The 72,089-nt window shown below is 37.8% G+C and overlaps 6 gene segments (V, D, J or C); all 6 read left to right on the top strand.

Annotated features, from left to right (window-relative positions):
• The first annotated feature begins 11,333 nt into the window (after window positions 1-11,333).
• LOC124235073 (T cell receptor alpha variable 9-2-like) lies at window positions 11,334-11,853 on the top strand. The segment is given in 2 exon segments: window positions 11,334-11,394; window positions 11,519-11,853. Coding segments are annotated over 2 exon segments (381 nt in total).
• Window positions 11,854-22,396: 10,543 nt separating this feature from the next.
• Window positions 22,397-28,147, top strand: LOC124235072 (T cell receptor alpha variable 22-like). The segment is given in 3 exon segments: window positions 22,397-22,448; window positions 22,652-22,944; window positions 27,989-28,147. Coding segments are annotated over 3 exon segments (504 nt in total).
• A 2,439-nt stretch (window positions 28,148-30,586) lies between these two features.
• On the top strand, window positions 30,587-31,173 carry LOC124235071 (T cell receptor alpha variable 13-1-like). The segment is given in 2 exon segments: window positions 30,587-30,638; window positions 30,815-31,173. Coding segments are annotated over 2 exon segments (411 nt in total).
• Window positions 31,174-37,581: 6,408 nt separating this feature from the next.
• LOC124235070 (T cell receptor alpha variable 14/delta variable 4-like) lies at window positions 37,582-38,153 on the top strand. The segment is given in 2 exon segments: window positions 37,582-37,630; window positions 37,801-38,153. Coding segments are annotated over 2 exon segments (402 nt in total).
• A 10,374-nt stretch (window positions 38,154-48,527) lies between these two features.
• LOC124235069 (T cell receptor alpha variable 9-2-like) lies at window positions 48,528-49,067 on the top strand. The segment is given in 2 exon segments: window positions 48,528-48,609; window positions 48,733-49,067. Coding segments are annotated over 2 exon segments (381 nt in total).
• Window positions 49,068-68,493: 19,426 nt separating this feature from the next.
• LOC124235068 (T cell receptor alpha variable 14/delta variable 4-like) lies at window positions 68,494-69,106 on the top strand. The segment is given in 2 exon segments: window positions 68,494-68,584; window positions 68,751-69,106. Coding segments are annotated over 2 exon segments (405 nt in total).
• The last annotated feature ends 2,983 nt before the right edge of the window (window positions 69,107-72,089 follow it).

Raw genomic sequence — 72,089 nt, 5'->3', positions numbered from 1 at the left:
AGCCATATTGGATTAAGACCTACCCATATTGCCTCATTTTAACTTAATACCTCCTTAAATGCCCTGTCTTGAAATATACTCACGTTCTGAGGTACTGGGGGTTAGGGCTTCGACATATGAATTTGGCAGGGGGGGACACAGTTCAACCAGTAACAACCCTATAAGTAAATGTGAAGTTCATAAACAAGACAGTTGAGGCCTCCCTTGATTATATTTTCCCTTACTTTCTGGTGCACGAAATGATTATGTACAATTTTGATGATGAGGCTTCCCACTTTCTCTTAATGAATTTTTGGAGGACCTTCAAATGTGCGTTTATGAGTCGTTTATAAAAGCTATTGTTCAAACTTGGCTTCTTTGTCCTCTACTCTATCAGATTATGAGATGTGTTCAATTTTAATTTTATCCTTTTCTGTACGTAACTTTTAGCTTCTTCTTGGCATGTACTCTTTCCCTTTTTCCCGTTCTCTTTTCTGTCTGAATATTACTTTTTAAAACTTTTCTGCCTTTTTCTTCTTTTTTTTTCTGAGATCTCACGTTTGCAGAAGTTAACCTAGTTCGCTAACTTGGTGTTGTCCGGGACTCCTCCTTTACTGTCCACTCAGCAGAACTGACCTTCCTTTGTGGTATCTGTTTGGTGGATGTGGTGAATTAGTGAGTAAGAGAGGGGACTTCAGCCTTTGTACGACAGGGCAGCAGAAATAATCCCATCCTGTGTGCTCAGCTTTTTGGTTGTTTTCTTTAGGTTAGAAGAAATCTAATCTTCAGATGTGTATACATACCTAAGCAGTATGTAGCAAGACTTTTTATTTTGATTAAATCAAATAATATCTCTTTATATATGTTTGATTACTAATATATTTGGACTTATCTATTTTTTCTATTATGTCTGATTTTATTTCAATCTTTTATTCTTATACAAGCACAAGTTAGCATACATTATATATATTTGTTTTTATTCTATATCAATTGTTTCTCTCTGACCATTTCTAGCTATTCTTTGTCATTATTTGGCCCCATTTCTAATATTTTGGTTTTGCTAGGGATATTCTTAGTTTTTTTTCTTTTCTTTTCTAGTCTGCCTTCTGTTGCATGATAAAGTTTTCTTTTTTCTCCCTCCTGATTTATAAAATGTAAAATGTATTTCTGTTCTTATGACAAATATCCTTAAATTTCATATATACCTAATCATATATTTTCCCATGCCCAATGTTATTCTCTAACATTTCCCTTTGTATATAGCACTCCTTCTCCTTGATGCGCTTTTTCTCTTGCTGATTTACTCTCTTTAGAAGTACCTCACTGGCTGGTTGGAGCAGACTACACACCAGCTATATGTCAGGACAGTAACTTCAGAGTTTATCCAATGAGCTGATAAACTACAGTTCCAATGCATGTCAAGAAAAATAATAAGAAAGAAAACAGTAATAAGAACTTGAATTCACTGCGTTCTTCTTCAGAGGCTTTGTCCCTGATTATCATCTGCCTGGAGTGGTTTTTATTTACCAGCCTCATGGCTCATCCCTTCATTTCTTCTCAGTCTTTGATCCTAGAAAATGTGCACGTGTGAATAAAGAGGAATGCTCACAAAGGTTTACTGCAGGGTTGTATTTCACAGAAAAAAATCAATATCTTAATTGTTCATCAATAGGGGATGGGCTATATCCATAATGTGGAATACAGTGCAACGCAGGGACCTCCGTGTGTTAATACAACAAGATCTACAAGATTGATTATCAAGTTTATAAAGCAAGTTACAGAAAGGTGTGCATAATATGTATCATTTTGTATTAAATGAAAACATAAATAAAATGCTATATATTTTCTGTCGATTCATGTATTTGGTATATGTAGGTAAATCTGTAGTAAAATACTTGGATGCATCAACTCCAAGTGGATGAATGATGAAAAGGTCAAAACTGGGAGTGGTAGTCAAAGGGGATTTTAGTCTATATGTAAAGTTTTGTTACTTTAGTAATTCACATATTCATGAATTCCTCCTAAAGTTAAAATTAATAAAAGATTATAAAAGCTATCATAAAGGTTTATCCATATTTTCCACTATTCTTTTCATCAAAAAGGGGAAGAGGAGAAAATGACCATCTTATTTATAAGATTTTGTCCAACCACCCCAAGTCTAAGCATTTCTCCCTCCTCTGGGATCACACAGCTCTTAGTTCTCACTCCTCTTAGGGACCTACTCTTTGCTCTATTACAGTTACGTATATTTTTGTCTTTCCCAGAATACTGTAAACTAGCGTGTTATTCTCTTTTATATGTTCTTAAGACCTAGTACATTACCCCATTTACACTAAAATGTCAATAAATGTTTATATATTTGTTTTGAACTAGGTAAAAGAAATCAAATGCTACAAGATGAGAATTGCCAAATTAAGAGATTAATTTCTGTGAAATGACATTTTTAAAATATAAATTCGTTCATATTTAATCTAAACAGATATTTTGTTTTCTGACCATCTGCATTTCCTTCACCAGGAAATGGTGATTGTTGCTGGGGCAGTGTGACTTCCGAGTTGGTTGGTCTGAAGTGGTCTTTGTTGATGGTTTCCGTCCACTAGGGGGCACTCTAGGATTTATAAGAAAAGAAGATTTTTTCTGATGGTCTCGGAGGGCTGAATAGCTGAGAAGAGAGGAAAGAGTGTGTGAGCCAGTCAAATTATAGCCAGCAAAGGAGGGGAGAAGGGGGAACAGTGTTTGTGGGAAGTTCATCTCAGGTTTTTAGTTCTGCCATTCTTTATAAACATCATAAAGCTGGAGCTCTTATCTCTATAAATTCATTGTGAAGATGCTTCTCTGAGCAGAGGTACAGGAATAGGAATATTAATGGGCACTGTGAGCATGGAAACTCGCTAGAAAGCATCAACATTACCTGTTTCCAATTTTTTTAAGTTTTGATGACCAGAGTTCCCAAAATCCATGGACCTAGAAATTATTCCAATACCCCAGATATCTTTACCTTTTCATCTATCTTCCGTCAGAGTAAAAGGAAGAAGAATAGAGAAGAAAAGAGGAAAAAAAAAAAAAAGAAACAAATAGAAGGAGGAAAGGAATGGGACAATATTTAGTTTAACCAACAATGCGTGGCCTGATCAGAATCAGCTGTGTGAGTCCGGACAGGAGAAGGGGAGAGGTGGAAACTAAGGCAGAGAGGACATTATGCACATATCTTATTTTTCACCAAATGAACTTTTTTTGGAATCATTTTCTCTGCAGATGATGACCATATGTCCTTGGTTTCTAGAAGACTGCTGATTTCAAGAAAATATATTGGCTTCTTTAGTATGCAATGCATGCTATCAGATCATTTTCCTTTATCAGATATTTCATATAACTGGATTCTTAATTGTATGTCAAACTATGCAGTTTGGGAAATGGAGTCACTCTTCCTAGGCTCTGCTTAAAGGTTTCATGATCCTTCAAGGCTCTACTTAACCCTGTTGAGACACTGATTCTTTTCAGAAGTATGATCCCCTCTTCCTTACACAGTAACCCACACACCTCTCTTACATAGAGTGTTTTAAGAAAAAAAGCACCCTATAACTTTATATGTTGGGAGAATTAACCCTTACTTCCCTGCACTGTTCAAATCACAATTTTGGAGACATCACTGTGCCGTCTCACTGGAACATTGTGGGTGGAGTTTCCTGTTATGGTGAATGACAGAGCTCCGATGTGATTGGTGCTCAGTGATTCTGGTGGAACACGCTGACTGCAAGAACCAAATTTGCCTGGACCCAAGACTTGACACCCTCCAGCATAGGGGCAAAGGCATCCAGCAACAGGGCAAGGGGTCATGAAGAGACACTGGGGAGCTCTGCTGGGGCTTCTGTGCACCCAGGTTTGCTGTGAGTTGGGGCCGTCTCACATGGGGGACTGGAGAGTGTTCCACAGCTGACAGTGGGAGGGAGGGTAGGAGAGCTGTCACAGAGCTCCTAGATGGTCCTACATCCTCATGGGCGTTTCTTGGGATACTTAACAGGTTTAGAAACTGCATCAGTCATTTCCAAGTAACATCATTTGTGTTTGTTTTTCTCTTTCCAAGAAGTAGTGCAAGGGGAGAAGGTGGATCAGAGTCCTCCAGCCCTGAGCCTCCAGGAGGGAACCAGCTCTACTCTGAGGTGCAATTTTTCCACCTTTGTGAGGAGCGTGCAGTGGTTCCAACAGAATCCTGGAGGTGGCCTCATCAGTCTGCTTTTCGCAACTTCAGGGGTGAAGCAGAAAGGAAGGTTCAACTTCACAATGAATTCTAAGGAACTGTATAGTGCCCTGTGCATCACGGCCTCCCAGCTGGAAGACTCAGCCACCTACCTCTGCAGTGGAGGCACAGTGCTCCCAGGTGATCTGCAGCCTGTACCCAAAATGCAGCTGGGCCTGCAGCCTCACCCCTTCCATGGGGTAGGCACATTGCTCCCATGGTAGCCTTTGCACAGCCAGCTGGAGCAATCTGGTGGTGACAGATAAGCTTATTGATAAAGTATTACAAAATAAAAGTGTGTACATGAATATTGTAATAAAGTGTATCAGAGAGATATTAGAATTCTCAAAAAGTTCAGAAACTCTTCTTTTAAAAATTGCTCAGACATTGGAAAGCAAATATCCACAGGCTTAAAAACAGAAGCTAAATGTAAAGATGATAGCTTCAGTGGAACGAAAACCATTTTCATGTCAGGTTTGAACAAATTCAATGAACCGATTATTCACAGAGAGGATAATTTAATATTAATTTTCTTTGTAATTAAAGACGCAACGATAGGATGTGTAAGCAAGCATTCTGAATTATAATAATTCATGAAGCCACTTTTACTTTCTTATACACCCTCCACAAGTTACAGAAAATGTCAGAGAAAACATTAAAATGCCATTGTATAAATTTATATTTATTCTCTCATCCATCTTCCATAGGACAGAATTCCCCAATCCTACATTGAGCAAATTTTCCTTTTCTTAGAGACAGATACTTTAGATCAATATTTGCCCTTTTGGTTTGTGCATCCAGGACAGAATGTTAGAGTGTGAATATGCTCTGTTCAGCACAGTGTTCCCTATGTTAACTGTTGGATGACTGCTGCTTAATGGATTCTTGAAAGGAGTTAGTGATGTTTTATTTTGAAATTTGGGCTTAAAGACAACTTTATACTTATTCTTCAGACTCTTTTCATACAAATTAATTCTTAGTAACATTATCACATTTCTAATATGGATGAAATTTAATTCATCTTCCAAAAGTTGCATATGTTATTTTTTCCTGATTATAAAACATTACATGCTAACTATATAAAATATATAAAATATAAAAATGGAAAATTGATAATCTGTACCCAGATAATTAATTGGTAATATTTGGTCTACTTTCTTCATAAATTCGAGTATAATTAAGATTCTGATTTTTTTTTTTCTGAGGAACATTAGCCCTGAGCTAACATCTACTGCCAATCCTCCTCTTTTTGCTGAGGAAGACTGGCCCTGAGCTAATCTCTATGCCCATCTTCCTCTACTTCATATGTGGCATGCCTGCCACAGCCTGGCTTGACAAGCAGTGCGTAGGTCCACATCCAGGATCCGAACAGGTGAACCCTGGGCTGCCGAAGCGGAACGTGTAAACTTAACCACTGTGCCACCTAGCCAGTCCCTGGGATTCTGATTTTTCCACTTAATATTGTATCTGGAATTGAGCGTTCCCAATTTCATTGCCTTCTCCTCTGATACCTGCTTCTCAATAGCTTTGTGAGAGATTTTCCTAAGTCAAAATTGTATTTTATTCTCTATGTATTTTTTAAAATTTTTACTGAGGAAGATTCATCCTGAGCTAACATCTGCTGCCAATATTCCCCTGTTTTAAGTGAGACACCACCACATCATGGCCACTAACAGACAAGTAGTTTAGGTCTGCACCCGGGAACCAAATCTGGGCTTCCGAAGTGGAGCGCGCTGAACCTAACCACTAGGCCACCGGGACTGGCTCCCTCTCTGTCTATTTTTGCTTAAATTTGACAGTCTGTTCTGTGTGCTTTGACCACTTTCTAGTTGAGCAAATGTGACTTGAGTTTTCCTTTAGAGCCCAGTTATGGCATATATCGTTTGTGTGTTTGAGGGAAATTAAAATAGGAAGTGATTTATTCAAGAATGTGAGCTTAGGATCAAACTCACAAAACTATTCTTCTTTTTCAAAATTTTGTGTACGTTCACATTTACTCTCCTAGAATTGAGATGATAGAGTTGTGTTTTTTAGTCATTGCTACATAGCACACCTTTTTAACACAGTTGATTATCAGTAGATGTTTGTTAAAGAAAGAAGGAAAAAGTGAATTCTGCTACACATTCAAAGTTTTAATTTAAGCTTTGTGATTCAATTAAGTTGGCTGGTGAAGAATAAACTCCTAAAAGTGTATATTTGATTATTGAAGAACATAATATTTCTTTCCATTTATCTGTCTTTCTCCATGTGTCTTGATTATTTTAAGATAATTAAACTTATTTCTAGATGTTTAATTTTTATTGTTACATTTATGATTGAAATCTTTATTTCTGGGGCATGTAGGAAAATTTCTTATATACGTTTATCATCCACCTTACTCAACTCTTATTAGTGGATTGCAGAAGGCATTTGACTTAATGTTTATTTTAGAGATAGCTTGTAAATTTCCCTACCTCATTTTCATGTTTTGACTGAATTAAACATGACTTTCACATATTTCTTAAAAAAAATTTAACACTTTTAGTGTTGTAGATAAATCAAGGGAAAGAAAAATTTGCATAAAAATAATTGCCTCATTGTTCCACTCCTGGTCAAGTGTAGACTATCTTCAAGATCCCTTGTACTTTTCCTAAGCATGGGTATAATTGGCAGTTGGTATGGTGAAATGAAACCTCTTGGCTGAGCCACAATTGTTAGTTGTTAGTTATCTGGTTTGTTCTTAGAGGGAAAGTCATCTTATCTCAGAGATGATAGAGTGAGAGGGAACCATGGCTTATATTTTTACTAGTTTTTTCTTCTTAAATCCAAGTTAGAAGAGAGAGAATGCAATTACTATTGGCTTACCTGCTTTATCAGACTTAGCCGAAAATTTATCCAATGGAGGGAAAAAATTCTCTAGCCAGACTGTGCAGAGTCAGTACATAGTTAGCTCAGATCCAGACACATTCAAGCTTTCAACCTTCACCACGGTTTGTGTGCTAGTTTCCTATGCCTCTGACAATTTACCATAAGCTTGGTGGCTTAAAACAACGGAATTTTTTTTCTGTTATGGTTCTGGAGGCCAGAAGTTGAAATCATTTTCAGTGGGCTGACATCAAGGTGTCGGCAGGGCTGCACCTGCTCCAGACGCTCTAGGGTAGAATCTGCTCTTTGCGTCTTCCAGCTCTGGTGGGTGCCGGCATTGTTTGGCTTGTGACATCATCACTCCAATCTCTGCCTCCACGGTTTTGTGGCTTCTCTTCTTTTGTCTTCAAATCTCCCTCTGAGTCTCTTAAAAGTATACATGTGATGCTTTTAGGTCCCTATAATCCAGAATTATCTTCCTATCTCAATATACTTAATTCAATCACATCTTCAAAGTTTTTTTTTTTTTTTTTTTTTTATAAAGTAACATTTACAGATTCCAAGTATTAGGACCTGATTTTTTTTTGCCTTTCACAGTTGGCATGCTGGTGCTTTTCTTTTCCAAGTTGAGAAAATAATGTCCATATCAGGCAGAATCCAGTCATGAAAATAGAAACCACATCAATTATTTTTATTTTCTCAGTGTTTAAAATTTTTATTTAAAAAAGCCATATAGGAAAATTGACTATATTTGTGTACAGTTATATCTGTGAATTTTGAATTTTAATATATAGTAGAGACTCATGTAGCCATCACAGAATCATGATACAAAAGAATTTCATTGCTCCCCAAAACTCACTTGTACTGTCATTTCTAATTATACCTACTCTAATCCCTAACTCCATGAAATCTTGAATTGTTCTTTTATCTTTTTAAGAATGGCATACAAATGGAACCACACAATAACGAAACCTTTTAAGAAGTCTGCATCTTGGTGAGATGCTACTGGGCATATGCATGATCTCCAATTCTGCCACAACTCTCAGTTTATTCTACACCTGATGTTTTGAACTTTTAAGTCATTGTACAGGAATAACTCATCATTTCAAGTGTTTGAATTCCTTTGGAGATTTGATTTACAGTTCTACACAAGAAACACTATAACAATCAATAATGGAGAGATTCAGGGGAGTGTTGGACAAACTCATATAATCAGGTCGAAACATATTCTTTATGTAAGTCTAGTCAGACCAACTCCATTCTAAATTTTTCTAACATTTGAAGAAAAATTTTCTTCATCAAAATTCACTTTAGTAGTACTAATTGGGATATGGTTATTATCTGGCTTTTCTAGCAATTGACTTTAATTAACATATCCAACAATTCTTTAACTTTGTTGCAGCAGCAATGGGTTTGTAGAGCTGAATTATAGCATTAGGGTGGTTATTGCTTTAGGTAAAGACAATACCTTAGCAAGTTATTTTATTAGTAAGACAACAAAATAGAGTACGTCAGAAATATATAACACTCTAGCATTAGGGGGAAAATACTACTGAAAGGGTGAAAAACAAAGAATGCAAAGGAGAGTATGACAATCAGTGGTTCCAAACATCTAGAAGAATTCTCTTCTAATGGTCTTGGATGGGGCTGTCTACTTTGTGCCATTATGTGTTTGTTTCAAGGCTACTGGGTCAGCACTCATCTTCTGTGAACTGTCTGCTTCTGACCATTTTCTGGAGAACCTCAGTTTAAGATCTCTAATGTAAGTAACTATTCAAATCTGTCACTTAAGGATGGGTGATGTACTTTATCTGCCGGGCTGGTAGTTAATAGTACCTAATAAGTTCATTTCCACAAGCTCAATGGCAGTCTTTCTCTGGAATTTTTTCAGAGCACCAAGTCACCCATGTTAACGTCAGGTAAAGGCTGATTAAACAAAAGGCTAGGAAATCAATCTGTGGCTGTTGATGAAAAGACTTAGTGTCACGGGTTTATTTATCTAGTTCAGTTTATGAAAGATTGGAACATGTATGGTTTGGGACATTCTGAGTTACATGGGCCTATCAGTGAGCAGTTCATAGTAAGACAACGTACGACTTTGTGAGGGGAAGAATGCAGGGCTATGAGAGCTAAGGCTAATAATGCATGAGGCCACTGGAGTTCAAGGCTGTCTGCTATTGTAACTAATTTCAGTTTTAATATTCCATTTGTTCTTTCCACTTTTTCACAGGATAGAGAGGTGATAAGAAAAGTAAAGTTTCTGAGGGAGAGCAAAACTTTATGTAGTTGTCCCAGAGAAATTTGCTTCCCTATATAGAGATAAATAGAAATAGCTCAGATGGTAAACACAAAATCAAGTTGATTTGAACTCTTATGAGTGCTGTGGTTTTCTGGCAGGAGAGTACTTAAACCCACGTAGAAAATAAAATACTATTGCCAGTACATACATGACCCATGGAGGGAATGCAATTGTGTAAGATCCTTTTGGAGATACTCAGATGTTTTCCTGGGATAGTGTTCTAGTTCATATCCCACCTTTACAGTTTTTATTGGATTTGGCTGGTCCCAAGAAAAGCATGAACTGGCCCCATTCTCTGCTATGCTATTTTCCCCACCAGTGTTTGTTTATATTGCAGCCAACATGTCCCTACTATGTTGCATTTTCTCTGGAGGATTTTAGTAAATATTCATAGGAGAACATTTGGCTCCACTAGACAGCTTTCCTGGCTTTGACGTATCTTGTCCTCATGAATCAAACAAATCAATCGTTTCTAGTGATTCTTTACAAAATTGGGGGCCAGAGTTTCTGCATCTAAGATGGAATTATTGAACTTTTCCATGGTTTTGTCTTTATGTTCTCAAAGAGGAGCCTGAATGAGGACTTCAGTCAGAGAGCCATGTTTAGCATGATGATCTGCTCAAGCAATTTTTTCCTAGCTCCTATACTGTCTTCCTGACTCCAGATTCAACAATTCCGCCTCCATCTCATTTACATGTCAAGATGCTGTTAATTTGGAGAATGTTGCAGGATTTACCTCTAAGCAAAGTCTTGTGTTGAAACTGCACCCAGAGACAGTGCTCCAGGGAGGAGTGCTGGGCTATGATGGGACTGAAGCCAAGTGCCCTGCAGAAGCCTGGGCTTCCAGTTAGTTAGGTCCTCAGTTCACCAGGAAAGGAGATGTGAGACAGGGAACCTGGAGCAGCAGAAGGCAGGTAGCATCCTAGCCTTGGATCTGGGTGGTGTTTCCAAAGAAGGGGCCTGACTATGGCAGGAAGGGGTAGAAAGAGTCCCCTCCAGTCTGGGACCAACTAACTTTGGACATGGGATCAGCTATCACCTCTCCCACCTCCCAACCCCACCTCAGATCCTTCTTTCCAACCTTTCCAGACCACACCCCTTTAATGCATGGGTTAAACCAAGGCTTCTAAGAGTCCACAGGGTAGAATTTGGTCTTTGGGCTCAAAGCTTTGATCTACTGCTTACTATTTCTTCCTATTTCCATTTGCCTGCCTAACTTTGACTCATCCTCAGGTTGCAGCTTAGACATTCCGTCCTCCAACAAGCCTTCCCCGATTCTTCATGTTGTAAAAGAAGGCCCCTATGTGCCCCTACCACCTTCCCTCTCCATGCTTCTTTTTATCACAGACTTGAGCACCCTAGAGGCTCGCTGTGTATTCATGTTTCTTGACTATGATTCTTTGAGGGAAAGGACTGTGTTTTATTCATCTCTACATCCATATAGGCGTTGTTCTACCTGTTGGTTTAAGGTGATGAGAAACACAGAATCATTCAATAAGGACTCTACGACTTAATCCTTCCTCTGATTTCAACCCAAAACTCTTTTCTGTCATTCTCGTGGATTAAAAGTTGGTTTATGATGGAATTATGAGAATATTTAGGACTATATTAAAATATTCAAGAAAATGGATATCTTCTCAGCTACAGAAATACCCTGGGATGCTCTGGTAAAAAAATTTCCATGTCAGCTGGTGTCCTAAAAAGAAAATAGACCACAAAGGTTATGACAGCTGTTGTTTAGGTTTACAAGAGCCACCTGAAAACTGACATGTGCCTTGTAAATGAGGTGTGGGATGAGAACATATTTCTGACTTTGGGAGGAGTCTAGGAAACATGCATCCCATGTCAGTCCCTGTCCACCAGGGGGTGCAGCTTCCTAACACAAACACATTTCCTGAGTGAAACGTAGGCTTTGGTTTACCATTTCACTGTGGCTTCAACGTTTCTTCATGCTAAGAATCAGGAACATATGTAGACAACACTCTAGAGATGAACTCTGCTCCAGGCTTGGTGACTGTGGTGCTCTTAATGCTTGGTAAGCAAAACGTCTCTTAAAATTTAGATTCTTTCTTCTGTTATGTCAGAAAAATCTTTAATCATAAATTTTGTCCCAAAACTTTATGCCAAAGGTGACACAAATCTCTTTTATTTTTCCCCAGGACAAATCTATGGAGACTCGGTGACTCAGATGGAAGGCCAAATGACTCTCTCAGAAGGGGCTTCTCTGAAAATGAACTGTACTTATTCAACCACAACCTATGTCGCTCTTTTCTGGTATGTGCAATATCCCAGAGAAGGTCCACAGCTCCTCCTCAGAGCCATGACAGCCAACGAGAAGGGAAGCAACAAAGGTTTTGAAGCCACATACAATACAGAAACAACCTCCTTCCACTTGGAGAAAGCCTCAGTCCTAGAGTCAGACTCAGCTATGTACTACTGTGCTATGAGTGACACAGTGACAGGAACTGCAGGGGGAGCTGAGCACAAACTCTGAGCAGTAATAAGGGGCATGTCTGCTGAGTATCTCTGGTTGCTGTTTAATGTCCTCTGGTTTCATCACTGTCTATAGTTGTTTGTCCCTCAGTCTCTGGTTGATACAAAAATCATTCCAATGGCTTGAGTATAAGACCAAAAAGTGAACATCCTCCACATTCAACTCTTCATTAGGGAAATTGAAAATAGAGTCTGATACCAATAGTTTGCATTCACGGCCAAAGTAATTTCAAGATGAAAACACACAAAGAGTGAAATGATCTCTGGGCTCATCCTTACAGAGTCCAGCCCCTATGAGTTTTTCCAGACCACCCTGATGAGTGTTGCTGTGTCTCATACTTTTAGAAAGCCAAAGTGTGCCAGAGAATGTGACATCTGCATAATGTCTTCCTGACAGAGTACGGCAGGAGAGATGATAGGAAAGATAGAGCTTTCAAAGTCAGGTTTTTAATTAAGAAAGAGAGAAGAAAAGAAAGGACAGGGAACAGAATTTCATATGAAACTGAATAATGGAAAGTGAGGAGAGGGACATTTATTCCAGTTTCTGTCTTTGGTCAACCAGATGGTAGAAATAGACTCTTATTCAAAATGAGGGAGAGACCAAGAACATAATTGATCAAATGACTTATGTCTAACTCCTGAACAGTGCCCCTTATCTTATTCTCGGCTCGTTACCTAGATCTGTTGGCTTTCTAATGGTAATAACTCGTGAGGTAGTTTTCAGCGCCAATGAATATGGTGAGAGAAAATGCCCTTGAACAGAAATTCTTCATAACAATATAGATAGTGACACTGGCTGAGGGAAATCCTATAGCTTTCTCTAACTCCTGTTTTGCAACTTCTCACAGAGGAGGGAAAATCATGGGTTTGGGAGAAGGTATGGCAGCAAGAGAAGAGGGTGCAGTGAAAAGAATAATAAAATATTCAATCTCTGTATTGCCCTACAAATATACTGCCAGTCTTTGCAAATATTGGTGCAATCTTATTTAATTAATATCTGTTTATTGACACACTGAGAGTACTTTTGCTGCTTGGGAGAAAGGTTTTGAGCACAGGAGCGAAGGACATGACGTATGTTCTCTGATTCTGCAGTGGCTGTCATGGTGAGTGTGACTACAAATGTTCTTGGCTTTGAAATATCTGTTTCTTCTAAAATATTTTTCTTTTCCACTTTTTCCAGGTCCATGAAAGTTTTCTCTTTTATTTTTTCTTGGGGGCCATATTTGTAGATTTTATGAATGAACAATAATCATACTACTAATATATTTTCTTACATATTAGTTATGTATTCTTGATTTGTTTAATTGTTTCTAATTAAATTTGGCTTAAAATGCAAATTTTATTTTTAAAGCTCTATAAATATAAATACATGTCAAAATACACTTTAGATAATACAAAAGGGTATATAATAATTTGCTCAGGTATTTGGATAAAAATGGTAGATTAATAATACACCTTTATTGGGGCCGGCCCAGTGGTGCAGTGGTTAAGTGTGCACGTTCTGCTTCAGTGGCAAGGGGTTTGCCAGTTTGAATCCCGGGTGCGGACATGGCACCGCTTGTCAAGCCACGCTGTGGTAGGCGTCCCACTTATAAAGTAGAGGAAGATGGGCACAATGTTAGCTCCAGGCCAGTCTTCCTCAGCAAAAAGAAGAGGATTGGTGGCAGATGTTACCTCAGGGCTAATCTTCCTCAAAAAAATAATAATAATACACATTTATCTTTGCATCCCTCTGAAACTCTTTTAAAAATATAGTAAATTAATTAAAAAAGGGCATAAACCTGCAAACCTAAAGAGAACAGACAAGGAGATGACATCAGACAGTGATGTCAACAAAATTTTAGAGGGTGAGAAGTATAGGGAGACAGGAAAACTTGAATAACAGACTAGATACAGAATAAAACTAGACCTGGTGACAGAAGTCAGCAGGAAGCATCACAATGTGTGCTGTGGCCTCGTGGGAAGTTTAGGAAAAAGAAGCACCGGTTATCTTTCAGTAACTGAGGCAGATGCTGCTGTGCATGTGTGTGTGTGTGTCTGTGTGTTGAGGGTATTGGTGGGGAGGAATGGATTAAAATAGGAGGACCAAGTGAGAAAATGTGTAAGTAACAGAAGACCCGTGCTCTTCACAACCCAAGCCATAGTATAACAAACTATGATCACTTTCTTTTTTTTTTTTTAAGATTGGCACTTGGGCTAACATCTGTTGCCTATCTTTTTTTTTCCTTCTTCCCAAATTCCCCTAATATGTAGTTGTATATTCTAGTTGTAGGTTCTTCTGACTGTGCTATGTGGGATGCTGCCTCAGCATGGCCTGATGAGTGGTGCCATGTCCACGCCCAGGATCTGAACTGGTGAAACCCTGGGCCGCGGAAGCAGAGTGTACAAACTTAGCCATTTGGCCACAGGGCCAGCCCTTTTTTGTTGTGCATGAGGCCGCCCTTTTTTTTTTATGATCACTTTCTAAACCCAGCAGATAATTGGAAGTTAGTCTTTTATGAATTGGGAACGTAATTCCACATAAAAAACTTTCCCACAAACCTTATGCATTAATAAGCTTTTTGATTCTTATTTACCAGTTAGGCTTTCTTTCACTTAAAACTTTTTTGCCGGGGCTGACCCCGTGGCCGAGTGGTTAAGTTCGCACACTCCGCTGCAGCGGCCCAGGGTTCGGATCCTGGGCGCGGCCATGGCACTGCTCGTCAGGCCACGTTGAGGCAGCGTCCTATATGCCACAACTAGAAGGACCTGCAACCCTGCAACTAAGATATACAACTATGTACCAGGGGGGATTTGGGGAGATAAAGCAGAAAAAAAAAAAAGAAAAGATTGGCCACAGTTCTTAGCTCAGGTGCCAATCTTTAAAAAAAAAAGAAAAAACTTTTTTCCCTCCTTCATCTAACCCCTTGCAACCACTGATCTTTTCACTGTCTTCATAGTTTTTCCTTTTCCAGAGTAGTATATAGTTGTAATCATAGAATGTGTAGACTTTTCAGATTGGCTTCTTTCACTCAGAAATATGCATTTAAAATTCCTCCATGTCTTTTTATGGCTTGCTAGGTCATTTCTTTGTAGCACTGATGCTGTTCCATTGTCTGAATGTGCCGCCATTTATCCTTTCACGTACTGAGGAGCATCTTGGCTGCTCCAAGTTTTAGCAGTTATGAGTAACACTGCTGTAAACAGCTGTGTGCAAGTTTTTGTGTGGTTTTAAGTATTCAACTCATTTGGGTAAACACAAGGGATTGTAACTGCTGGACTGTATGGTAAAGAGTATGTTTGGTTGGTGAGAAACTGCTGCACTTGTGTTGCATAGGGACTGTGCCATCTTACATTCCCATCCGCCACGAATGAGATTTCCTATTGCTTCACACCATTGCCAGCATTTGGTGTTGTTAGTGTTTTGGATTTTGGCCGTTCTAATATTTGTACAGTGTTACCTTATTTTTTAAAAATTTAATTTTATTGTATTGTATAACGAACACTAAACGTGAGATATATCTTCTTAACAAAATTTTAAGTTTACTATGCATTATTGTTGGCTATAGGTACAATGTTGTACAGCAAATCTCTAGAGCTTTCATCTCGCTTGAATGAGACTTAATGCCCACTGATTAGTAATTCCCCATGACCCTGTGTCCACACTACAAGGTAACCTCCATTCCGCTCTTTGAGTCTCCGAGTTTGACTATTTTAGATACCTCATTTAAGTGGAATCATGCAGTATTTGTCTTTCTGTGAGCGGCTTATTTCAGTTAACATAACATCCTCAAGGTTCATCCATGTTGTTGCATATTGAGGAATTTCCTTTTTTTAATTAAGGCTGAATATTACTCAGTTGCATGTATATACCACATTTTCTTTATCCATTCATCTGTCATTGGACATTTAAGTTATTTCCACATCTTGGCTATTGTGAACAGTGCTACAGTAAACATAGGAGTGCTAATATCTCTTGAAGATCCTGATTTCAATTTTGGATAAATACCCAGAAGTCAGATTACTGGATCACATGGTAATTATGTTTCTAAATTTTTGAAGAACCTCCATACTGTTTTCCATAACGGCCACACCATTTTACATTACCACAAACAGCGTGCAAGGGTTTCAATTTCTCCACATCCTCGACAACACTTGTTGTCTTTTGTGTTTTTGATAATAGCCAATCTGATAGGTGTGAGGTGATATGTCATTGTGCCTTTAATTTACATTTCCCTGATCATTAGTCACCTTGAGCATTTTTTCACATACTTCACGGCCATTTGTGTATCGTCTTTGGAGAAATGTCTATTTTACCCTTAGTCCATGTATTATCGGTTTATTCATTTTTTTTCCTTTTTTTTTTTTTTACTGTTGTAAGAGTTCCTTAAATATTTTGGATTTTTCCCCTTACCATGTATGTGGTTTGCATATATTCTCTTCAATTCTCTAGGTTGACTTTTCACTCTGTTGATTGTTTCCTTTGCTGTGCAGAAGCTGTTTAGTTTGATGTAGTCCCACTGGTTAATTTTTGTTTTTGTTTCCTGTGTTTTTGGTGTCATAGCCATGACCATTGCCAAAATCACTGTCACAAAACTTTTCTTCTGTGTTTTCTTTTCAAAAGAACAACTCTTAGTTTTATTGATTTTTTCCTATTATTTTACTAGTTTCTTCTCTGGTCTTTGTTTATCCTTCCTTCTGTAGACTTTAGGCTTAATTTGTTCTTTTTCTAGATCCTTGAAGTATAAATTAGTGTGTTTATTGGAGATCTTTCTTTTTTTCAATATGGGTGGTCATCATTATGAACTTCCCTCTTAGTAATGCTTTTGCTACGTCCCATAAATGTGGTATGATGTGTTTTCATTTTTGTTTGTCTCAAAATATTTTTTATTTCCTTCTTGATTTCTTCTGTGACCCACTGGCTGTTCAAGAGCATGTTGTTTAATTTCCACATATTTGTGAATTTCCCAGATTGCCTTTTGCTGTTGATGTCTGCTTTCATTACATTGTGGGCAGAAAAGATACTTGGTGTAATATCAATTTTCATGAATTAGTTAAGGCTTGTTTTATGACCTAACATGTGATCTATCCTGGAGAAAGATCTGTGTGCCTTGAGAAGAATGCAGCTGTTATTGGGGGCAATGTTCTTTTTATCTGTTAAGTCCATGTTGTCTACAGTGTTATACAAGTCATATGTTTCCTTATTGATTGTCTGTCTGGGTATTCTGTCTATTAAGGAGAGTAGGGCATTGAAGTCTCTTTCTATTATTGGGTTGCTATTTCTGTCTTCACTTCCATTAATGTTTGCTTTATGCATTTAGGTGATCTGATATTGGATGCACATATACTCACAATTGTTATATTTTCCTGGACTCAGACTGATTACACTAACAGCTTTACCAGTTCTCCCACTTGTAGGTGGAAGTCGTGGGACTTCTTGGCCTCCGTTACCACCTAAGTCGATTCCGATACTAAATCTCACTTTATATCTATGTATATATGTATGTATGTATGTACTTTTCTAGATAGATGGATAGCTATAGAGACAGGTGGTGGTGTAATTCAGTCTGAGTCAAAAAGCTGGAGAATTGGGATGCTGATGGTGCAAGACTCAGTCTGAGCCCAACGGCCCGAGAACAACGACTGTCAATATTTGAAGGCAGGATAAGATGGATATCCCAGCTCAAGCAGAGAGATAATTCACCCTTTCTCTGTCTTTTTGTTCTGTTCAGGCCCTTATTGGATTGGATGATGCCCACTCACATTGGTGATGGTGATCTTCTTTACTCAGTCTGTTGATTCAAATACTAATCTATTCCAGAGACATCCTCACCGACACACCTAGAAATAATGTTTTATCAGCTCTCTGAGCACCTCTTAGCACAGTCAAGTTGATGCAGAAAGTTAGCAATCACAGTCTCTTAAATATTTTAACCAAAAACAGACATCTTTAATACCTTTATTAAAAAATGAATTTCTAACATTCATTATGCTATTTAACATTCCACTAATTTTGCCAATAGAAACCCAACATCTGATACTCCTTATTCTCTTAAACAAAGTTTCAGGTATTGATCAGATTGTGGATAGTTGAATTGAAGTATCCTCTGTCATGTCCTTCTGTTCCAGCGCTCGCTGATCACCCCTGAATTTGCTTTCTTGACTCAGATTATTGGCTCTCCTTAGAAATGAAGCTGAATTTAACTGTCACACATATACAACAGCTGATGGTCTGTGTTATCAATGTTTTAACATAAATTCCACATTCTAACACTTTGATACATTCATTCTTACTTGGTAAGTGATGTACGGTTACTATGAAAAATTTGTAGAAAATTGTTGCTGAAAATTCTAAAGATCTATAAGCCATGTAACTGTAATCTTCTCTAATTATTTCAGAGATTTTTGAGTTTAAGATTTAGGGGCACTTTGCTGTCAAGAAACATTAAAATATTGAAAAGCTAGTTTGATAACTTATGAAGAAAATTCCACTATTTTTAAATTTAATATCAAATACATAATATATTCAATACAAATTTCTAATATTTTTAGCACATTAACAAAGTTGTTAAGATAATTAGAACTTTGTACACAATACCTATGGGGTTTCTAAGACAAAGGAGCATTCTATTTAGGAAACAATGTTTTAAAACATAAATATAAAAGAAGATAGATTGTTAAAGTGTTTAAGATATTTTATATGTGTAGTTATGACTCCAAATTGCTTTTTGTGATATATTTCATGTAAGAGCATATTAAAATGGACCCTCCTAGTAAGTCAATATGAAGTTTATAAACAAGACAGTTGAAGGTTTCCATGATTCAACTTTCCACTAATTTCTTATGCACACAGTAGTTATATGCAATTTTGATGATGAAGGTTTTCCACCTTCTCTTAATGTGTTTTTAGAGGAATTAGAAATGTGCTTTTTCTTTTTGTGTGTATGAGAAGGATTGGCCCTGAATTTACAACTGCGATCAATCTTCCTCTTTTTACTTGAGGAAGATTGTTGCTGTGCCAACATCTGTGCCAATCTTCCTCTACTTTATGTGGGATGCTTCCACAGTGTGGCTTGATGAACAGTGCTAGGTCCACGCCCGGGATCCGAACCTGCGAACCACGGGCTTCCAGAGCGGAGTGTGGAACCCAACCACTACGAGACTGGATTGGCTTCAGAAATATGCTTTTACAAATAGTCTATAGGAGATTTCAGATTGTAAAAGAGTGGGGGTTGAGGAACCACTGATAAAATTATAAAAGCTATTATTTTTACCTAGCTTCTTTATCTTCTGCTATATCAAGGTATGAAATTCCCTTAATTTTAGTTTCCTTCTTTCTGTAAATCTTAATTTCTTCTTTGTGTTTCATCTCTGCCATTTTTCTTTTTTTCACTTTCTCTTTTTTATCTAAATATTATTTTTTAAACTCTTTTTTCTTAGAGCTCACCTTTGCTGGAGTTAATTTAGTTCATTAACTTGGTGTTTCTTGGACTTATTTACAGTCCTTTTAGCAGAACTGGCCTTCCTTTGGGGTATCTTTTTGGTGGGTGTGGTGGGGCTAGTGGGTGAAGGAGGGGCTTCAGTCTTTGCACAAAGGGGCAGCAGGAAGACTTCTATGCTGTATGTTCAACTTTCTTGGTTGTTTTCTTTTAGGTTTGTCTCTTAAGTGATATGTAGCAAAACATTTTATTTTATTTGACTCAAACAATCTCTTTTTATATATGTTTTGATTACTAATATATTTGGACTTATTTCTAATATTTTGGGGGTTTTCCCCATATATTCTTGTTTTCTTTCTTTTCTTTTCTAGTGTATCTTCTGTTACATTGCTAAAGTTTTCTTTTTTCTCCCTGCGGATTCATAAAATGTAAAATGTATTTCCATTCTTATGACAAATATCCTTAAATTTCATATATACCTAACCATATATTTTTCTATGCCCAATGTTATTCGCTAACATTTCCCTTTGTGTATAGCACTCTTTCTTCTTCTTGTGCTCTTTCTCTTGCTGATTCACTATCTTTAGAATCACCTCAGTGGCTGGTTGGAGCCGACTACACACCACTTACATATCAGGACAATAATTTCAGAGACAGTTTATCCAATGAGCTGAGAAATTACAGTTCCAATGCACATCAAGAAAAATAATGAAAAAGAAAACCATCCAGTGTAATAATCAGAACATGAATTCACTGTGTTCTTCCTCAGAGCCTTTGTCCCTGATCTTCCTCTGCCTGGAGTGACTTTCTCCTACTAGCCTCATGGCTTGTCCCCTTACTTCTTTCTAGTCTCTGCTCTTAGAGAAATATGCGCATGTGAATAAAGAAGAATGCTCAAAATGTTTATCGTAGTACTGTATTTTGTAGATAAAAAAATCAACATCTTAACTGTTCATCAATAGGGGAAGGGCTGTGTAAACAGTAGTATATCCATAATATGCAATATAGTGGAGCAGAGGGGTGTCCGTGTGTTAATATAATAGGACCTACTAAGTTTATTATCAAGTGTATAAAGCGAGTTACAGAAAAGTAGGCACAGATACTCGTGTATGCACCATATATAGAAAGGTATATGCATCATTTTGCATTAAATAGAAACTATAAATAAAATGCTGTACATTTTCTGTTGATTCAAACCTATAGTAAAATTCCTGGAAGCATAAATCCAAATTGATTAGATGAATAAAGAATTAGGTCGATAGTGATGAAAGGGTCAAAATTGGGAATGGTAACCAAAGGAGGTCTTAGTTTATATGTAATGTTTTATTGTGTTTAATAATTCATATATTGCTCCTTTTGTTAAAATTAATAAATAGTCATAAACCATCAGAAAAGTTTATTCATATTTTCCTCTATTCTTCTCACCAAAAAAGAAGGAAAGGAGAAAATGACACCTTCTTCATAAGATTTTGTCCGAACACCCCAAGTGTAAGTGTTTCTCCCTCCTTTGGGATCACACAGCTTTTAGTTTTCATGCCTCTTAGGGTCCTACTCTTTGACTCTATTATAGTTATGTTTATTTTTGTCTTCCCCATACTGTAAACTAGTATGTTATCCTCTTTTATATATTCTTAAGACATAGTAAATTTTCCCATTTACCCTAAAAGTTCAAAAATGTTTGTGGATTTATTTCAAACCAAGGTAAAGAAATCAAACTAATAGCACAAGGTGAGATTTATCAAATTATTTTGAGATATTAATTTCCATCAAATAACATTTTAAAAGTAGGGATTGGTTCATTTTTAATTCTCTGTTCAATCTAGGCAATTACTTTGTTTTCTGACCATCTGCCTTTCCTTTTTCAGGAAATGTGGAGTGAATGGGGCTGGGCTTGAGTGACTGCTGAGTTAGTTGATCTGAAGTGGTCTTTGTTGGTGGTTTCTGCCCACTAGGGGGCACTCTAGGATTTATAAGAAACAAAGACTTTTCTGATGGTCCCAGAAAGTTGAATAGTTGAGAGGAAACCAGAGATCACGTGAGCCAGTCAAATTACAGGTCGCAAAGGTGAGGAGAGAAGGAGCAGTATTTGTGTAAAGTTCATTTCAGGTTTTCAGTTCTGCCATTCTATCCAAAACTCAGAAACCTATAGCCCATACCTTGTGAGGATGATTCTCTGAGCAGGGGTACAGGGATAGGAATATAACTGGGCATTGAGAGAATGAAAGCTCAACAGAAAACATCTTCATTACCTGTTTTCCTTTTTTTTCTTTTATAACTAAAATTCCCAAAAATCCATGGACCCAGAAATGATTCCAGTACCACTGATATCCTCCCTTTTCATATATTCTCCTGAGAGTAGAAGGAATATGGAAAACAAGGAGAGAAGAAGAGAAGATGAAAAAGTAAGAAACATAAAGAGAAGGAGGAAAGAGAAAGGACAATATTTGATTTGACCAGCAATGTGTGGGCTTATCAGAATCAGCTGTGTAGTTCTGGACAGGAGAAGAGGAGAGGTGGATATTAAGTCAGAATGGATATTATACACATACGTTTATTTTTTTAACCCACTGGACTCTTACTGAGCTAATTTTCTATGCAGATGGTGATCATATGTCTTGGCTTTCCAGAACTCTCCTCATTTTGAGAAAATGTATTTACTTCTTCAGTATACCATGTGTGCTACCAGAGAGTTTTCCTTTATTAGAATTTTCATATAACTGAATTCTTAAATTCTCTGTCATTTGGGAAATATGGTCACTCTTCCTATGATTCTTCAAGGCTCTACTTAACCCAGTTGAGGCACTGATTCTTTTCGGAAGTATGATCCCCTCTTTCACACACAGACTTCTCTTACATGAAGTATTTTAAGAAAAAAGCACTTTATAACTTCATCTACTGGAAATATTCTCCCTGCCTCCCTGGACTGCTCATGCAGAAGGAGAGATCACTGTGCAGTCTCACCAGGATACTGTGGATGGAGTTCTCTAAGTGAATGACAGAGCTCAGATGCGATTGGTACTCAGTGATTCTGGTGGAATATATTGACTGTAAGAATAAAATTTACCTGGACCCAAGACTACAGTCTCCAGAGTAAGGCGAAGGCATCCAGCAACGGGGTAAGGGGTCATGAAGAAACAACGAGGAGCTTTGCTGGGGCTTCTGTGGGTCCAGGTTTGCTGTGAGTTGACGGCAGCCCAGAGAGGGGTCTGGGGAGTGTTCCACAGTGGACAGTGGGAGGGACAGGGGAGAGAGCTGACACAAAGCTCCTAGATGTTCCTACATACTCATGAATGTTTCTTGGGATATTTTAAACTTTCATAAACTGTATCAATGATTCCCCAGTGACATCATTTGGGTTTATTTTTTTCTCTTTCCAAGCAGGGGTGCAAGGCATGAAAGTGGAGCAGAATCCTTCGGCCCTGAGCCTCCAGGAGGGAACCAGCTCTACTCTGAGGTGCAGCTTTTCTGCTTCCATGAAGAATGTGCAGTGGTTTAGACGAAATCCTGTGGGCAGACTCATCAATCTATTTTTCATAGCTTTAGGGACAAAGCAGAATGGAAGGTTAAACTCCACACTGAATTCTAAGGACCTTTATAGTACCCTGCACATCACAGCCTCCCGACTGGAAGACTCGGCCACCTACCTCTGTGCAGTGGAGGCACAGTGCTCCCAGGTGATCTGTAGCCTGTACCCAAACCACAGCTGGGCCTGCAACCTCACCCCTTCCATGGGGCAGCCATGTTGCCCCCACAGTAGCCATTGTACAACTGTTTTCAGATTCATGTTCTAGCACTTTTTTTCCTTCCTAAATTTATATCCTTCAAGACACTGTCATTTCACTTGGTTTTTGTACCGCTTTTTTCCACAGAAATCTCTTTCAGGAAAAAAAGCTGTAATACGGAACCATTGGAGCAACTGATGAAAATGCCAATATCCAATGCTCTGTTAAAACAGATCTCCTGGCAGTTAGCATATAAATTGCATGTAAATTACTCTGATGGAAAAGGCTGAAAAAATATACAGTGGTCAACAAACAGAAAAGAGATGACTCAGTTTTTCAGTTTACTGCCAATGGTTCTACTTTCAAGGAACAGGGAAGAGTGCATGTGAAGTTTTTTTTTTTAAAGATTTTATTTTTCCTTTTTCTCCCCAAAGCCCCCCGGTACATAGTTGTATATTCTTCGTTGTGGGTCCTTCTAGTTGTGGCATGTGGGACGCTGCCTCAGCGTGGTTTGATGAGCAGTGCCATGTCCGCGCCCAGGATTCGAACCAAGGAAACACTGGGCCGCCTGCAGCGGAGCGCGCGAACTTAACCACTCGGCCACGGGGCCAGCCCCTGTATAATTTTTTTTTAAAGATCATTTTTATAATGTTTTTTTTTTGTGTGTGTAAGATTAGCCCTGAGCTAACATCCACTACCAATTCTCCTGTTTTTGCTGAGGAAGACTGGCCCTGAGCTAACACTGGTGCCCATCTTCCTCTGCTTTATATGTGGGATGCCTACCACAGCGTGGCTTGCCAAGCAGTGCCATGTCCGTACCTGGGATCAGAACCAGTGAACCCAGGGCTGCTGAAGTGGAACGTGCATGCTTAACTGCTGCGCCACCGGGCTGGCCCCTGCATGTGAAGTGTTTTTAATGTTTATTTGTTGTTGGTAGTGCCATGGAGTCGATTCTGACTCCTAGCAACCCTGTGTCCAGCAGAGTGGAGCCCTGCTGGGTCTTTTTGCACAATCCTCTCACCTTCTGGCTCTGGATCAGACAATGCTCTGCTGCTATTCACAGGGCTTTCATGGCCAATTTTTTCACAAGTGGGTGGCCAGATCCTTCTTCCTAGTTTGTCTTAGTCTGGAAGTTCTGCTGAAACCTGTCCAGCATGGGTGATCCTGCTGGTATTTGAAATAGCAGTGGCATAGCTTTCTGCACCACAGCAACATGGAGTTACAACGGTATAACAACTGACAGATGGGTGGTATTGTTCCCTGACCAAAAACGGACTTGGACCATGGTGATGAGAGTGCCAAATCCTAACCTCTAGACCACCATGGCTGGCCTTCCTGTTTGTAATCAGCTTTTATTCCACTCCTGGAAATAATAAATATAATGAAAGTAATTGTAGGAGTGTCAGTCACTTTATATAGCTTATTACATATGCTATCTATTTGAATAGTGACTATACCCTGTAAACAAGTACTTTTCCCCCGTTTTATGAATCACTTAAAGCAAGGATTGTTGAGCATAAGTGACTGGCTTGAGCTCACATTATCATTAAATTAGTGAAGCTGGAGTGACATGAGAGCTTATACTCTAAGCTACCGATCTAGAAAACTCTTCAGAATCACAGAATCCAAATGATTTCTATTGCTCTGTTTGTACAATGTGTTTAAATACATCACTGACAAAAATATCCATTTAGATCATTTCTCAATAGCAATTTAAATAAGGAAGAGCTAATAGAAATTTCCATTCTGTTTCATTAAAATGCATTGCTCTTCTTTGCATTTTGAATGAATCTATTACCCATGATTTTCATATATTATTGATGGTCTGGGAAAGGGAGTAGAAAGCTTTCAGGACTATCTCAAAAGGTACCCTTGTATGTTGTAGCCACAGACTAAGACTTCTGACAATCAAGACCAAAATTTAAACCTGCATGTGGAACAATTATAACACAGATTGAATTCCAACCTGCACTGTCTTTTATGTTAATGAAAGGGCATTGATAGGAAGGAGTGGGACAGTGAAAATTAAGATAAAGACAAATGAGCAGAGTCCTATGAAGCTGGGAGCAGAGCCAGCTTCCTGGGAAAGTGATGTGTACAGTTGGAGAAGGAACCCTGACCTTAGTTTAATGCTCTGCTGTTGTTGCCTTGAAATTCTTAATAATTTTATCTTTGTACTTGTCTTTTGTAAGTAAAGTCCTGTAAGAGGACAGAATATGTGCTTGAGCAGAGGAGACACATGGGGCAGCAGGGCACAGGACAGGAGCACATGCAATCTCAGGTTCATGGTCACAGCAGGCAGTGTGTGAGCTGAACAGTGGCAAGACCACTTGTTGCATCTGTGCGTGCTTGGGGTTACCTGGGTCTCTGATATGCAGCAAAAGGGTGCAGTAAACTTTGTCAGTAAATATTACACAATGAAAGTGCATACATGGGCACATGGACATTGCAATCAAACATACTGGGGAGTTATTAGAATTCTTCAAAGAGTTTAGAAACTCTGGTTTTAAAAATTGCTGCAAGATTGCAAAGCAAATATCTGCTGGCTTAGAAATAGAAATTAAATGTAAAGTTGGTAGCTTCTATGGAAAGAACTAATTATTAACATGTAATATCATTGAAAAATAATTTTCCTTATAATTGAATATGCAGTGATAGATTGCATAGACAAGTATTTTGAATTATATACGAATCATGAAGCTATTTTCAGTTTCTTATACGACCTCCACAAGTTACAGAGTGTCAGAGGAAACATTAAAATGTTGTTGTATAAATACACATTTAAAATTAAATTTACCAACTATGAGTTACTACTACAAACCTGTTAGGGTGGCCAAAATCTGGAACAAAGATAACACCAAATGCCGCTGAGCATGTGGAACAACAGGAAGTCTCATTCTTTACTCGTGGGAACACAAAATGGTACTGTCACTTTGGAAGTCAGTCTGACAGATTCCTACATGTAAACATACTCTTACTGTATGATCCAGCAATCGTGCTCTTGGTATTTACCTACAGGAGTTGCAAACTTATGTCCACACAAAACCCTGTATGTGGATGTTTATAGCAGTTTTATTCAGAATTGCCAAAATTTGGAAGCAACCAACATGTCCTTCAATAGGTGAATGGATAAGTAAAGGGTGGTAGAGCCAAACAATGAGATATTATTCAGCACTAAATAGACATGAGCTATCAAGCCGTGAAAAGACATGGAGGAAACTTAAGTGCATCGTATTAAGTGAAAGAAGCCAACCTGAAAAGACTACACAGTGTATGATTTCAATTATATGACTTTCTGGGAAGGGCAAACCTATGGAGAAAGTAAAAAGACCAGGGGTTGAGGGGAGTGGGAAGGATGGATAGACTGAACACAGAGGATTTGGGGGGCAGGATTTTGAGGACAGTGAAACTACTCTGTATGATACCATGATGATGAGTACGTGTCATTATATATTGTGTAAACCCATAGGATGTAGAACACCAAGAGTGAATCATAACGTAAACTATGGACTTTGGGTGATTATGATGTGTCAATGTAGGTTCATTCATTGTCGGAAATGTACCACTTTTATGCGGAAGTGATAATGAGAGAGGTTATGCATGTTTAGGGACAGGAGGTATATTGGAAATCTCTGTACCTTCTTAATTTTGCTGTGAACCTAAAACGGGTGAAAAAAAAGTCTCTAAAAAATTAAATTCAGACTTACATGAAACTAATTTGTTTGAAGAGTTAAAGTATCTTAGAAAAATGGTTCCACTAGAAATGTTACCTTGGGGCCAGCCCCGTGGCTGAGTGGTTAATTTCGTGTGCTACATTTTGGTGGCCCACTGTTCACCGGTTGGGATCCTGGGTACGGACCTACACATCACTCATCAGGCCATGCTGTGGCAGCATCTCACACAGAAGAACTAGAATGACTTACAGCTAGGATATAAAAACTATGTACTGGGACTTCGGGGAGAAAAAAGAAAGGAGGAAGATTGGCAACAGATGTTAGCTCAGGGCCAATCTTAGAAAACAAACAAACTACCTAATGGCACCTTTTCCTTGCTTTTTGAATATGGGATCCCAAATTTTCATTTTGCACTGGATCTCACAAATTGTGTAGCCAGCCCTGGATGAGAATCTTGAACCCAAAGCTAACTTGCAAGGAGGAAACCAGGAGCCAGAAAGCAATCAGACTGTTTGACAAAATACTTCTTGTTTTACACATTAGGAAGCTCATTCACCTCCCTCGGGTTCTACAAGTTGCTGAGTTTTTTGTCTTACAGGAAAGATATGATATATTAAAGATATAAATAGAAAAAATAAGTCTCCAGAAAAGAGTATCCTGTTTACCAGTGACTCAGCTACAGAGTCCACTCCCATTGCACTGCCTGTGGTATTTTCACACTCAGTGAGTAAAATCCCATTTTATTCCATTTTACTGTGGATTTAAGCTCTCCTTAACCCATCATTGATCTTATAGGATAAATGAAAACCTGATAAGAAATCGTGCTGAGAACTCCGTCTCTGCTTCTGAAGAAGCCCCAGGGTTGGTTAGGGGCAACCTCAGACCCTTAGATTGCACGTGTATGTGAAAATTGTCCTGGACTTCTATAGTACAGGAATTTCTCCCTACTCTTACACCACTCCACATTGCACACAACCAGTCCTCAATAAATATTTGCTTTTTTAGAAGTATAAAAGAATTTTAGAGCTAGAAGTGCCCTTAGAAATCCTTTAGTCCAACTTCATTTTACAAAGACAGAAACTATATACAAGACAACAGTCTGAAACAAATAGGTAGAAAGTGAGCTGGATTTCGTGACTTCCTCTTTAGCATTTTTTCCTCTGCTTCCTTCCTGCAGGACCATATTGTTGAGTTAAGGGAAACTGTCTAAAGCAAGCCTAGCCGTTTGATCTCTGCAATTTTAGGTCTGGGAAAGCCATTGTCCGTTTAGTTTGAGCACAGAAATGCAGAATTTGAGTTTGTGTAAACTTTTGGCACTTCAGGCAGGAAAGGAGGCTCAGGCAGAGCCGGCTATTCTACCAACAAGTCAGGCCATTGCTCACTGGCTTCTGCAGGAGTACGCCAAAGCTGATGGTGCCATCTCAACACCCAGAACAATTTCTAAGCACTGTCCTAAAAATTCATCATCCCAGGTAGGATGATGTCCCTTGGAGGCAGGATACGAGCACAATGAGCATAAGTCACACATTGTCAGCAAAAAGGATAACTGGAATCAAAAGGCTCATGCATCTGGAAGTCCACGAAGATACTAGATAAAGGTTTCTAGGTCATCCCTCTGACAATAAGTCAAGCAATATCCCATGAAATAATCCCAGAGTTGGGAATTTTGTCCAGATGATGTCTATACCTGGGCTATAGTTAATATACGGAACACTGCTCTTCATATGAATTGTCACATTCAGACCTTTACATTCAGTTCTGGATGCCATACCTCAAAAGGGCAAATATTGATGTAAAATATGTCTCCAAAAAGAGGGAAATTTGCACACAAAGAAGAGTTTGCGAATTCTTAGCCTATGAGGAATAACTGAGAGAATGGAAAATCCTCAGAATTGAGGTTTCGCATATGCAAAAACACACATTTTATATATGCATATGTATTTATATATTGAGTTGATATCCTTCACCACAGCTGTCACTACATCTTTAAGGTTTGAGATGTGGAAGAGAGATTAAATTTATTCTCTGTAATTTCAGAGGACCAGTGAGTACAAAGCACCAGAAAGGGGCTTTCAATTCTGGAAATGAAGTAGTCTTAGTTTGTCAGGGACCATCTCTCACGATCAGTTCTTTAGAGTCACTCACTATTTGTACTATCTGCCTAGTAGACACAGGAAATATTTAGGCTTCCCTAGATTTATTCTCACAGAGGTAATCAGAAGATTCCAAGAAATTAAAATGAATGAGAAAGGGTTTTTGACAGAGAGAGATAATTCTGGAAATTTACAGGACTGGAGGACATTATCATAGTCTTGGGGAAAGAACGTTGTAGCAGACTTTGGGAGAAAAATGGTACAGTATGGAATCTGAGCCGGCAATGGCCAAAGTGGCAGGAATTCATGCCAGGAGAGTTGGCTTATATGTTAGAGAAAATTCCACATAAGGATATGAGTTGGTCATTGCATCTAGGATAGGCCATCTATTTTTTAAAAACTGCTATCCTTTTCTTTATTTTCCCCAGCTTTTTTGAGATATAATTGACATATAACATTGTGTAAGTTTAAGGTGTATGATATAATAATCTGATACATGTATATATTACAAAATGATTACAATGAATGGTTAATTAACATATCCTTCACCTCACATTATTACCATTTGTTGTTGTTGTTGTGGTGAGAACATTTAAGATTTACTCTCTTGGCAACTTTCAAATATAAAATACTGTATTGTCAGTTATAGTCACTATGATAGAGTATGGAATCTGAGCCAGCAGTGGCCAGGGAAGCAGGAATGCATGACAGGAGAGTTGGCTGATACTTTAGAAGGAATTCCACTAAGAATATGAGTCAGTAACTGCATTTTAGGGTATACCATCCATCCTGGTGTGAGAAAATGAAATCACCTCAGAATGAACTTACATGTGGTTACATTTTCTGAATCTGAGGGCTGATGTTTACTCAGAGTTTCAACTCTTACGTTGAATACTTTGCAGAATGTAAGACATATAGCGTTGGAATAGATTTCTTAAAGTGTGTGAGATTTCTCATTGCAAATAAACCCAGTCTATGGGTCAAAATGTTTCCTATAGTTGAAATATTAATAATTCGTGGAAGTTATCCCCCTGCTCCCATATACTTGAGATTTGATCCTTTATCTCTTATCATAATTGTCTTTACTGAAGGAAGTACACACGTTTTGACTGTTTGTGCGCCAATTCTCTGAGAATAGCAAAGTCATGGGCAAGATCAGCTTAGAGGAGCAGAGTCTGAGGTAGTAGGCATTTGAAATATCAAATGATATTCTCTCCCTTATTCTGAACTTTGACTTACATATTCCTTTTGGAAAGAGTTTTTCTCCATAACAGATAAATGAGGATGGTAGATTTGGCTGAAAAGGAACATTTAATATTTTCTTTGTTTAAGAGAGTAAATCATGGCACTTTCCTGATTTCAAACATGTAATCCCAGTCCATTGTTAAATAAACACCAGGAATATCTACCTCTTTCCGAGTTATTACAATTACTCAGTAATGTGCAGAGATATAAATCTTGATCTCTACGTTCTTACTGTGCATTCAGTCTCTGGTCTAAGACCTAATTTTTTGGCTTGTTGCTGCCCTTATGCATCTGAGTCATTCACAGACACAGTAAACAATGAACATTTAACCAGCGAGTTCAGTAGTTAGAGCTGTGACCACAAGATGGTAGTGCACCTCTGCTGATGCAGAATATGTGGAGAGTTCATTTTCATGGATTCTGAATGAATAGGCTTATGGAAGAAGCTGAGTCTTTTTCTTATTGGTTGGGAGACAATGTGTGGTCTATGACGTTAGAGAAAAGAAGGGACAATCTGATAAAAGAAGTGGCTCTGCTGGCTAGAGATTTCAAGTGTATAATTGATCCTAATTGGGAGGGAAAATGAAGACGCCCATTCAAGCTTTATTTACGTTCTTGTGGCTGCAGCTGGAAAGTGAGTTGAGGGATTTGGGGAAACAGAGTATATTAGAGGATATTCTTTAGAAGTCCAGGAAGGAGACTGACTTTATTCAGGCTTCCTCTAGTTAGCATAGAAAAGGAAAAAAAAAGTTCTGGAGTGTAATGACTTGGCAACTTTTCTGCTTTCTCTGACTTTTTCTCTCTGTATAGGGGTCAGCCAAGGAGAGAATGTGGACCAGCATCCTCCTTCCTTGAGCGTCCAGGAGGAAAAGAGTTGTGTTATCAACTGTACTTATTCAGACAGTTACTCAACCTACTTCTCTTGGTATAAGCAAGAACCTGGAAAAGGTCCCCAGCTCATTATAGACATTCTTTCAAATGTGGACAAAAAAGAAAACCCAAGACTCACTGTTTTATTGAATGAGAAGGCCAAATATCTTTCCCTGCACATCGCGGCCACCCAACCTGGAGACTCAGCTGTCTACTTCTGTGCAGTGGGCACACATTGCTTCCCAGGCACCTGCAGTCTGTACTCAAACCTGCGACCGGGGCAGCCCCCTTTTTGTTGACATAGACCTTCAGTTAGAGCATTTGTCATTTCATTTGTGTGCAAGTGGAAACTAATGTATTAGACATTAGTAGCATATAATATGAAGGTTGGGTTCAAGATGACCCAGGAAGGGTTAGAACATTTTGTTGGATGACTGTTGCTTAATGGATTCTTGAAGGGAGTTAGTGATGTTTTATTTTGAAATTCAGACCTTGAAGATGACTTTTTATTTGCTTCAGACTCTTCTCATATAAATAAATCCTTAGTAGCAATATCACATTCCTATTATGGATGAACTTTTAACTCTTTCTTTTGAAATTTGCATGTATTATTTTTTGCTGATTGTAAAACATTACATGCGAGATATATAAAATATATAAAATGTAAGAGTGTGAAATTGAAGATTTGCACCCAGGTAATTAATTGGTAATATTTGCTGTATTCTCTTCATAAATTCTAGTGTAATTAGGATTCTGATTTTAACCACTTAGTATCATATCTCGATTGAGCAGTCCCAATTTTATTGCCTTCTCCTGTAATGCCTGCTTTTTAATAGCTTTGTGAAAGATTTTCACAAGTCACAATTATATTTTTATTTTCTTCCTCTCTATATTTTTGTGGCAAAATTTGTGCTTTGACCATTTGCTAGTTGAGCAAATGTGATATGGGTTTTGTTTTAGAGCCCAGTGGTATACATGTTATTTGTGTGATTGAGGGAAATTAAAATAAGAAATAATTTATTCAAGAATGTGAGTTTAGGATTAGACTCACAAACCTATTCTTCTTTCCCAAAATTTTGTTAACATATGTCCACATTAACTCTCACACAGTTGAGAAGGGAGAGTTGTGTCTTTTAGTCATTGTTACATAGCACACACTTGCTAATAGGTTCTATACTCAAAATTTCAATTTAAATTTTAATTTAAGCTTTGTGATTCAATTAAATTTGTAAGTTGGCTTGTGAAGAACAGACTCCTGAAAGTGTATATTTGGTTACTGAAGAACATACTATTTCTTTCCAATTATCTATGTCTTTCTCCATAAATCTCCATTGATTTATGATAATTAAATTTATTGCTTAATGTTTAATTTTTATTGTTACCTTTATGATTGAAGTCTTGACCTCTGAGATACAGGGGAAAATTTTTAATATACATTTGTCATTCACCTTACTCAACTCTTAACTGCAGAAGTCATTTGAATTAATGTTTATTTTAGAGACAATTTTTCACAAATTTCTCTGCCTCATTTTCATGTTTTCACTGATTTAAACATTACTTTCACAAGTTTATTTAAAAAATTAATTCTTTCAGTGTTGTAGATAAATCAAGGGAAGGAAAAAATTTGCATAAAAATTAATTCCCTCATTGTCCCACTCGTGGTCAAGGGTAGGCTATTTTCAAGATCCCTCATAGTTTTCCTCAGGATGGATACAATTGGCAATTGGTATAGTGAAATGATACCTCTTGGCTCAGTTATGATAGTTATTTACCTGGTTTGTTCTTATAGGGAAAGTCATTAGGTTAAATTAGATTTTAAACATCTGAAGAAGAAAGGTCAGTATTGTAGCTCAACCCCTCCACCGGCTTTAGTTATTTTCTTCACTAAAACCAGTAGCTCCTGTCCAGTAGAAGCAAGCTGAGTCTTGATTGGTCCATTTCCTCAGAGATGATAATGGAGTGAGAGGGAAGCATGGCTTATATTTTTATCGGTTTATTCTTCTTACATCCAAGTTAGAAGAGAGAGGGTGCAATTACTGTTGGCTTAACTGTTTTATCAGACTTAGATGGAAGAAAAAAAATTCTCTAGCCAGAGTGTGCAGAGTCTGTTCATAGTTATCTCAACCTAGACACATTCAAGCTTTCAACCTTCACTGCAGTTTGTGTATTAGTTTCCTATGCCTCTGACAGTTTACCATGAGCTTGGTGGCTTAAAACAGCAGAAGTTTTTTCTCTCCTGGTTCTGGAGGCCGGAAGTTGAAATCATTTTCACTGGGCTGACATCGGGGTGTCAGCAGGGCCGCAGCTGCTCCAGAGGCTCTAGGGGAGAATCTCTTCCTTGCCTCTTCCAGCTCTGGTGGGTGCCGGCCTTGCTTGGCTTGTGGCTGCATCATTCCAATCTTCATCTTCATGGTCTCATTGGCTTCTCTTCTACTAACAAATCTCTCTCTGCTTCCCTCTTAAAAGAACTCATGTGATTGCATTTAGGTCCATATAATCCTGGATTATCTCCCCATCTCAAGATCTTAATCACATCTTCAAAGTTTTTTTCCATGTAACATTCACAGATTCTAGGGATTAGCACCTCATTTTTTTTAGGCATTATTTTACCTTTCACAGTTTGTATGGCTGGTGCTTTTCTTTTCCACATTGAGAAAATATGTGTATTAGGAAGAATCTAGTCATGAAAACAGAAACTACATCAATTACTTTGTTTTATTTTCCTACTGTTCAAAATTTCTATTTAAAAAAAGTTATACAGGAAAATAGACTAAATTTGTGTACACTTATATCTGTGAATTTTGAATTTTAATATATAGTATATATTCATGTAACCATCATAGAATCATGATGGAAAAGAGTTTCATTGCTCCCCAAAACTCGCTTGTGTTATCATTTTGTAATTATACCCACTCTCATCCCTAACTCCATGAATCCTGGATTTGTTCTATTTTTATCTTTTTAAGGATGTCACATGAATGGAACCACACAATAAAAGAACCTTTTGAGAAGGCTGCGTCTTTCTGAGTAGAAGCACATGCCGCTGAGCGCATGCATGGTCTCCATCTCTGCCACCACTCTTAGTTTTATCAATGCCTGATGTTTCGAACCTTTAAGTCATTTCATAAGAATAATTCATCACTTGAAGTGTTTGAATTCTTTTGGAGATTTGATTTACAGTTCTTCAAAGAAACACTACGGCAATCGAGAATGGAGAGGTTCAGGGGAGTGTTGGACCAACTCATACAATCAGGTTGAGACATGTTCTTTACAAAGTCTAGATACACCGAATCTATTCTAAATTTTTCTAACATTTTGAGACAAATTTTACTGATCAAAATTCACACTAGCTGTACTAACTGGGGTATGGATATTATTTGGCTTTTCTAGGAGTTATCGTTAAATAACATATCCAAAAAATCTTTAACTTGGTTGCACAAACGATGGGTTTGCTGAGCTGAATTATAGCATTATGGTGGTTATTACTTCAGGTAAAGCCAATACCTTGCCAGCTTATTTTATTAGTAAGAGAACAAAGTAGGGTAAATCAGAAATATATAACATTCTAGCATTAGTTGGAAAATACCACAGAAAGGATGAAAAACAAGAATGCAAAGGAGAGTGAACAATCAGTGGTTCCAAACATCTAGGAGAAGTCTCTTTTAACAGTATTGGATGGGGCTGTCTACTTATGCCATTATATGCTTGGTTCAAGGCTGTTGGGTCAGCACTCATCTTCTGTGGACTGTCTACTTTTGACCATTCTCTGGAGAACCAACTTCAGTTTACGATCTCTAATGTAAGTAACTATTCAAATCTTGTCACTTAAGGACGTGTGATGTACTTTATCTGCTGAATTGGTAATAAATACCACCTAATAAGTTCATTTCCACAAGCTCATTGGCAGTCTTTCTCTGGGATTTTTTCAGAGCACTGAGTCACCCAAGTTAAGGTCATACATAAAGCCTGATTAAACGAGAGGCTAGAAAATCAACCTGTGGCTGTTGATGAAAAGATAGAGTACCATGGGTTTATTTATCTAGTTCAGTTAATGAAAGATTGGAATATGTATGATTTGGAACATTCTGCATTACATGGGCCTATCAGTGACCAGTTCATACTGAGAAAACACATGACTTTGTAAGGGGAAGAATGCAGGGCTGTGAGAGCTAAGGCTAACAGTGCATTAGGCCAAAGGAGTTCAAGGGTGTCTTGTACAGTAACTAATTTCAGCTTCAATATTCCATTTGTTCTTTCTACTTTTTCAGAAGATAGAGGAGTGATAAGAAAAATAAAGTTTCTGAGTGAGAGCAAAACTTTACATAACTTTCCCAGAGAAATTAACTCCGCTAAATAGCGATAAATAGAAATGGAACAGGTAATAAACACAACATCTAGTTGATTTTGAGCTCTTGTGAGTGCTGTTATTTTCTCACAGGAGAGTGCTTCAACTCGTGTAGAAAATAAAATTCTATTACCAGTACATACATGAGGGAATGCAATTATGTAAGATCCTTTTGGAGATACTCAAATGTTTTCTTAGGACAATATTTCATTTCATAGCCCACCTTTATAGTTTTATGGAATTTTTGTTGATTCCAAGAAAGGCATGAACTGGCCCCATTCTCTGCTATACTAGGAAAGTTTCCCCACCAGCGTTCGTTTATACTGCAGCCAACATACGCCTGCCATGATGCATCATCTCTGAGGATTTTAGCAAATGTTCATAGGAGACCATTTGGCTCCACTAGACAACTTTCCTGGCTTTGACATATCATGTCCTCATGAATGAAACAAATCAATCATTTCTAGTGACTCTTTACAAAATTGAGGGCTAAATTTTTGCTGTATCTAAGATGGAATGATTGAACTTTTCCATTGATTTGTCTTCATGTTCTCAAAGAGGTGCTTGCATTAGGACTTTATTCAGAAAGTCATGCTTAGCATGATGATCTGCTCAAGCATTTTTCCCATTTCTAAAGTGTCTTTTATACTGTTAGACTTTGTTTTTATGACAAAAATTTCTTCGCATACCATGAAGACATCAAATAATTCATGTATTTTGTGTACATTTTTAATAGGAATAGATGAGATACCTGAGAGGGTTAAGAAAAGGTTAGATGGTTAAGAATCCTCGGTGTCTCCACAGTATTTGGAAACTGTGAACTACGTTAAAAACATATTGATTGACACTGAATATAATATTTTGTAAATGGATGCGCCCAAGAGCAATCCACAGGTTCAGTCACTTGAAGTAATTTTACTTCTGCTAAGGGATAGGCTTTTATAAAGGAGTCTGGAGTAGTTATTCTATAGCCAGTCTGGTATCGAGTCTTTCAATTTTTGATATAAGATTATTAAAAAGCTTATTAATGCAGAAATTGGTATGAGAGTGTCCAAAAATCTGTTCTAGACATGGACACTTCTTGAAAGACAGAAGTATAATCAGGAGAGTCCTTTGATTGTGAAATGTATTGGATTGAATAATATGAGAAGAAATGAATAATCTTTCGTGTTTACTCAGCCAACTGGTAGAAAAATGTTATGTTTTGAGAGTTATAGTCTATAACTTAGAGAGCAGAACAGTTTGTACAGGATTTAGTACCATCAGATTTAATGGAAATTCCACCGTAATATGTGAAGATACTTCAACCAGTTTAGCTGAGGCTGCCATTCCTTTGAAAAGGATGATAAGCTTTGGCTACTGTATTAATAAACAGGCAGTGATAGGCAATGGATCTTTGTTGTTCGCCATGTCATTGAGTACTATCAGTAGGCAAGGCCTTAGTTTTAATATATATACAAAGAGAAAGTTTTATTACAATCAATGATCCTATGATCAGCTGTCCTATGGAGGTGCATGGTATCACCTAGGGTATATTCACTTCAGAGCTGGGCATCCAAAATATAGACACTTACTGTGGTTTATTTAGGGTCTCAAGTGAGGTAATGGGAAAAATATAAATTAGGTTGGATAACCTAATGGCCAGACTCATGTGTCTGTCCTGGCCTTTAGGAATAGTGCTGGGCTGTCAAAATTAAATAGAAAAGAAAAGGGGACCTTTTGCGACAGGACTCAGTGCCTGAGGGACTTCAGTCTAAACTCTTCAGCACAGAGTGACTAGAATTTCTGCTTTTGGCCCAAGACAGGCAACTGAACAGACATTGACAGTGAGCAGAAATATTGCTATAACAATAAGTAGATTGAAAGAGCTACAGTGATTAGTCCAAACAGTTTTGTGTTCTTATCATAAAGTGACTCATTTCTACGTTAGGTGAAACAACAGCATACATAGGTGTGAGCATATATGATTTTTACATCTAATGTTTCCATAATCCATTATACATAATATTTTAAAATAAATACCACTGACCCAGTTCCATCACTGTTACAATGACTGAACGTCACAGTTGATTGAATCTTCAAGATAAAATTTTACACGTTTATTTTCATACATAATTGTTTTCTAAATAAGAGTTATTACTTCGAATGGAAGTTTGGGTTGAGGAAGACTCCCAGCCAGTGCATAGAGAAGTTTGCTGTGATCCACACCAACTGGTTACACCAGGAAACCCCTGTTTCCTGTTCTGAGGCAGCAGCAGCACAAACCCAGTAATTCTTCCCTAGCCCTGGCAGGCTCACCTCACAGAGCAGGACTCTGAAGTTGAAGAACAAGATATTTTCCTTCTAGTGAAAGACCTCAAACATGTTGCTCTCCAGCCTTCTGAAGATGGTCGTGGCTTCAATGTGGCTAGGTAAGGATGGCCAGAGCGGGAATGTGCATACTCTATGTCCTAAGGACCGAGGGTACAGGCAATGTTCTTGTGGGTACCCTGGAAAGGAGGGGTAGCAGGGTATAAAATAGAATTTCTTTGTCCCACATCATTTGTTTCCAAAACTTCTGATTCTGTCATTTTTCCTTCAGGATCCAGCATTTGCCAGAAGGTAACTCAATCCCAACCAGCAATGTCAGTGCAGGAGATGGAGGCTGTGACCCTGAACTGCACCTATGACACCAGTTCTGGCACTTACAGTCTATTCTGGTACAAGCAGCCCAGCAGTGGAGCAATGATTTTCCTTATTCGTCAGGACTCTTACCAGCAAAATGCCACAGAAGGTCGCTATTCATTGAATTTCCAGAAGGCAAAAAAATCCATCAACCTTGTCATCTCAGCTCCACAGCTGGAGGACTCTGCAGTGTATTTCTGTGCACTGAGTGAGCCCACAGTGAGAGATGTGTTAGAGGGAGGTGTGCAGAAACCCCAGGGCTCTGCTTGATGCATGCACTTGCTGTAGGGACCAAGGTGAGAAATTGTCATCACAGACAGGAAGCGGCTAGGGCTGTGCCAGCACAGGCGTAGGGTTAGAGAGAAAACACTCGCTCTAAGAAAATACTTTTCTAGGTTCGTAGATTCTGTCCAGAGTTATCATTCATCAAAAATGTAGGTATCCCTGAATTGAAAGTAGACAAAGAGAATTTGACCAAGGGTTGAAAAAAAGGAACCACCACACAGAATCTTTGACATTTGGTGATTAGATTGAGCTAGAAGAATTGGCTAAGGAAGTTCGGAATCATATGACAGAAAAACCAGGAAAAATACCAGTGAATGTTGGCCTTTCAGATAAATCTGCTCAATAAATATTTATTGAGTGTGTATTAGGTAGGGGAGGAAAAATTCTCCTTTACCCTCTTTGGGTCCAGGGCTGGGCCTAAGAATTAAATTGACAAAGAAACAATAATTCTGCGAAGAACTGACAAGACAAGGCCAATGGTCATCCCAAGAGGGCCGGCAGTCCTCAGCTTCCATAAGAACTAGTTTAACAAGGTTTGTTTGCAGATTCTCTGGGGCCATCTCTGGGCTGATAGGAGTCTCTCTCTAACAAAAGGAGAATTTATTTCCTGCTGTTAGGCAGAAAAGAGGGAGCCTTTTCTGTGTTTACTGCTTCTTATTTGCCCTCATCTCAAAATAATTCTTATGTCTGAGAGGTATATTTTGGGGTGACGTATTCTGGTTTCCTTCAATTATGTTACAACCATTGTTTTCAATAAGGAAAACCAAGAAATCTCTCCGTATGTTTCCTCTTTTTGTATATCAAGCTGTTTTATACTGTTTAATGATTTAATTTAATTTAGATTTGTTTGCTGTGAGTCAATGGTACTCATATTTACTTTCTAAGGTGCCTAATATGTGACAAACTTTGTGCTAAGAGCTAAGTCCACCTTATTAACACCTCTAGCATGAAAGAGCTCGATTTCTATACTGGAAGTTTACCTTCCTCCCACTAGTCTTATCCATAAAATGATCAATAACTAGTGGGTCTTAGAGGGACAAGAGGGGAATCTCCCTGACAGAGACACAAACCTCTTTATTTGTACATGAATAAGGCATCCTTTTCTCCTAAAGTGAATAACCATTATTGTACTATATTAAATTCCTCTTTTCATTATAATATATTTCCACATGCTTTATTTTGTTCCATTGATTTATTTGGCTCATTCTATACCAACCTGAGACAGTCATTTAAAATCTTGTTACCTATGAGACTAAATCACTGATCACTATTACTGTTTCAGGGGTAATTTCAGGGGTAATTTTTACACATTTACTTTTCCTTATAAATGTTAAAAATTCTGTCTCCTTTTACTTATATTCAATATCCCTCCATTAAAAGAAACAGAGAAACAAAACAAAAACTATTTGAAAAGTTGGCATTGCATTTAATGACTGTATTAAGATTTGAAATATCCGTTCTATGTTTTTAATTCAGGAAAATACGTGTTTCTCTATTTGTACAGGACTTTTAATTTTTTCATTGTATTTTGAAATTTCTTACCTTTTCTTCAAATGAATTTCTCTCTCTCTATATTTCTACATATTCATCTCTATATACACTTTTTTTTTGAGGAAGATTAGCTTGAGCTAACATCTGCTGCCAGTCCTCCTCTTTTTGCAGAGGAAGGCTGGCCCTTAGCTCACATCCATGTCCATCTTCCTCTGCTTGCTATGTGGGATGCCTGCCACAGCATGGCTTGCCAAGTGGTGCCCTGTCTGCACCCGGGAACAGAACGGGCGAACCCCAGGCCTCCGAAGTGGAACTTGAGAACTTAACTGCTGTGCCACCAGGCCCGCCCTGTGTATACATTTTTAATTAAACTTTCTATTTATAGTATTCATTTTTGCTAGTGTTCCAAGTGCAAAGGAAGGATATTTAAAAAATCACCAAGGGGCCAGCGGTGGTGTAGTGGTTAAGTTTGTGTGCTCTGCTTCGGTGGCCTGGGGTTCAAAGGTTCCGATCCCAGGAGTGGACCTTGCAGCGCTCATCAAGACATGCTGTGACAGCACCCCACATATAATAGAGGAAGATTGGCACAGATGTTAGCTCAGCAACAACCTTCCTTAAGCAAAAAGAGGAAGATTGGGAACAGATGTTATCTCAGAGATGATCTTCCTCACCAAAATATCCCCCCAAAACAAAAAATCACCTTGATGATATAGCTAAGAGTTTCTAATTTTCAAAGTACAGACACTTGCAATGTATTCTTACCATAGAGACTATAGATTTTATTTTACAGAGCTAGCCTAACCTTGATCCAACACCTACAAAAGATGGCCCAATAAATGCAAATATTTAAATTAAGAAGTTAAAAAATAGAAAGCAGTGTATTAACAGAGTAAGGCAGCTTTATTTTTTAATAAAAGTTATTTATTCATTTATATATATCCATTTATTCAGAAAAAGTCTGTGAATGTGCACTGTGTGACAAACTTTCTGCCAAAAGCTCATTCTATTTATGGCCTTATTAACACCTTTAGCATGGAAGAACTCAATTTTTTTTATTGCAGTAACATTTGATTATAACATTATATAACTTTCAGATGTACATCACAATATATTTCGAATTCTGTGTAGATTACATCATTTTCACCACCCAAAAACTAATTATAGTCCATCACCACACATGTGAGCCTAATCACCCCTTTTGCCCTCCCCCTTTCCCCCTTCCCCTATGGTAACTACCAATCCAATCTCTGTTGCTATGTATTTATTTGTTGTTTTTCTCTTCTACTTATGAGTGAGAACATATGGTGTTTGACTTTCTCCCTCTGACTTATTTCACTTAGCACAATACCCTCAAGGTCCATCCATGTGGTCACAAATGGCCAGATTTCATCATTTTTTATGGCTGAGTAGTATTCCATTATGTATATATACCATATCTTCTTTAGCCATTTGTCCCTTGATGGGCACCTAGGTTGCTTTCAAGTCTTGGCTATTGTGAATAATGATGCAATGAACATAAGAATGCATGTACCTTTATGCATTTGTGTTTTCAAGTTGGAAGAACTTAATTTTTATAATATAGGTTTATCTGCCTCCTACCAGTCCTATCCATAAGATGATCAACAATTAGTGACTATAAGAGGAATACTGTGAAGGGGAGAAGTGTGGATTCTTTCTTTTCTCTGCTCTGATTTTTCACTTCACTCCTCCAAAAGCGTTTAATACCATCTTGTGACTATTTTGTACATCCCAGGCCCGCTACGTCAAATCAACGTTCCACAATCCAAAACCCTCATTCTCTCCTATTTCCTCCTTCCACCTCTAACCCCGTGTTCTCAGTGTCCTAAAGTCTGAATGGTAATGGCTGGTTTATAAGTTATCTTCTATAATCTCCTCTTATGTTTTCAATTGGAAAGCAGATGTGTACAGTAGAAATCATAAAGAGAAGTATCTTTTTAAAAACCTTTAAAATTATTTTTAATTTTGGTACACATAACATCAAATTTACCATTTTAACCATTTTTAAGGTGAAAGTTCAGTGGTATGAAGTACATTCACATTATTGTAAAATCATTACCACCGTCCATCTCCAGAACTCTTTAAATCTTGCAAAACTGAAACGCTGCACCCATTGAATAATAAGTCCCCATGACTCCTTTCCCCTGAGCCCCTGGCAACCACCATTCTCCTTTCTGTTTCTAGGATTTGACTGCTCCAGGTGTCTCGTATAAGTGGAATCGTACAGCATTTGTCTTTTTGTGACTGACATTTCATTTAGCATAATGTTTTCAAGGTTCATCCATGGTGTAACAAGTTGTCACAATACCTTTCCTTTTTAAAGTCGAATAATATTCCATTGTATATAATACCATATTTTGTTTATCCATTCATCTACTGATGGATACTTGAGTTGCTTTCACCTTTTGGCTATTGTGAATAATGCTTCTATGAACATGGGTGTACAAATATCTCAATATTTCAAGAATATATGCAAATTCCTTCAGTTTTGGGGGGGTCTATACACAGAAATGGAATTGCTGGATTACATGGCAATTCTATCTTTAATTTTTTGAGGAGTCTCCAAACTGTTTTCCAGAGTGTCTTCCATTTAACTTCTCACCAACAGTGCAAAAAGGTTTCAATTTCTCCACATCTTTGTCATCACTTGTTATTTTCCGTTATTTTGATAGTAGCCATCTTAATGGTTTGAAGTGGTACCACCTTTTGGTTTTTATTTGCATTTCCCTAATTATTAGTGAGGTTTAGCAACTTTCCATGTGCTTATTGGCCATTTGTGTGTCCTAGGAAGAATGGTTATTCAGGTCCTTTATCCATTTTCAAATTGAGTTGTTTGGTTTTCTGTTGTTGAGTTGTGAGAGTTCTTTCTATATTCTGGACATTAATCTCTTATCAGATATAAGATTTGCAAATATTTTCTCCCATTCTGTAGGTGGTCTTTTCATTCTTTTGATTGTATCCTTTGATGCACAGAAGTTTTAAATTTTGATATAGCCTAATTTATCTATTTTTTTTCTTTTGTAACCTCTGCTTTTGGAGTCATATCCACAAAAGTATTGTAAAGTATTGTGAAATACAATATCATGAAGATTTTCCTCCATGTTATCTTCTAAGAGTTTTTTGGTCTTGGCTTTATGTTTAGGTCTTTTATCTATTTTGAGTTGACTTTTGTATATAGTATGAAATAAGAGTCCAACTTCATTCTTTCGATGTAAATTTTGTTTTCCTGACACTATTTGATGAAAAGACTTTCCTTTCACCATTCAATGGGCTTGGAACACTGTTAAAATTAATCTGATCATTTATTTCTCAGCTCTCTATTCTATTCTATTGGTCTAGATATTTGTCTTCATGCCAACACCATGGTGTTTTGATTACTGTAGGTCTGTGAAAAGTTTTGAAAAGTTGTGAAATCAAAAAGTGTAAGACTCCAACTTTATTCTTCTTTTTCAAAATTTTTTTGGTGATTTGTGCTTCCTGGAGATGCCACAGGAATTTTTGGATGGATTTTTCTATTTCCGCAAAGAATACCTTTGGGATTTTGATAAGGATTGCATTGAATGTGCAGATCAATTTCGACAGTACTGACAATATTAAGTGTTCCAATCTATGAACACAGGATGTCTTTCCATTTCTTTGTGTTTCCTTTAATTACTTTCAGCAATGTTTTGTAGTTTTAGTGTTCAAGTCTTTAGCCCTGTTGGTTGAGTTTATTCCTAAATTTTATATTATTTTTGATATTACTGTAAATGGAATTGTTACTTCTTTTTTGGATTGTTTATTGTTAGTGTTTAGAAATGCAATTGAGTTTTGCATGTTGTTTTTGTATCCTGCAATTTTGCTGAATTCGTTTATCAGTACTAAGGAGAAGTATTTTTAAGGGTGGAATTTCAAGTGCTGTGACAGTTGAGTGTGGAACAGAATATTTGTCCCATGTACTCCAAGTACTCATATAGGCCCCCACTTCAAGCATACTTATGAGTATGAACTCCATAGTGCAATCATTTTATATCTTCAATACATCAGCTCTCTTCAAATTTAATTTAAAAGTGAGATGTGAAAATATTATGCCCTTCTAAAAATAAATATTCTAATATATGATGATGTGTTGAATAGGATGCAGAATTTGTAATTGAATACTAATTTTTAAGCAATGTTTAGCTATTAATTGAGAATATACTCTGGAAGGAAACCAGGTTCATTCTATTTTTCATATTATAGAGACACAGCAGCATTAAGTTTTACCTCAGTGCACAAATCTAGTAAATGAAAGATCCAACACTGAAACTCAGGTCATTTGGTTCCAGTTGATAGATTTTCACTAAAGGATGAAAACTAAAACTAAATAAATTCAGCTCATAACTCAAGAAGTTAGAAAATGAACAATAAATCAAGATGAAAGAAACCAGACTGAGGGGATTAAAGATAGAAGCAGGAGTTGATTGGTCAAAGGAAAACAATAAAATCAATGATGAAACCACAATCTGACATTTTGAAAAAAACTTTAACACTATCATAATCTAGAAAAAAAATGAGGAGGGACAATTGCATACATTCACAAAATTAACTACAACATAATTAATTTGAGTTTATTCCAGGAATGTAAAAATAATTTTAATGTTTAAAAGTCTATTAATGTAACTCTTCTTATTAACAAATCTTAAAAGACTTGAATATGTACCCAAGATTGGCTTGATGGATTTGACACGGCATGGTTGTCTAGATGTGAGATGACTCATTTTACCTGTTCAGTACCTGTGTATTTGTGTAAGCTTATCTGATTTTGGCAGCTTTTACAAATATTCAGGCTCTGTCTCCTAATTTGTTTGAAATTACAGATATAGTGTGTATTCATTTTCTTTTATTTCATTGTTGCATTTAGATTATTTCCATGAGGATAAGGGGAAAATGATGAGTTTATTCAACCATATTTATTTATTTATTTATTTATTTTAAGATTTTTATTTTTTAATTTTTTTCCTTTTTCTCCCCAAAGCCCCCCAGTACATAGTTGTATATTCTTCGTTGTGGGTCCTTCTAGTTGTGGCATGTGGGACGCTGCCTCAGTGTGGTTTGATGAGCAGTGCCATGTCTGCGCCCAGGATTTGAACCAACGAAACACTGGACTGCCTGCAACGGAGCGCACGAACTTAGCCACTCGGCCACAGGGCCAGCCCCTATTCAACCATATTTAGATGGAAGTCTTGGCTTCCATGTCACTGCTAATTATGTATTTGTCTTTCATTGTGGGATGCTCCAAGCTTTATTCTAGAAACTGTTGGGCCAGTAACTATGGTTCAAATTTATGTGATGAATAGACTTCTCAGATTCTTGGAATGCATCTGAAAATTATTCTCATTTCTGTCTTTAACATTCTATATCCCTGTGAAATAAAGCTTCATAACTGTGACTGGTTATGAGGGTCAAACCATGGTTTAAACAATGTAGTCATGTAGGAAGGATGAAGCTAAAAATTTAAACATATGAACCATTTATACCAGTTAATTTGAACAACTATGCTCTCAACTCCTTTATCACAAGCAAGTTGCAAGGAACAGAGAGAGAGAGTGATCACTGGCCATGAATGAAGTTCCAATACCCTGGTGGTTCACGAAAGCCAACAAGAGTTTGTCACTCTTGCTACAGTGCATTGCTCAAGTCAGGTGCCTAATAATTGGGTTGAAAGGAATCCTTATGCCACTACCTGCTGGTTAGCTCCTGAATTTTAGTTTCTGTATCTCTTGTAATATGTTTTTTTTTTTTTTTTGCAGTTTTTGGTGAAAGAGCCAAACCTTGAATTATTTAATTATTTTTCCAGTATATTGATTTGGATGAATACAGAACTTGTGAAACTACTGTCTTAAAATATTTTAAGGGCTTGAGAAGAGGTAATTTTGCTACGTTCTACCTTATTTCTCAAATTTTCTCTTAACCTGTAGTGTTAAAAACAGAGAACATGTATTTTCCTATCAGAAAGATCTGTTTTCAAAAGTATTAGCTCTGCCACCTACTTGCTAATCACTTGTGAGCTTTGTTTCATTATTTGGAAAACAGGAGAGTGATACCTTCTTTAACATTTATTGTGACAAATCAATAATGTATTCAAAGAGAGTGACAAGAGGTGAAACTTGGGCCAATTTGTTTTAACTATACCCAGTTAGTTCTCTGTTTGCAAAAGTAATTAGATAGTGCATTAATAAAACCCACCCTACAGATAACTCCTCTGACACTTGGGTCACCAATTTTCTCAATTTTCAGGAATTGAGAGTCAACTCCTTCTCCAGTTCAGGCTACGTAAGACCATTGATTCATCAACTGGGCCTGCACAGGTGAATGATAGGTGACCCTTTGATATTAATGAGCTAAAAACTCCACTGTCAGGTCATGGTAATGCTGCCATTTTGTGTACATAATTTCTAAGAAGAGCAGCAAAGTTTGACAGTGCTTGCTCAGATCATCAATTACCTCACTTCTCCTTGCCTCCAATCATCTATTCCCACATTTCAGACCACCTTGCCCTTTATCCCAAAAATATCCCCAGTCCCCATTTTTTGAGCAGACAAATTTGACAATTTTTTCTTCCATCTCCTCACTTGGCTGCCTTGTGAATTAAACCCTTTATCTGCCGCAAACTCCTCATCTTGGTGATTGGCATAATCGTGCAGTGGACAAAATTTACCTTGTTTGGTGATAGTAGCAGATGATCAATTAATGAAGGTAACCTCAGTAGGTACAGAAAAAGCATTTGACAAATCCAGCACCCACTCCTGATTAAAAACTCCAAGAGAACTAGGAATTGAAGGGCAGTTTCTCAACTTAACAATGGGTCTCTACAAAAAACCTACATCAAACATCATACTTGATGGTGAAAGACAATGCTTTCCCCCTAAGATCAGCTTTAAGGAGGAATTTTGGCTCTCACCACTTCTATTTAATATTTTACTAGAGATTTTAGCCAGTGCAATACAGCAAGAGGAAGAAACGGAAGACACACAGTTTGGAAAGGAAGAAGTCAACCTTTCTTTATTCACAGACAGCATAATTGTCTGAGTAGAAAAATCCAAGGGAATCTACAAAAAAAAAGCTACTAGAATGAATAAGTAAGTTTAAAAAAGGTCAAATATACACCTGTCATATGATTCCCACTCTCAGATGTTTACTCAAGAGAAATTAAAGCATGTGTCCACACAAAAAACTTACACACCTGCTCATAGCAGCTTCATTTCTAACAGCCTCAAACTGGGACTAATGGAAAAGTACACCAAGAGGCAAATAAAAAAATTGTTTTATATCTATATAATGGAATAATACTTCAGCAACAAAAAAAGAATCATCAACAAAGATCATTTCCTAATGTATGTAAACGTTGAATCACTATGTTATACAACTGAAACTAATATAATATGGTATGTCAACTATCCTTCAGTAAAAAAGAGAGTTAAAGAAGCACTTGCTTTTATTCCTGATACTTCATAGAAAAAGACCAATTTTTAAAAATTTATGTAGTCAGGGGACATTTCCCCATGCTGACCCCAGAGCTTGCTCTCTGATCTTTGAGGGTCATCTTGTTCTAGGACTCTTATCACAAATGAAATCTTCTAAACCAGTATTAGGCTGCCTGCAACAAAACCACCTGGGGAGCTTTTAAAAATTATATCTCAGTGGGTCTCAATCCTAGAAAATATGATTCATGAAGTTAGTGTTGGGATCTCAGAATCTGTGATTTAATCACTCACACACTGATCCTACTATCAGCTGCTGGATGAATATCAGCTCATATGTCTTTAATAATTTGAAAAGCTGGGCAAGAAGAGAGTCCCAGTTTTGTTCTAGGCTTTTGGTGCAAATCCACATCTTCTGGGTTGCTCACCCTGTGGGGGAAATTTATTTGGTTAGCGTTTGCCGCCAAAGTGTTGGCAGGCAGACGACAGTGGAAAGCACCCTTGATGCTAGATCTCCATTAAGAGTGTGGGATTAGTATTCAATTCCTGATTCATACAGGCTAGCCACGTCATCTTAGAGTCAATGAAGAGTGGGAGAATAAGATATTGATCTCACTTCACTGTATAGGGATTCAGTAACTTCAATTATGGTTTTTTTTCTGTCTAGAATTCACATTTTTTACTTTTTCTAAGATTCTAGAATTCAGGAATATTTAACTATTGATAAGATAGTGTAAATTTTTCTCCTAAAAAGCTGTTATTAAAAAATAGCATTCCTTACTGTTGACATAATTAAGGACTGAGAAAATATTGTATTCAATTAGTAGTGCCTCCTTTATCAAATAATGTTTATTATTTTTGTTTAATTCAACAAATACTTAGTGAACATGTAATTAACGTCAGTCACTGTTATATACGTTGGTTTACAGTGCTGAAAAACACAGAGCTATTCAATAATGACTCTACTTCTTATCTTTTCCTCTGATCTCAACCCAAAACTCTTTTCTGACATTCTGGTGGGTTAAAGTCTGTCCCACAAGGGATACATGAGAATATTTAGTACTGTACTAAAATGCTTAAGAAAATGGATAGCTTCTCAGTTACAGAAATACCCCGGGATGCTCTGTTAAAAAAATTTCATGTCAGATGGTATCCTAAGAACAAAATAGACCTTAAAGGTTATGATAGCTGTTGTTCAGATTTACAAGGGCCACCTGAAGGCTGACATGTCTAAACTGAGGTCAGGGATGAGAACATGTTTCAGACTTTGGGACGACTCAAGGAAACATGCATCCTATTTCAGTCCCTGTCCACCAGGGGGTGCAGCGTCCTAATATAAATGCATTTCCTGAGTGAAATGTAGGCTTCCATTTATCATTTCACTGTGACCTCAACATTTCTTCACATTAGGAATCAAGAACATTATTTAGGCGACACTGCAGAGATGAACTCTGCTCCAGGCTTAGTGACTGTGGTACTCTTAATGCTTGGTAAGTAAAATGCCTCTTAAAATTCGGATTCTTTCTTCTGTTATGTCAGCAAAACCTTTAACTGTAATTTTATCCCAGAGCTTTATGCCCAAGGTGATACAGATCTCTTTTATTTTTCCCCAGGACAAACTCATGGAGAATCAGTGACCCAGATGGAAGGCCAAGTGACCCTCTCAGAAGGAGCTTCCCTGACTGTGAACTGCACTTATTCAGCCACAGGGTACCCCATTCTTTACTGGTATGTTCAATATCTCGGTGAAGGTCCGCAGCTCCTCCTGAGAGCCACGAAGGCCAATGAGAAGGGAAAGAATAAAGATTTTGAAGCCACATACAATACAGAGACCACCTCCTTCCACTTGGAGAAAGCCTCAGTCCAAGAGTCAGACTCGGCCATGTACTACTGTGCTGTGAGTGACACAGTGACAGGAGCTGCAGGCGGAGCTGAGCACAAACTCTGAGCAGTAACAAGGGGCCTGGCTGCTGAGCGTCTCTGACTGTTTGAGCCACTCTCGATTCAGCACAATCTAGGTTGTTTGTCCCTCAGTCTCTGGTTGATACAAAATCATACAAATGGCCAGAGCATAAGAAGAAGTGAACTTTCCCCACACACAACTCTTCATTAGTGAAATTGAAAACAATCTGACAACAATACTGCTCATCCAGGGCCAAAGTAATTTTAAAGTAAAACCACCACAGAAAGAACAACATGGTCTTTGTGAGTATCCCTACGGTCACAGTCCAGCTCCCACACGTTGGTCCGGGTCATCCTGGTGGGTATTGGTATGCCTTATTATGCTTTTAGAGACCCAAAGTGTGCTAGAGAAGGTGGTATCTGAATAACGTATTTCTGGAAGAATATGGCAGGAGATATGATAGGAGAGATACGGCCCATAAAACAAGGTTCTTAATTAAGAAATAAGGGGAAAGAAGATAGGAGAAGGAACAGAATCTCATATGCAGCCGCATAAGGGAAAGAGAAGAAAGGGACATTTATTCTAGTTTCTTTATTCGGTCAATCAGATGGTAAAGATAGGCTCATACTCAAAATGAAGGAAGGGACTAAGAAAATAGTTGTGGAAATGAGTCATGTCTAACTCCTGAATACTGTCCCTTGTCATATGCCTGGCCAGTTAACTAGATCAATTGGCTTTCTCACAATAAGAACTGAAGTGAGATAGTGCTCACTGCCAATGAAATATGATGAGAGAAAATGCTTTTGAACAGAATATTTTCATAGCAATACAAATAGTGACACTGGCTGAGGGAAATCCTATAGATTTCTCTAACTCCTGTTTTGCGACTTCTCACAGAGGGAGAAAAATCATGGAATTGGGAGAAGGTGTGAGGGTAAGAGAAGATGGTGTAGTGAATAGAATAATACAAAAATTCAATCCCTGTATTGCCCTGCAAATACACTGCTGGTCTTTGAAAATATTGGTGCAATCTTAATTATTTAATATCTATTTATTGACATACTAAGAGCACTTTTCTTGCTTGGGAGGAAGATTTTGGGCATAGGAGTGAAGGACATGTATTTTCTCTGATTCTGCAGTGGCTATTATGGTGAGAATGACTGCAAATGTTACTGGCTTTGAACTGTCTGTTCCTTCTAAAATATTTTTCTTTTCCTCATTTTTACATCTTCTTTTTCACTTCTTATTTTTACTTTTTCTCAGAGGCTGTATTTGTAGACTTTATGAATGAACTACAATCATAATATTAATACATTTTCTTATATATTAGTTATGTATTCTTGGTGTAAATTTAATTCATTTTTATTCAATTGGTTTAAAATGTAAATTTTATTTTTAAACCTTTATAAATATAGATACATGCCAAATATACCTTAAAATATACAAAAAGGTATACAATAAAATATTTTCTCAGACATTTGATTAAACATGGTAGACTAATAATATACATTTATCTCTTCCTCCTTCTGAAGCTCTGTTATAAAGATAGGAAAGAAATTAAAAAGGGACTTAAATCTGCAAACATGAAGAGGATACAAAAAGGAGAAAACAGCAGAGAGTGATGTAACAAAAATTTAGAAGGTGAGAAGTATATGGAAAAATGAAAACTTGCGTAACAGACTAGATATAGAAGAAACGAAGGTCTGGCGAGAGAAGTCAACAAGAAGCATCACATTGTGTGCTGTAGCCTCGTGGAAAGTCTAGAAAAAAGAATCACCAGTTATCTTTGAATAATTGAGGAAGATGTTGTTGCCAGTGTTCGTGTGTGTGTGTGTGTGTGTGTCTGTGTGTATCTGTGTGTGTGTGAAGGATATTAACGGTGGAGAGAGGATTAAAACAGGAGACCAAATGAGAAAATGTAGAAGTAACAGAACACCCATGCTCTCTGCAGCCCTGTATAATAAGTGTGGGGACCTGGATTTGGCCACCCCAAGATGTGTCTCTTTGGCGTGATGATTATTTGAGGCTAGTTACTTTGCAGACAGGAAAACAGCTGAAAAGTAGAATTTACTTACCCTTTGTAAGAGACATTTACATTGTAAAGGAACTCTCCATCTGTAAAGATATCTCTGGAAACTCTTAATCAATGGGGAAGGCAAGGACTTAAATCTGCATTTGTTTATTGTGCTTGTCTGGTAACCTCCTGTAACTGACTTCCCTCCCCCTCCCAACGTTGGTATTTCTTTAAGGATTATGCATCTTTCCTTAGGCTAAGAACTGATTGCTGAGCTCACCTGTGACCACCCAGCTCAAGACAATAGACTTGGCTCCTGCTATGCCCTCCAAGATAGCAGACCCATGACCTGCTGTGTCCATCAAGCGCTGTGCCCACGGGGCAATCTTGTGACTATTGTGGGAGGGACATTTCAATCATATGTGGAACACCCTGTTTGGGGGTATATAACCACTCTGTGCACCCCACTTCTTCGGTGCCCTTTCTTCCTTCGGGAAGAAAGGCCCCGGGCCATGGTCCTCATAAAGCTTTGTTTAATTTTCTCTTGCTATTCTGTCTCATGTGAATTTAATTTGTTCTCCAGCCAGACGAACCCACATTAGGTAGAGGAAAAGTCTTCCTCCCCTACATAAGCAAAGCTCACTTTCCAAAAGAAGCAGAAAATTGGTCTTTGATAAACTGAGAAGAGCCATAAAAATTTACCCCCTAAACCTTGTACATCACTAAGCTTTTTGACTTTTGCGTATCAGTTAAGCTTCCTTTTATTAAAAAAGATTTCTCCCTCCCTCCCTCTAACCCCTTGCAATCACTGATATTTTTACTGTCTCTATAGTTTTGCCTTTTCCAGAATGTCATATAATTGGAATCATAAATTATGTAGCCTTTTCAGACTGGCTTCTCTCACTTAGAAAGATGCATTTAAGGTTTCTCCATGTCTTTTCATTGCTTGATAGATCATTTCTTTTTAGCCCTGAATAGTATTTCATTGTCTAGATGTACCACTGTTTATTTATCCTTTCATTTACTCAAGGACATCTTGGCTGCTTCCAAGTTTTGGCAATTGTGAATAAAGCTGCTATAAACATCCACGTGCAAGTTTTTGTGTGGACATAAGTTTTCAACTTATTCAGGTAAACAGCAAGGATTGTAATTACTAGACTGTATGGTAAGAGTATGTGTAGCTGGGTAAGAAACTGCTGCACTTGTGTTCCAAAGTAGCTGTACCATTTTGCAGTCCAATCAGCCATGAGTGAGATTTCCTGTTGCTTCACAGCCTTCCCAGTGTTAAAATCAAAGGCAAAGGGAGATGAGCCCTAAAAATCTCCTGAGCAGAGAACACTGATTTAGTCATACAACCAAAGCTTAGTTTAAGTTAGTCTTTTGCAAGACTAACTTGACCTGGGTCGTGTCTTGCTTATGTCTCCGGAAATCATAAGCAAAACTTCAACTGTTGCCCAAGGTTGATACGAGTTAACTGCCAATTCCCTTTCATTTAGGAAAAATCTAATGTTATAACCAATCACTGTGAAGAATAAACAGTCACTATCTCCACCTATTTAACCTACTTCATGGCAATATACCCCTGAGGCATCATTTCATGTTTTGGTTTGAGAGTGCCCAGCTCGTGAACTGTCTTTTTGGTGTGCATGCAATAGATTTTACTAATTTCTCCTTTGGTGATTCATTGGTTTTACTTGGGCTATTTCTGAACTTTTGACACCAGCATTTGGTGTTATTAGTGTTTTGGATTTTGGTCATTCTCATAGGCATCTAGTGGTAGCTCATTTTTAGAATTTAATTTTATCATGTGTAAAGAACAGTTAGCACAAGATATACCCTCTTAAAATTTTAATTCTACAATATATTATTGCTGGCTATAGGTACAATGTTTTACAGCAAATCTCTAGAGCTTTCATTTTGCTTTAATGAGACTTAATGCCCACTGTTAGTAACACCCATTATCCCCTCTCCTGCTCAATGTAACCTCCATTCAGCTCTTTGATTCTATGAACTTGACTATTTTAGACACCTCATTTAAATGGAATCATACAGTATTTGTCTTTCTGTGACTGGCTTATTTAAGTTAGCATAATGTCCTCAAAGTTCGTCCATGTTGTCGCATATTGCAGAATTTCCTTTTTTGTTTTTTCAGGCTGAATAGTACTCCTACACACCACATTTTCTTTATCTATTCATCAGTTGTTGGACAGTTAAGCTGTCTCTACATCTTGCCTAATGTGAACAGTGCTGCAATAAACATAGGAGTGTTAATATCTCTTAGAGATACTGATTTCAGTTGTTTGGATAAATACCCAGAAGTGGGATTACTGGATTACATGGTAGTTCTATTTTTAATTTTGTGAAGAACTTCTATACTGTTTTCCATAGAGGCTACATAATTTTGAATTCCCATCAAAGTATGCCAGACTTCCAATCTCTCCACATCCTTGACAACACTTTTTTAACATATTTATTGGCCATTTGTATGCCTTCTTTCGAGAAAGTCTATTCTAGTCTTTAGTCTATTTTTTATTGGTTTATTATTATTTTTTTACCATTAAGTTGTAGGAGTTCCTTATATATTTTGGATAGGAACCCCTTATTATTATGTGTTTTGTAATATTTTCTCCCATTCCTTAGGTTGACTTATGCTATTGGTGGTTTCCTTTGCTGTGCAGAAGCTGTTTAGCTGGATGTGGTCCCACATGTGAACTTTTGCTTTTGTCCCCATGCTTTTGGTGTCATGTCCATGATTGTTACCAGAATCAACATCATGAAACTTTTCTTCTATGTTTTCTTTTCAAAAACCAACTCTTAGTTTTGTTGATTTTTTTCTATTATTTTGCTATTTTCTGCTCTTGTCTTGTTATTTCCTTCTTTCTTTATACTTTGGGCTTACTTTGTTCTACGTCTAGTTTCTTGAGGTGTAAATTGGGTTGCTTTTTGGAGATCTCTTGTTAGGATAAGCTGATCTACATACACAATTCCCAGGGGAATATTTAAGACAAAAGACCACTTTTATCTAGGAAGCAAGGCATTAAAACATGGATATAAAAGATTGATTGTTGAAATGCTTAAGATATTTTATATGTAGAGGTATGATTCCAAATTGCTTTTTGTGACATATTTCATTTAATAAGATATTAAAATTGATGCTCCTAGTAAATATATGTGAAGTTCATAAACAAGACAGTTGAAGCCTCGCTTGATTCAACTTTCTGCTGATTTCTTGTGCACAGAATGATCATGATGATGAAGTTTTTCACACCTTCTCTTAAAGCGTTTTTAGAGCAATTAGATGTGCATTTATAAATAGTTCATAAAACATTCCAGATTGTGAAAGAATTTCTTCTTGGTGTTTTTTGTTTGTTTGTTTGCTTTTGAGGAAGATTAGCCCTGAGCTAACATCTGCCACCAATCCTCCTTTTTTTGCTGAGGAAGACGGGACCTGAGCTAACATCCGTGCCTATCTTCCTCTACTTTATATGTGGGACACCTGCTACAGCATGGCGTGCCAAGAGGTGTGTAGGTTCGAACCCGCAATCCAAACTGGCGAATCCAGGACTGCCAAAGCGGAACGTGTGAACTCAACCGCTGTGCTACCAGGCTGGCCCCTTTTCTTGATGTTTTATCTCTGCCAATTTTCCCTTTTTTCTTGTTCTCTTTTCTATATGAATATTAATTTTTTAAATCTTTGTCTTTTTTCTTAGATCTCACTTTTCCAGGAGTTAACCTAGCTCACTAACTTGGGGTTCTCTTGTACTCTTCTTTGACTTCCCCTTCAGAAAAATGAACATTTCTTGATGACATCTGTTTGATCAAGTGTGTAGTGGGTTTAGTGAGTGAGGGAGGGGGCTTCAGTCTTCGCACAAAGGGGCAGCAGGAAGAATCCCATCCTATGCGCTCAGCTGTCTTGGTTGTTTTCCTTTCAGGCTCGTCTCTTAGGCATTATGTAGCAAGATTTTTTGTTTCCATTTAATCAAATAATCTCTTTTTATATATGTTTTGATTACTGATATATTTGAACTAATTTCTAATATTTTTGTTTTGCTCCACATGCTCCTGTTTTTTTCTTTTCTTTTCTAGTCTGTCTTCTGTTGCACTGATAAAATTTTCTTTTTCTTCTCTGCTGATTTAAAAAACGTGGTGTCTTTCTGTTCTTATGATAAGCATCCTTAAATTTGATATGTGTGTAGTTTTTTCTATGCCCAATGTTATTCTCTAACATTTCCCCTTGCATATACTACTCCTTCTCCTTGGTGTAATTTTTCTCTTGATGATTCATTATCTTTAGGATTACCTCAGTGGCTGATTGGAGCAGACTACATCCCAGTTATATATCAAGACACTAATTTCAGAGAGTTTATCCAATGAGCTGATATACTACAGTTCCAATGCATGTTAAAAGACGTAATGAAAAAGAAAACCATTTAACACAATAATCAGAACATGAATTCACTCCATTCTTCCTCAGACACTTTGTCCCTGATCTTACCTCTGCCTTGAGTAATTTTTATCTGCTAACCACGTGGCTCCTTCCTTCATTCCTTTCTAGTCTCTGCCCCTAGAGAAACATGTGTACATGTGAATAAAGGGGAATGCTCATAAATGTTTATGGCAGTACCATATTTCATAGATAAAAAAATCAACATCTTGATTGTTGAAGGGAAACAGGTTTTGCTACTCCAAAATATGCCCCTGGCCTAAGGATTATTTAGAACTAATGGCAACTAAAACTCAGCAGATTGAGAAAAAGCTCTTTACCCCCCTCAATTGCCTAAATTTACGTTAGAAAGAGGGTGTATGCCAGGAAGAGAGCTGTTACCATAGGTACCTTTTTACTGAAGAAGCTTATCTGCACACAGGGCAATCTTTCTTTTCCAAACATCTCTGCCTTCCTGTGAACAGTCTTTCTCCCCTTTGTATTTGCAGACCTCTACCCCTTTCCAAGCTCAGGATGGTATATAAACCTCAATTATCTGGCTGTCCTTTTATATCTTTATGAGGCTCCCAAAAGCACATAAATTTTTTTTTCCTGTTACTCTGTCTTATATCAGCTTAATTATTAGACCAGTCAAAGAATCTAGACTGGAAGAAGGGAAGAGTTTTCTGCCCCTACACTGTTCATCAAGAGAGAAAGGGATGCATAAATGGTAGTATATCTATAACATGGAATATAATGGAGCAGAAGGATGTATGTATGTTAATATGATAAGACCTACAAGATTTATTATTACAGAAAGATATGCCCAAAATGTATATTTGTATTATAATAAAGTATAAGCGAAATACTATATATTTTCTGTTGATTCAAATCTATAATAAAATGCCTAGAAACATCAACTCCAAACTGATCAAGATGGAGAAAGTATTAGGGTAATAAGTGAGGAAAGGGTCAGAATTGGGAATAGTGGTCAAAGAATTTTAGTCTATGTGTAATGTTTTACTACTTTTAATAAGTCATATATTCATGAATTTCTCCTATTGTTAAAATTAATAAAAATTCATAAAATCCATCATAGGTTTATCCATATTCTCCTCTATTGTTTGATGCCAGGTAGGCGAGCCAAAGAGTCAAATGAAAGATTTCCTGGACTCTCAAGGCCTGGCAGTAGTGCTCTTTTATTTAGAGAATGGTGTGGAATAGCATGGGGACAGGACCCATGGGCAGTCAGAGCTGCTGTGGGGGGACAAGACCCATGGGCAGGAGGAGCTGCTGCTGCTGCCGCAAACATGGGTTGAGAGTAGGGCTAAATTTAAGGGATAGGTATGTGAGTTATCTTTTTACAAGACAAAGGAAACAATACATAAAAAAGTTGTTAAAATGGTATCGGTGCAGGTGGGGTCTGGTTATTGGGTGGTCTTATAACTTTTAGATAAGAATCAAACTAGATTGAGTAAATGGCTGAAGCCACCACCTTAAATATTACTTTTAGCTAAAGCCAAATGAGGTTGTTGTTGATGGTGGGGGGGAGGGGGTCATTTACATGAGGTTACCAGACAGTAAACAACTTAAGTCCTTGACTTCCCCATTAAGAGTTTCTAGAGATGAGGTCATCCCGGCTTCCTCCTGTGCAGAGAGGGAGACACCCTACAGATGGAGACTTCCGTCACAAATGCAAATGTCTCTCATCACAGGGCAAGCAAATTCCACTCCTCAGAGCCTCCTTCTCATCTGCAGTTTTTAACAATAACCAGCCTAAAATAATCCTCATCATTGTTATCAGCTGAAAAAGAGGAAAAGAGAAGATGAGCAGCTTTTCATAAGGTTTTCTTCAACCTCTCCAAGTGTCTTTCTCCCTTCTTTGGGACCATACAGCTTTTAGTTCTCACTCCTCTTAGAGTCCTACTCTCTGACTCTATTACCATTATGTATATTTTTGTCTTCTTCAGTAGACTGTAAACTAGTATATTATCCTCTTTTATATATTCTTAAGACCTAAGAAATTACCCCATTTACAGTATACTTCCATAAGTGTTTGTGGATTTATTTCTAATAAGATAAAGAAATCAAATAAATAGCACAAGATGAAATTTACCAAATTATTTTAAGATATTAATTTCCATGAAATGACTTTTTAAAAGTAGGATTTGGTTGAATTCCCATTCAATCTAGGCAGTTACTTTGTTTTCTGACAATCTGCATTTCCTTCCTCAGGAGACATAGAGTGAATGTTGCTGGTGTTGTGTGACTGCTGAGTTAGTTGGTCTGAAGTGGTCTTTGTTGAAGTTTTCAGTCCAGTAGTTGGCACTCTAAGCTATACAAAAAATGAAGACTTTTCCTGATGGTTCCAGAAGGTTAAACAGCTAAGAGAGGAGATCAGAGAGCATGTGAACCAGTCAAATTATAGACAACAAAGGTGAGGGGGAAAGGGACACAGTGTTTGTGTAAAGTTTGTCTCAGGTTTCCAGTTCTGCCATTCTATATAAACCTTGGACACCTGGATCCCATATCTGTATAAGTCCTTTGTAAGGAAGATTCTCTGAGCAGAGGTGTGGGAATAGGAATACTATTAGGCATCATGAGCATGGAAACTCAAACAAAAAACATCTCCATTACATGTTTCTAATTTTTAATTGTTATGATTAAAATTCCCCAAACCACTGACCTAGACATTATTCCAATACTTCAGATATCTTATCTTTTCATATATCTCCCCTGAGAGTAGAAGGAACAGAATAAAGGGAAAAGAAGAAGAAAAGAGGAAAAAATAAGGGACTAAAATAGATGGAATGAGAGAAGATGATGCGGGGTCGGTGAGCCGAAGAGTCGAAAGAAAGATTTCTTGGACTCTCAAGGTCTGGCAGTAGTGCTCTTTTATTTAGAGAATAGTGTGGAATAGCATGGGGACAGGACCCATGGGCAGTAAAGAGCTGCAAACATGGGTTGAGGGTAGGGCTAAATTTAAGGCATAGGTATGTGAGTTATCTCTTTACAAGATAAAGGAAAGAATATGTAAAAAAGTTGTTAAAATGGTATCGGTGCAGGTGGGGTCTGGTTATTGAGCGGTCCTATAACTTTTAGATAAGGATCAAACTGGATTAAGTAAATGGCTGAAGTCACCACCTTAAACATTATTTTTAGCTAAAGACAAAGGAGGATGTTCCGGGTGGAGTGGGAGTCGATCATGGGAGATTACCACACAGGTACAGTAAACAAGATGCAGATTTAAGTCCTTGCCTTCTGCATTGATTAAGAGTTTCTAGAGATAAAGTCATCCCCCCTTCTTCCTGGTACAGAGTGGGAGATATCTTTACACATGGAGATTTCCTTTACAATGTAAATGTCTCTTAACAAAGGGTAAGTAAATTCTACTCCTCAGAGCCTGCTTCCCGTCCCGTAGTTTTTAAAAGTAACCAGTCTAAAATAATCCTCATCATAAAACAATACTTAATTTGATCAGTAAAGTGTGGTCAGATCAAAATCAGCTGTGTGGATCAGCAAGCAGGGTGTCCAAGAGTTGGACAGAAGGAGATAGGTGGAAATTAAGTCAGAGTGGGCATTATACACATATCCTTTTTTTCACCAACCAAATTATTGTTGGAATTATTTTCTATGCAGATAGTGATTGTATGTCTTGGTTTCTAGAACTCTCCAGGTTTCAAGAAATTGTATTTACTTCGGCAATACGCAATGCATGGAATCGGATGGTTTTCCTTTATGAGAATTTTCACATAACTGTTCACAAATTCTGTCAGACTATGCAATTTGGGAGATGTGGTCACTCTTCCCTATGATTCTCCAAGTTTCTACGTAGCCCTTGAGATGCTGATTCTTCTAGAAATATCATCCACCCTTCCTCTTACACTATTCCAAAAACTTCTCTTACATAAAGTGTTTTAAGGAAAAACCCCTTATATCCTCATATGTTGGAAATATTGCCCCTACCTCCCTGCACTGTTCAAACCACAATTTTGCAGAGATCGCTGTGCAGTCTCACCAGGACACTGTGGGTGGAGTTTCCTGTTAAGTGAATGACGGAGCTCAGATGTGACTGGTGCTCAGTGAGTCTGGTGGAACATACTGACTGACGGAAATTATTTTCCTGGACCCAAGACTTGACACCCGCCAGGGGAAGGGTGAAGACAATTAGCAACTGGGCAAGGAGTCATGAGGAGACACAGGGGAACTCTGCTGGGGCTTCTGTGGCTCCAAGTTTGCTGTGAGTTGAGGCCGTCCCAGTGGGGGGACTGGGGAGTGTTCCACAGCTGACAATGGGAAGAGGGATAAAAGAGCTGACACAGAGCTCCTAGATGATCTTACATCCTCATGGGTGTTTCTTGGGGTATTTAACAGGCTTATAAGCTACATCAGTCACTCCCCAACAACATAATTTGTGTTTGTTTTTCTCTTTCCAAGCAGGGGTGCGAGGGGTGAAGGTGGAGCAGAGTCCTTCAGCCCTGAGCCTCCAGGAGGGAGCCAGCTCTACTCTGAGATGTAATTTTTCCATCACAGTGAATAGTGTGCAATGGTTCAGGCAGAATCCTGAGGGCGACCTCATCAATCTGTTTTTCACAGCTTCAGTGCTGAAGCAGAGTGGAAGATTAAACTCCACAATGAATTCTAAGGAACTGTATAGTACCCTACATATCACAGCCTCGCAAGTAGAAGACTCAGCCACCTACCTCTGTGCAGTGGAGGCACAGTGCTCTCAGGTGATCTGCAGCCTGTACCTAAACCGCAGCTGGGCCTGCAGCCCCACCCCTTCCATGGGGTGGGGATGTTGCCCCCACAGTAGCCTTTACACATCTTTGAGTTTTCAGATTCATCTTCTAGCACTTTTTGGCCTCCTAAAATTAGACCCTTCAGTACTGTCATTTCATTTTTTAAAAAATTTTTTCTCTTTTTTTTCTTTTAGGAAGATTAGCCCTGAGCTAACTGCTGCCAATCCTCCTCTTTTTGCTGAGGAAGACTGGCCCTAGCTCACATCCGTGCCCATCTTCCACTACTTTATATGTGGGATGCCTGCCACAGCATGGTGTGCCAAGCGGTGCCATGTCAGCACCCAGGATCCGAACCAGCGAACCCCAGGCTGCCGAAGCGGAATGTGCACACTTAACCACTGCGCCACCGGGCCAGCCCCACATTTAAAAAAAAATTTTTATTTGTTTGACGAAGATTAGTCCTGAGGTAACATCTGCCCCCAATCCTCCTCTTCTTTTGCTGAGGATATTGACCCTGAGCTAACATTCTGTTCCCATCTTCCTCTACTTTATATGTGGGATGCCTGCCAGAGCATGGCTTGATGAGCAGTGCCAGGTCTGCACCAGGGATCTGAACCAGCAAACTCCAGGCAGCCAAAGCGGAGTGGGAGACCTTAACCGCTGCAGCACTGGGCCAGCCCCTCATTTTATTTGTTTTTTGTTGTTATGGTTGCTCTTTTTATTCCCAGACACCCTTTTGCAGGTAAAAAGCTCTAATATGGACCAAATGAAGCAACTAATAAAGATGCTAATATCCAATACCCTGGCCAAACAGATCTCTGGCCATGATGGTCAACGAATAGAAAGAGATGATTTAGTTTTTTTTTTTTTTTTTTATAAATTGGCACCTGAGCTAACATCTGTTGTCAATCTTTTTTTCTTCTTCTTCTTCTCTCCAAAGTCCCCCTGTACATAGTTGTATGTGCTAGCTGTAGGTCTTTCTGGTTCTGCTATGTGGGACACCACCTCAGCATGGCTTGATGATCAGTGCCATGTCCATGCTCAGGATCCGAACCAGTGAAACCATGGGCTGCTGAGCAGAGTGCACAAACTCAGCCATGGGCCAGGCCAAGATGACTTAGTTTTTCAGTTAAGTGCAGATGACTGTACTCTCAAGGAAAGGGAAAGAAAGTGTGTGTTTAATTAGAGATTGGATTCAACTTTTTCTCTTCTGGAAATAAAAAATATAATAAAAATAATTTTTTGAGTCAAGAACTCTATCTGGCTTATTACATATATTATCTATTTGAATAGTGACTATATTCTGTAAATAAGTACTTTCCCCCCATTTTATGCATAAGTAAAGTGAGGATTGTAGAGCATAAGTGACTAGGTTAAACTCACATTATTAGTAAATCGTGGAAGCTGGGGTGACATGAGAGCTTATACTCTGAGCTACCTGATATAGAAGACTCTTCAGAACCACAAAAACAAAATGATTTTTATTGATCAATTTGTACAATATGTTTATATACATCACTGACAAAAATATCCACTTAGGTCATTTTTAAATAGCACTTTGTATGAAAGAGTTCATGGAAATTTTCCTTCTGTTCCATTAAAATCCATTGCATTTTGAATAAATCTATTACTCCCAATTTGGTAACGTCATTCACAGTTTGGAAAAAGGAATGGAAAGCTTCCAGGACCACCCTAATAAAAACACTTATCTGTTGAAGCCAGAGACAAAGACTTCTGACAATGAAATCCAAAGTTTAAACTTGCATGTGGAAATAGTACAATGCAAATAGAATTCCAACCTGCAGTGTCTTTTATGTTAACAAAAAGGCATTGGTAAGAAGGAGTGGGACCCTGAAAATTAAGATGAAGATGACTGGGTAGACTCCAGTGAAGCTGGGAGCAGGGCCAGCTTCCTGGGCGTGTGACCTGTGCAGTTGCCGGAGGAACCCTGCCCTTGGTTTAATGCTTTGCTATTGCAGTCCTGAAATTCTTAATAATTTTATCTTTGTACTTGTGTTTTGTAAGTGAAATCCCATAAGAGGATGGACCATGTGTGTGAGCCAAGGAGCTACATGGGGTAGCAGCACACAGGACAGGAACACAGGCAGGGTAGGTTCCTGGTCACAGCAGGCAGTGTGTGAGCTGAGTGGTTGGCAGGGCTACCTGCCATGCCTGTACATGCTGTGGACTATCTGGAACTCTGATATGCAACAAAAGGTAAACTTTGTCAGTAAATTATTGCAAAATGAAAGTATATACATGAACATTTCAATAAAGCAGTTGGCAGCTTTGACACTGAACACAAACACAGGTTCATTTACTTGATATGCAGCAAAAGTCAATAACCGAAACATCAGGCTTGTAGCAAAGAAAGAGGATTGTTATCAAAAGACAGCCAGATGAGGAGAAGGGAGTTTAAACTCAAATCCACCTCCTCGAAGGGAAAATGGTAGAGGTTTTTATCTGGGGTTTTTGAGTAAAGGAGGGAGAGTATGGGCCTTGCTGGCTGGCACCTTCCACCAGCCTGTGTTTGGCCTTATGAAATTGAATCTCCTTTCCTGTCCACCATCTGGACCTTGACTTCCTGGAAAAAACAACTCATTCATTACAGAAAGATGCAGTTAGTTTTAATAGCTGAGTATGTGCATGTACAGCTCTAGTTAGAGGAACTTTCTCACATTTTCTCTCTCTCTCTCTCTTTTTTTTTTTTGCTCTAGCCCAGGGACAATTTAACTCACTCATTCTTGGTTTCAGTTTCTTGCACAACTAAATATACTCTTATCATACAATCCAGCAGTGGTGTTCCTGAGTATTTACCCAAAGGAGGTGAAAACTTATGTCTATACAAAAACCTGCACACGGATGTCTATGGAAGCTTTATTTATAATTTCCAAAACTTAGAAGCAGCCAAGAGGTCCTTCAATAAATGAATGAGTAAATAAATGGTGGTACATCCACACAATTAGAATTATTCGACACTAAAAAGAAAGGAGCTATCAAGCCGTGAAAAGTTATAGGAACCTTAAATGCCTATTACTCAGTGGAGGAAGCCAATCTGCAAAGGCTATATGCTGTGTGATTCCAACTCCATGACATTCTGGAAAAGGCAAAACAGAGACAGTAACCCTAACCCTAACTCTAACGTTGTGACTTTGATAATAACTCAAGCAATATTCTATGAAAAAATCACGGAGCTGGGAATTTAGTTCAGAGGATGGGTTATATCTGTGCTATAGTTAATATATGGAATATTGTTCTTCAGATGAATTGTTTCATTCAGACCATTACCTTCAATTCCGGATGCCATACCCCAAAGGGGCAAATATTGATGTAAAATATGTCTCCATGAAGAGAAGCATTTTTTGCAAAGAAATTTGCACAAGGAAGAGTTTGAGAATTCTTAGTCTGTGTAGAATGGATAAGACAATGGAAGATCTTCAGAATCGAGAAGTTTTACAGATGTAAAAACACATATTTTATGTATACATATATATATATATATATATATATTTATATATTGAGTTGATATTCCTCACCACAGCTATCTTTAAATCTTTAAGGGTGTGAGATGTGGTTGAAGGATTGGATTTATTCTTCGTAATTCCAGAGGACAAGTGAGTATAAATCACTGGAAAGGGGCTTCCACTTCTGGAAATGAGGCAGTCTTGGTTTCCCAGGGACCATTTCTCAGGATCAGTTCTTTAGGGTCAGTTACCATCTGTACTATCCCTCTAGCAGACAGAGGCAATTTGTAGGCTTCCCTAGATTTACTCTCCCAGAGGTAATCAGAAAATTCCATGAAATTAAATTTGATGAGAAAAAGTTGTTGGTAGAGAGAGATAATTCTGGAAACTCACAGGACTGGAGGACTTTATCAAAATCTTGGGGAAAGAACATTGTAGTGGAGTTCGGGAGAAAAATGACAGTGTCCTGAGCCAGCAATGAGCAGCAATGGCCTGGGCAACAGGAATCCACGGGAGGAAAGTTGACTGACAGTTTAGAGGAAATTCCACATAAGGATATGAGTCAGTCGTTGTACTTAGGATATGCCATTCTTTTAAACTGCTGTCCTTTTCCTTTTTTCCTCAGCTTTATTGAGATGTAATTGATATACAACATTGTATAAGTTTGAGGTGTACAATGTGATGATTTGATATACGTATATTATTCTATCATAATAAGGTTAGTTACACATCTTTCACCTCATATAATTAACAACTTTTCTTCTTGTTCTTATTATTATAGCGAGAACATTTAAGATCTACTCTTTTAGCAATGTTCAAGTAAAAAGTACAGTATTGTTAACTATAGTATTATGATACAGTATGGAACCTGAATGACCAATGGCTGGGGAAGTGGGAATGCATGACAGGAGAGCTGGCTAACACTTTAGAAGAAATTCCACCAAGGATATGAGTCTGTAACTGCATTTTAGGACATGCCATCCATTTTGATATAAGAAAATGAAATCAACTCAAGAATAAACTTACATGTGGTTATATTTTCTGAATCTGCAGCCTGAAATTTTCTCAGAATTTCTACTCTTTCTTTGAATGCTTTGTAGAATATAAGATATATAGCACTGGAACAGATTTCTTAAAGCGTGTCAGATTTCTCATTGCAAATCAACCCAATCTACAGGTCAAACTGTTTCCTATGGTTGAAATATTAATAACTCATGGAAATTAGCCCCCTGTGCTCTCATTATTGAGATCCAATCCATTACTTTTTATCACAGTAGTCTTTACTAAGGGAAGATTCTACATTTTGACTGTTGGTACTGTCAATCCTCTAAAATAGCGAGGTCATAGGCAAGTGAAGCTTAGAGGAACATAATCAGATATGATAGGCATTGAAATATTGCATGATCTTCTCTCTTAATCTGATTTTTCCTTACATGTTCCCTTTAGAGAGTATTTTTCTTCATAAGAGACAGATGAGGATGGTAGATTTGACTGAGAGGGAAGGTTTTATATTTTCTTTGCTTCAGAGAGTGACTCATTGTGCTTTCCTGATTTCAAACATGTAAACCTAGTCCATCACTGAATAAACACTCAGTAGTGTGCAGAAATATACATCTTGATATTTAAATTCTTAGTGTGCATTTTTTCTCTAATATAAGACCTAATTTGTTTGACCTATTCCTGCCTTCATGCATCTGAGTCCCCCATAGGCACAGAAATAAGAGAAGACCATTTAAGCATCGAGTTCAGCAGTTACAAATGTGACCATAAGATGGTAGTGCAGCTCTGCTGATGCAGAATATGTGGAGCGTTCATTTTAGTGGATTGTGAATGCATAGGCTTAGAGCAGAAGCAGTCTTTCTGTCATTATGAGTAGAGAACGTGAGAAACACTATGATTGTTAAGAAAAGAAGGGATAATTTGATAATACAAGTAGCTCTGCTGGCTGGAGATTGCAAGTGTATAACTGATCCTAATAGGGGGGAACAATGAAAACATCCATTCAAGCTTTATTCATGTTCTTGTGGCTGCTACCGAACTGTGAGTTGGGGCTTTTTGGGAAACAGAGTATATTAGTGGATATTCTTTAGAAGCCAAGGAAAAGATTGGCTTTATTTGGGATTCCTCTAGTTACTGTATAAAAGGAAAATTTTTGAGTATATTAACTTGGCAAGCCTTCTCCTTTCTCTGGCTTTTTCTCTCTGCATAGGGGTCAGCCAGGGAGAGAATGTGGAGCAGCATCCTTCTAACCTGAGTGTCCAGGAGGGAAACAGCTATGTTATCATCTGTACTTATTCAGACAGTACCTCAAACTACTTCTCTTGGTATAAGTGAGAACCTGGAAAAAAAGTCCCCAGCCCATTATAATGTTTGTTCCAATGTGGACAAAAAAGAAGACCAGAGACTCACTCTTATTGAGTAAGATGACCAAACATCTCTCCCTGCACATCACAGCTACCCAACCTGGAGACTCAGCTGTCTACTTCCGTGCAGCAAGTACACATTGCACCTGCAACCTGTATGCAAACCTGTGACTGGGGCAGCCCCCTTTTCTTTGGGACAGACCTTCACTTATAGCATTCATTGTATTGTTTGTCTGCAAGCGGAAACCAATGTATAGATATTAAAAGCATATGATAAGAAGATTAGGCCCAAGATGACCCAGGAAGTGTTAGAACATTTTGTTGGATGATTGTTGCTTGATGGATTCTAAAGGGATTCAGTGATGTTTATTTTGAAATGCAGGCTTTAAAGATATCTTTACAGTTGCTATTCCTAACTCCTGGCAAACATATGTCTGTTCGTTTATATTTTTAAGACTGTAATATGAATGGACCGTACAATGCATAGCCTTTTGAGAAGTCTGAATAAAAGTGAGAGGAAGCATAGCCACTGGGCACATGCATGATCTCCAACTCTGCCACTACCCTCAGTCTTTTCTACACCTGATAGTTTTAACTTTTAAGTCATTCATAGGAATAACACATCTTTTGAGTGTTTGAATTCCTTTAGATATTTGATTCATAGTTCTACAAAAAACACTATGGCAATTGATAATGGAGAGGTGGAGTTGAGGGTTGGACCAACTCACATAATCAAGTTGAGTTGTGTTCTGTATAAAAGTTTAGTTGTGCAAAGTCTATCTTAAATTTGTATCAATATTTTTATAAAATTTTAAGGTTAATTTTACTGATGAAGATTCATTATATCAGTGCTAATTGCTGTATGGCTATTATTTGGCTTTTCCAGAAATTGGCATTGAATGACATATTTGATAATTTAATATTGTTGCGCTAGCAATGGCTTTTTAGAGCTGAATTCACAGATTTGTCTTTTTGTTCTCAAAAAGGACCTTTCATAGGACTTTATTCAGAAAGACATGTTTAGCATGATGATTTGCTCCAGAATTTTTTCCCTAGCTTCTACAGTGTTTTTTATACTATTAAACTTTGTCTTTATGACAAACATTTCTTTGAGTAGCATGAAGACATCAAATAATGTATTTGCTGTCCATTTTTAATAGGGACACATCAGATATCTGAGAAGTTTAAGAAAAGGTTAGATGGTTAAGAAACCTCAGTGTCTCCATAGTATTTGGAAGCTGTGAACTATGTTAAAAACATATTGACTAACACTGAATATGATTTCTTTTTGAAATTGACATACACAAGAAAGATCCACAAGTTCATACACTTGAATTAATTTTTTCTGCTAAAGGGTTGGATTTTATAAAGGAATCTGGAGTAGTTATTACATAACCCAGGCTAGTATTGTCTCTTTTCAATTTTTAAGATAAGATTATTAAAAAACATATTAATGCAGAATTTGATATGAGAGTGTCCAAAAGATCTGTTTGGACATAGACACTTCTTGAAAGACAGGAGTACATCATGAGATTATTTTAATTGAGAAGCATAACAGAGTTGAATAATATGAGGAGAAATTAATATTTCCTAGTTAGTCAACCAATTGGTAGAAAACTGTTGGTTGTCTATAGATAGCAGAACAATTGGTACTCTGTGTGGTAGCATCAGACTAAATTGTGATCCACTGCAAGATCTGAAGATGCTTGAACCCATTCTGCACCATTTTCTCACCTTCCATTGCTTTATCAGATAATGATCTACTGCTATACATAGGATTTTCATGGCAAATCATTTTGAGAGTGGGTGGCCAGGTCTTTGTTCCTAGTCTGTCTTAATTTGGAAGATCCACTGAAACCTGTCCACCATGGATGACTCTGCTGATATTTGAAATACTGGTGGCTTAGCTTTCAGCATCACAGAAACATGCAATAGAATGACAACTGGCCAATGAGTGGTGTGGTTTCCTTACTGGGAAACCAATCCCAGGCCACAGCGGTGAGAGCACTGACTCTTAACCACTAGATCATCGGGGCTGGCTGATTTATTTCTACTGTAGGTGAAAGAACAGCATACGTAAGTGTGAGGATACATGATTATTATATTTTATGTTGTTTCCACAATCCGTTACATATAATATTTTTAAATAAGTGCCACCAGCCCAGTTCCATTACAGATGCAAACATTGAACGTAGCAGTTGGTCAAATCATCAGTATTCCTTTCAATATAAACTTGTATCCATGTTTATTTTCAGATGTAATTGTTACGAATTAAGAGTTGGTTAATTCAAAAGGAAGTCTGGGTTGGGTGAGACTCTCATTCAGTGTGTAGAAAAGTTTGTTGTGACCCACACCAACCTGTTACACCCGGAAAGCCCTGTTTCCTGTTCTGGGGCAGCAGCAGCACATAACAGTAATCCGTCTCTCACTCTGTCAGTCTCGCCTCACAGTGCAGAGCTCTGAAGTTGAAGAACAAGATATTTACCATCTAGTGGAAGAACTCAAACATGTTGTTCTCCAACCTTCTGAAGGTGGTCATGGCTTCAATATGGCTAGGTAAGGATGGCCCCAGAGGGAACGTGCCTCTTCCCTGACTTAAGGACCAAGGGTACAGGTGGTGTCTTGGAGGTACCGTGGGAAGGAGGGGTACAGGGTGTAAAATAGAATTTCTTTGTCCCACATCACTTATCCTAAACCTCTGATTCAATTTTTTTTCCTTCAGAATCCAGTATTGCCCAGAAAGTAACTCAAGACCAATCATCAGTGTTAGTGCAGGAGAAGGAGGCTGTCACCCTGAACTGCAGATACGACACCAGTTCTAGCAGTTATAGTCTATTCTGGTACAAGCAGTCCAGCACTGGGGTGATGATGTTACTGATTCGTCAGGACTCTTATAATCAGCAAAATGCCACAGAAGGTCGCTATTCATTGAATTTCCAGAAGGCAAACAAATCCATCCAGCTTGTCATCTCAACTTCACAGCTGGCGGACTCTGCAGTGTATTTCTGTGCACTGATTGAGACCACAGTGAGAGGCATGTTGGAGGGAGGTGTACCAAAACCGCAGGGCTCTGCTTGATACATGCACCTGTTGTAGGGACCAAGGCACAGAATTGCCATCACAGACAGGAAGTGACTAGGGATGTGGCAGCACAGGCGTAGGGTTGGAGAGAAAACATTCACTCTAAGAAAATACCTTTCTAGTTCATAGACCCTGTCCAGAGTTATCATTCATCAAAATTTCCTTATCTCTGAATCATTGGCTTGAAATCGCTTATTGAAGACAAAGAACAGCCACAAAGACAGTTTGCCATTTGGTGATTAGATTGAGCAAGAGGAATGGACTAGGGAAATTCTGAAACACCTGCCTCAAAAATCAGTAAAAATATGGGTGAATTGTGGATTTTTCAGATCAATTTGTTCTATAAATATTTATTGAGTACATATTATGTTACAGGTCTTGTTTCGAATAAGGAAGGCTGTGAAATCTCTCTGTTGCTTTCCTTCTTTTGTATATTGTGTAGTTTCATATCATTTAATGAATTAGTTTAATTTAGGTATGGGGGCTGAGTTAATGGCATTCTTGTTTACTTTCTAAGTTGCCTACTATGTGACAAACTTTGTGCTACTGCTCATTCCATCTTATTAAAATCCCTAGCATAGAAGAGTTCAATTTCTATAGTGTGGATTTACTTGCCTTCCACCAGTCTTATCCACAAAATGATCAATAATTTGTGGCTCTTAGAAGGACACTGAAGGAGCAGAGTATGAATTATCTTCTTTCTCTGATCTTGCCCTTCCCTTCATCACTCCTCTAAAAGCAGGTTTGCCATCATGAGGCTCATTTTGCGCACCTCCAGGCCCTTCTTGTCCAATCAGTGTTCCATAATCCATAATACTCATGCTCTCTAATTTTTTCCTTCCACTTCTAACCCATTTTCTCAGTGCCTTAAAATTTGAATGGTAATGGATAGTTGATAAGTGATCTTGTACTGTAATTTCCTCTTATATTTGCATTTGAAAAGAAGATGTGGAGTAGAAATCTTAAAAGAAGTGTCTTTAATTTTTTCATAAAATTTTATTATTTGAACAATTTTTAAGTGTGCAATGCAGTGGCATTAAGTACATTTACCTTGTTCAACCAGCACCAACATCCATCTCTAGAACTCCTTTCATCTTGAAAAACTGAAAGTTTGTACTTATTAAACAATAGCTCCCCATCCTCTGTCCCTCCAAGCCCTGGCAACTACCATCTACTTTCCCTTTCTATGAGTTTGACTACTTTAGATACCTTGTATAAGTAGAATCATGCAATATTGGTCATTTCGTGACATTTAATTTCGCATAATGTCTTCAAGGGTCATCCATGTTGTTGCATGGGTCAGAATTTCTTTCCTTTTTAAGGTTGAGCGATATTCCAGTGTAAGTATCTAGCACATTTTGTTTATCCATTCATCTGTTGATGTACATTTGGATTGCTTCCACCTTTTGGTGGAAACATGGATATAAAAATAACTCAATATTTTGGATATACACCAATTTTTTTCAATATCTTTGAAAATATTCTCAGAAGTGGAATTGCTGGATTGTACAGCAGTTCCATTTTTAAATTTTTGCGAACCATTTATACTGGTTAATTTGAACAACTACGCTCTCGACTCCTTTCTCATAAGCAAGATTCAAGGAACAGAGAGAGAGTGATCACTGGCCGTGAGGGAAGTTCCAGTATCCCGGTGGTTCACCAAAGCCTAGAAGAGTTTATCACCCTTGCTACAGTGCATTGCTCAAGTCAGGTGCCTAATAATTGGTCTCAAAGGAATGCTCAAGCCATCACCTCATGGTCTGCTCCTGACTTATAGTTTGTGTATCCTTTATAATGTGTTCTTTCCTGTTTTGGTGAAAGAGCCAAACCTGCAATTATTTAATTATTTCTTATTAGTTCCATTTTCATAAATAAAGAACCTGTTAACATACTACCTTAAAATTTTTCAAAGGCTCAATAAGTAGTAATTTTGCTACCTTCTAGTCTCTCGCAAATTGTCTTTGAAAATAATTTATAGTGGAGAAACCAGAGAACAGGTTTTCACTAACAGAGAGAGCTGTGTTCAAAACTATTAGCTCTACCAAAAACTTTCCAGACACTTGTGAGCTTTGTTTCATTATTTGTAAAATGGGAGAGTGATATCTTCTTTAATATTTTGTTGTGACACTTAATAATGTATCCAAAGAGATTGACAAGACAGATGATCAATTAATGAGAGTAACCTCAGTAGGTACGGGAAAGGCATTTGACAAATCCAGCATCCATTCCTGATTAAAAACTCCCGATGAATTAGAAATTGAAGGGAATTTCTTCAACTTAATAATGGTCCTCTACAAAAAACTTACATCAAATGTCCTACTTTATCGTGAAAGAATGAATGTTCTCCCCTAAGATCAGCTTTAAGGGAAGAATTTTGCCTCTCACCACTTCCATTTAATATTGTACTAGGGGGTTCTAGCCAGTGCAATAAGGCAAGAGAAGGACACAAAGGACATGCAGTTTGGAAAGGAAGATGTGAACCTATCTTTATTCACAGACAGCATAATTGTGTGGGTAGAAAATCCAAGGGAATCTATAATAAAAAAAAGCTAATAGATGAACAAGTAAGTCTAAAAAAGTCAAATATAGATCTAATATATGATTCAGCCATTCTACTCCCAGGTATTGACCCAAGAGAAAGAAACCATATGTCTCTAAAATATCTTACATGCAAATGTTCATAGTAGCTTTATTTGTAACAGCCCCAAACTGGGACTGACTGAAATGTCTGTCAACAGGTGAACAGATAAACAAATTGTTTTATATCTACATAATGGAATAATGCTCAGCAACAAAAAGGAATTAACATTGATACTTCTAAGACCACGGGAGAATCACAAAATAATTATGCTGAGTGAAAGAAACCAAAAAAGTACATATGATTCCATTTATATAAAATTATAAAATATGCCAACTAATTTATGGCGGAAATGCTGTCTGGAAATGAGAGTGGGAGGTGACAAGAGGGCTGAGGGAAGGG

This window comes from Equus quagga, chromosome 2, assembly GCF_021613505.1.
Source record: "Equus quagga isolate Etosha38 chromosome 2, UCLA_HA_Equagga_1.0, whole genome shotgun sequence".
NCBI lineage: Eukaryota > Metazoa > Chordata > Mammalia > Perissodactyla > Equidae > Equus > Equus quagga.
Note: the sequence above shows the minus strand (reverse complement) of the source record. Positions and strands in the feature narration are given on the sequence as shown.